Below are 72,089 nucleotides of genomic sequence, written 5' to 3'. Positions count from 1 at the left end.
TTATGCAACGTAGATAATGATGTTTAAATGTTGTCCATAATAGTGCATTAAACATGAGAGGGATTATACTAAATCAGCATATCATACTCTAGGTGTAATTAAATTAAGCAAGCGGAAGACTTAAGTGCGTGTATTTACACATGAGAGTGTTTCACAAACCGGAGTATGCATATGTACCAGGCTGAATAAATATAAGTGTTGTTTCAAAATATATAAAATTTCAAAATGTAAATGTTCAACTAGTCCATGTATCCCTATAATCCCATTGAAGCAGCACGAGGTTACATTAACCTGCCAGAGAGCTGAACACAGGAGAACTCTTCCTCCTCATCTACGAAGTCCAACTCCGCTGCATATATATCCTTATCACCTGCATTTATAACAGAGTCTGGTTGGTGTTTTAAAACACCGTCCTAGAGTGGGAGTGAGTGATCAACTCAGTGGTACTATAAGGCAAAGGTTAACATGTTATCAATTCAATCAAGCAATAATGATAAAGCAATACGACAATCACTTCCTAAATACTCTGGTTAATGCAAGAATGGAGTGCAGTAATGATGCATGCACTCGCACAAAGCTCCTTCACAAGCGACAAAATCAGCTATTCGCGCATGACAAAATCCCCCAGTACTCCGCTTATGTTAATATTTGTGTGCTTGACACTTATCTTGTGCACTGTAATGCCCTGAAATTCGAGGGTCGAGCATAACTTAGCTCCTGAGTTTCAAAATATCACTTATGCAGCATATTTAATAATGGATGTATGTTGATTGTATTAGTGCATAAAACATGGAATAAATTAAGCCAAATAGCAAATATAATTCAGGGATAAGTGAAGAAAGCAAGCGGAAGACTTATAGAAATATATGTGTGTACATGTGCGAATCGCTGAAATACATACACATACCAGGTCGTAATGTAAGTGTTGCTATCAAAATTACAAGTATCAAATTACATCATTTAAATTGCAAAAGAAATCCCAGCATCCCGCGCATCAGAACAAGGCTCACTAGAACCCGTCTGAAAACTGCATAAAAGAGAAAGCAGCCTCATCATCATCTATCTCCCTCTCTGCCTCAGAAGTCGCATCAACATCTGCAACATCAGCAACTAAGACAGAGTCTGGTGGGTGTTTAAACACCGCCCCAGAACGTGGGAGTGAGTGATCAACTCAGTGGAACAATAAAGCACAGGTTAACATGTTATCAGTTCAATCAAACAGTAATGATTAAGCAGAACAATTATATAAATCCTAAGTACTCTTGTTAACGTAGGGATGTATGAAGAATGATGTGTGCCCTCACGCGTACACCCTCAGCGTCTTCATCTTACGTTACGCATGACATCGCCTCAAAGTGCGCCACATCTACAAAGCACATGCAAATGCGGTGCATGAACATGATTACCAAGTTGTTATTAGTCCTTTTCATACAGCAGGATTGGGAAGCTAAGATACCTTCCTCATATTACCATCCAAACAGTGATCCATTCTAGGGTCGTCAATCCTAGACATCTCATACGATCATATGGTTTTAAGTCGTTGCAAAGGGCTCGTCACCAATCAATACGCGCCTATCATACCATTATTACTACACTAAGGCTCGTCACCTCAATGCGGTATCCAGGTATGCTCGAGGTCACTACAAAGGGCTCGTCACCAATCAATGTAGGCCGACAGCACGAATATAGTGTCCCATACCACCATAATCGGCTCACGAGTTTGGTTGCTCACTGGTCACTACGGGGAGGCTCGTCACCCCAGCATAGGCCGACAGCTCGACCACGGTGTCCCATACCACCATGTCCGGCTCATGAGTCTTAGCGGATCAAGGTACCATGGTTAATAGGATTTCATCGGTAAGTCTGGTACCCTAGATTCAAGCAGTAGCGTCCATACATGGTGAACATACATCGGACAATCGGGTTACTTGACGAACTCGACTAGCACGAGCGCACGTTGGGTTGAACGACATAGAGTGCGCAAACACTCCGCGTGGCCAAACCACTGCCGACAACTCTAATACGACTCGGGTTCGTCTAATCACGTCCTACGTGGCGAAAGCAACCTCAACCACGAACTTAAGGCCGATTACCAATTTCCTAGACTAATGCATAGTCCCACACACATTCCACTACAACAGGTATTCACATCTACAATTTAGAATAGTAATGAAACAACAACTCAAATCATATGGTATGTAAGCATCTGAAGAATATCAACTTAACATGGATTTAAGCATAAGTAAGACTTGAAATTAAACAACAAGGAATGTAACTTACATGAAGGAAATCATACACACTAGTGGGAGAGTTGAGAATCGCTTCTCAACGCCCACAAATAGTATAATATATTACACTTTAGATCATTCAGGCATTTCTACAAACACTTAGAATACACAATACAACATACATGACGTATGTTGAAAACACGCATTTAGACAATTCCTTTTACCAAGGAGTTGTAGCACATACATCTAGCATAAGTACACGACAAATAATCATGGCAATCACATGTTCATATTTTATACGCATACGGTACTTTATACATACACATAGAATACACAAATCTCAATGTCACACATGCATATCAGGAACGCAAAGTAAACATAACATTTGGCATGTGAAATCTCATCCATAACAAGAATAAACCATTAACTGGCATTGAAAGCCTTGAAAACCATAACCTATACACTTAAAGTCCGCACCTTAAGCTAGAAAAGAACACCGAACTGATTTCAGACGATATGTCTTCGTCAACGGCGACAGAACAACCTAAGACAAGAATAGAAATGAGATACAACAACACCAAGACTATTCTAAGCTCTAACACAGATTAGGGTTAGGTTAACTTACCCAAAGATGAACTCAGAATCGCCGGAATAACGATTCAAAGTGAAGGTTTAAGGATGAAGAAGAACAGGAAAGAATCTAAGATGATTCACCAACTTCTCTCTCACTTAGCTAGGGTTAGGAAATTCGTATGGAAAAGAGAGCTAGGGTTTTAAGGTCTATATATAGGCCAAACATTGATGAAAATAACCCCAGGGCCAAGGTATACTTAGGGTATAACCAAAACCGGCCTCTCACGATCCAACGAAGCACTTCCGGTGGGCCTATAACCACGAAAGGTCGGACTTAAGCTCACTGACCATGGATCTTGGTCAGGCTGAGTTTTCGTACTGACTGGATCTTCAGATCAGCCGTGGCGGACCACACTCAAAACAATGGTCACCGAATCTCGATCAGGTCCACAAGCACAAGGACATGCCTGGGCCACCTTCCCTGATCAGAGGGTGAAATTGGGTCAGATTCCAACGGTCAGATTGCTTAAAATCGTCGCGCAAGCGACACGACTCAGATTTCATAAAATCTCATTTACTTTCCAACCGTTCTCACACTCTTCACTCCGAACTCAATCAAATCGACCTAGAACATCACCTGGACTTGATTTTTGAGGTGATGACCAAGTCCAACCAGGCGACCGCAACAGCCTAAGATCATCACTATCGGACTTTCGACGCGCGGTCTAGGTCCGATCCAAAACTTCCAAAAATTCTCCAGAACAACTGGATTTAGCGATGAATCCCAGATTTCAGAGTAACATAGCGCTAGCTAATCTACAAGTTTAGAGCCATGCAGATCGAATTTAAAGTGATTGATGCGAATTTCACAAGCAATCGAGATAAGCGCTAATTACCCCAAAAACAACTACTAGGGAAAGAAAAGCACAAAATTTTCAGGGTCATTACAATCTACCCCCCTTAAAGAAAATTTCGTCCTCGAAATTCATACCTTCTCATATTCCTCAAGGATCTGAGGGTAGCTCTTCTTGACCTCAGCTTCAGATTCCCAAGTAGCCTCTTCTTCACTATGATGCGTCCATAGCACCTTCACAAGAGGGATAACCTTGCTACGCAATACCTGCTCCTTCCTGTCGAGAATACGCGTCGGTCGCAATACATAAGTGGCACCCTCACTCAACTGCACTTGCTCCCAACTGATAATATGCGAAGGATCAGGAATGTACTTCTTCAACATAGAAACATGAAATATGTTATGCACGCCCGCAAGAGGTGTGGACAAAGCAAGGCGGTATGCTACCGCTCCCACTCGATCCAGAACTTGAAATGGACCAATAAATCTCGGCGTCAGCTTCCCCTTCTTACCGAACCGCAGAACTCCCTTCATAGGAGAGACCTTAAGAAACACGTGGTCTCCAACCTCAAACTCAAGCGGTCGACGCCTCGTATCAGCATAACTCTTCTGCCTACTCTGCATCAGAAGTCGACATCGAATGATGTCAACTTTCTCTAAAGTCACCCGCACCAACTCCGGCCAAGCAAACTACGCCGCCAACTTCTTCCCAATAATGCGGTGCTCTGCACGGCGACCATACAACGCCTCATGGGGAGTCATGCCGATACTCACCTAGAAACCGTTATTATACGCGAACTCGCATACTGAAGACAATCATCCCAACCGTCCTTAAAATCCAAAACACAAGCTCGCAACATGTCTTCCAGACTCTGATTCACCGTCTGCCCATCTATTTGCGGATGAAACGCGGTGCAAAACTTCAATTTCACACCCATCGCTCCCTGGATACGTCCAGAAGATAGAAGTGAAACACGTGTCTCTATCGACACAATCTCCAAGGGAACTCCATGCGGACACACAATCTCCTTGATATACACCTTGGTCAAATCGCCTGAGTAAGTGACTCGATCGGTAAGAAATGCGCCGACTTCGTCGATCGGTCGACGATCACCCAAATAGAGTCATATCCCTTCCTCGTTCTCAACAACCCAGAAATAAAATCCATAGAGATGAAGTCCCACTTCCATTCTTCTATGGACATGGGCTGCAGCAACCCAGGAGGTCGGCGATGCTCTGCCCTGACCTACTAGCATGTGAGACAACGAGAAACAAATTCAGCAATCTAGACCTTCATATTGTCCCACCAATAAGATCTTCTCATATCCTGATACATCTTCATACTGCCTGGATGCATCGCAAGCTTAGAACTATGGGCTAACTCGAGAACCTCCCGTCTCAAGTCAGGGATGTCGAGAACACATAACCGGCCATGAAATCGTAGGCCCCCATCAGAACTAATACTCCAGTCGGAGTTCTCATCTGTACCAACCCGCTTCCTCATCTTCACCAAAACCTCATCATCTGCCTGAGCTGCAACGATCTTCTTGTCGATAAGGGGCTGTATACGAATGTGTGCGATAACCTCATACAGTTCAACCACCATAAGCTTCTGCTCAAAATCTCACACAAACTCCAACATATCCCACTCTGCTATCATAAGCGGAGCCGCAAACTCAATAGCCTTCTTGCGACTCAATGCATCGCCACAAGGTTCGCCTTGCCCTGATTGTAAGAAACATCGAACTTAAAGTCCTTCAAGTTTCCATCCATCGCCTGCCTCATATTCAAGTCACATTGCGTGAAAATATACTTAAGGCTCTTGTGGTTGCAAAAGAGCTCGAACTCCTCACCATAGAGGTAATGTCTCCAAAGCTTTAATGCAAAAATATGACAACTACTAACTCCAGGTCGTGCGTAGGGTAATTCTCTTCGTGTTTCCTCAACCGACGCGAAGCATAAGCAATCACCCCGTCCCTTCCGCATAAGGACACAACCCAGGCCAACGCGAGAGACGTCGGTATATATAATATACTTAACCCCTTGCTCGCAATACTAGCACAGGGGCGGACGCCAACTTGTCCTTCACTCCTAAAAGTTAACTCGCCTTCTCATTCCAGTGCAAACTTCAAATCTTTCCATGTCAACTGCGACACGGTCTGGTAATCTTTGAGAAGTCTTGAATGAAGCGTCGATAGTAGCCTCGCAAGACCCGTAAAGCTCCTTACCTCGAAATCGAACCAGTGCCGTCTCCCCGCACCGCAACTACCTTGGCAAGATCAATAGCTATACCTTCCTTGGACACCACATGTCCTAGGAACTTGACTTCCTCCTTTCAGAAATCACACTTCTTGAACTGCGTGAAGAGATGATTCTTCCTAAGAGTATCCAAAACCGCTCTTAAGTGCTCCTCGTGTTCTTCCCGACTCGCAGAATAAATCAAGATGTCATCGATAAAAACAATGACGAATCGGAACAAGAATGGCCGAAACACCCTGTTCATCAGATCCATGAACACGGCCGGTGCGTTCGTAAGACCGAACGACATCACAAGGAACTCATAGTGACCAAAGCTAGTCCTGAAAGCGGTCTTCTGCACGTCCTCTCGCATGCGGGACGACCTATCCCCGTCCTGCTCTGCTCACAAGGACATGCTCACCAGCTCCGCATAGGAAGAAATGTTAGCACAACAAATCTTCGATCGGATCTCAGGTCTCAATCCCTCAGAGAAATGCCGCATCCTCATCCGCTGATCACCCATAATCAAAGGCACATACCGACCCAGCTCAGTGAACCGGTTCTCATACTCCGTCACCAACAGCCCTCCCTGGCGGAGACGAAGGAACTCACTCTCCTACTCATGTCGGTATGTAACCAAAAAATACTTCTCGTGGATGCGTGCCTCAAACGCCTGCCAATACCACACAAAACCTTCCTCGACAGTGCGAAGAACACTGTCTCACCTCAAACTGGCCTCCTTCTCAAACATGAAGGAGGCAAGCTCAACCTCAGAATAATGCAGCGGTGTCAGCATCTTAGAGATGCGATCGATCCAATACTCGGCCTCCTCGGGTCTATGAGAACCCACAAATGTGGGAGGTCGTAAGCCCTGGAATCGCTCAAAAGTGCCGCTCGCACTGGCGCTCCCAGATGGAGGCATAAGTGAAACAGTTGGAGTCTCCCCACCGACTGAGCAAAGATGCTAGCCATGGAAGATAGGAACTCCTGTGCCGATCTGAATCGCGATGCGATCAACAACATCATCTCGCTTAAACCTATCGGACGGTGGAGCAGACGAAGGTGCACGGCTCGGCTTAGGAACTGAGGGCGTGACTGGAGGAGCCATAGGTGTCGGCCCAACACCGGCATGAGACGGGCCCGTCTGAGGATCCGTCTGGCTATCGCTCAAGGGAGGAACCCCAGCAAGTGACTCAACCAAAGAGAGACGGGCCGAAGACTTCGAACCCTTGGGAGGCATTCCCTACATTCAACAGAGGATGCAACCCGTCAGATTCTACGTCCACATAATCCATCCACACAGCATTCACAGGACAACTTCAAAGGTAAACAACATGCATTCCATTAAACAAAATTGTCGCAATACAAGTAGTGCAGCATTACATGAATCACGACTAGGAAAGCATGTGAACCACAACATCTAACACTTCAAGCAACAACAAACAACTACAACAACTCCAACTACAAAGCCAACACCGGCTACACAAAAGCAAACAACAAACAAAGCAAAGGAAGACTCAACGACATCTACTCGTCGAAATTAGGAGATGGAGGCGGGGCACCCTTATCCTACAAGCAACACAGGATAGACTTCAGAGTTTGAGTCACCTTCTTGAACTTATGCTTCACAAGGGCTCGAAGATCCACAATATCCTGGCATAGAATAGCCTGCCCTTCTTCAAGCCGAAAAATACGGGCATCTCTGGCAGCCTGATCTGCGCTCTACTCTGGTGCCACAGGAGGAGAGCTCTTCGCTCGTATCCTGTGCCTCAACCTCTTCCTCGTCCTGCTCTGTTTCTTCCTCAATCTCAGCACCACCTTCAGCATAACTCTCCTCATCATCGCTCTCTGACTCATCCTCACTCTCTAAGGCGTGTCGACCAGAACCAATCTCCATCTGCTTAAGAGTCGTCAGATTGATGTGACGAACAGGGACCGGCTTCTCTACTCCAAGCCTATAGCCAAACTCATGTGCAAGCTTGCAAATGAGACGGCCAAAAGGAAGCGATTCGGTCCTCCTAGTCGAACGAGCGATGAGAATAATCTGGCGCAGGATGTACGTCGGCACACACAACTTCGCTTCTTGCCCCACCTGATACAGGAAATCTACCATCAGGCGCGTACACTCGCTGCGGTTGCTCCACCTTGGATATACATTGAACGTACACATGTGGTGAAGCAAGCGGAAGTCATCCGTCATGTTGGTAGCCAGAAGACTCCTATTAGGCTGCCATTCGACCAGACGACCACATAAGGATCGGGTGCGACGATCCCTCTCGTGCATACTATTTAAATTCTTCTCGCTAGCATGCACCTCACCAAGTGGCACATTCAGGAGTCGGGATATCAAAGCGACATTGACTATAGCCTCCCGACCGCTACCACAAGGAATCTTGAACTGCAGAGGCTCCAGCGAAGGATCACGAATATTGGCATAAAAAGCTCGAACAGTACTTGCATTCGCGCGATACTCACCTTCAAACAAGGGACACCAACCAGCCCCTTCCAGGCGCTCCAACAACAGAAACTCGTCATACAGCCGCGGATCAACATGAGCCTCAAAAAGGACTCTACAGCCTTCATAGACTCCATGCGACAACTCCGCCAACAAGGTCCTACCAATGGGAGCTCGAGGATCGAGGTCCCGCTTGGTCTGGGATTCAGGAGTGGCGAATGTGCTAGCAGCGGCACCTCTCGGCCTCCGTGCACGGGTTGGGCGGCTAGGCCCGGCTTCATCCACGGGTGCTCTCTTCTTCCCCATTAAAGAAAGAAGGGAGGAAATGGAAAAGATGGCCGTGATGAACTCAAAGAGGGCCATGAGAAATGAGAGAAAGAGAGAAATAGGAAGGATGGAAAGTTTCCACACACTTGAGATCCCAAAAGAGGACTTGAGAGCCCAAATGAGAAGAAAAGGAAAGGGGAAACAGCAAGGGGAGGTGAGGTTGTGAGATAGGTGGATAGGGTTTGCACGAAAATGGAAGAAGAAGAAGATTTGGAGAAGTTTGGAGAAGAACTTGAAAGAAAAGAGAGCTTGGGAGGGAGGTTTGTGAAGGAAGTAGGGTATAGAAAGGGTTTAAAGCAGCAAACCATGGAGGGGTGGGCCACACTAGGCCAAACATTCATCGGCCCGAGCCGGCCCGCTGATCGGCGGCCTCGCCGAGCCGGCGATGGCATTGCCGGTCTCTGGACCATCCGGTGATGCCTCACCATTTGGGCGAGGTCCTTCTGGTCCCCCATGCTCAAAAAGATGTGGCCCCCCTGGGCCCCACTGAAAATGCCCCGATCGGCCCCTTTGCACGATTCGACGCCTATCGGGCCATTCGGGCAGAAATCTGATTCAAACAGAGATTTCTTGAAGATTGAAGGGTTGAAAAGGGAAGATAGACCATCTAATCTCATTAATAGATGGTCTAGGAGAGGTTTCGGGTCGCTGTGTGTGATCAGGAGAGAGCACAGACTCGATCTCGGCGAACGTTTTCAGTGAACTTTCGCCGATAGAAGCTACGGAACACAAACACACAATCTACGATAAACTCGCACCCAAATACACTAAAGTGGCGACAACGTGCGGTGTGTGACCATAACCCAAGTCCGGTTTAATCCAAATCATGCTCTGATACCAACTTGTAACGCCCTGAAATTCGGGGGTCGAGCATAACTCAGCTCCCGAGTTCCAAAACATCACTTATGCAACATATTTAATGATGGATGTATGTTGTCTGTATTAGTGCATAAAACATGGAATAGAATAAGCCAAAGTGCAATATAATTCAGGGATAAGTGAAGAAAGCAAGCGGAAGACTTAAAGAAATATATGTGTGTACATGTGCGAATCCTTGAAATACATACACATACCATGTTGAAATGTAAGTGTTGCTATCAAAATTACAAGTATCAATTTACATCATTTAATTCTCAAAAGAAATCGCAGCATCCCGCGCACCAGAATAAGGCTCACTAGAACCCGTATGAAAACTGCATAAAAGAGAAAGCAGCCTCATCATCATCCATCTCTCGCTCTGCCTCAGAAGTCGCATCAACATTTGCAACATCAGCAACTAAGACAGAGTCTGGTGGGTGTTTAACACCGCCTCAGAATGTGGGAGTGAGTGATCAACTCAGTGGAACAATAAAGCACATATTAACATGTTATCAATTCAATCAAGCAGTAATGATAAAGCAGAACAATTAAACATGTCCTAAGTACTCTTGTTAATGCAAGGATGTATGCAGAATGATGCGTGCCCTCACACGTACACCCTCAGCGTCTTCATCTTACGTTACGCATGACACCACCTCAAAGTGCCCCACATCTACAAAGCACATGCAAATGCGGTGCATGAACATGATTACCAAGTTGTTATTAGTCCTTTTCATACAGCAGGATTGGGAAGCTAAAGTACCTTCCTCATATCACCATCCAAATAGTGATCCATACTAGGGTCGTCAGTCCTAGACATCTCATACGATCATATATTTTCAGGTCGTAGCAAAGGGCTCGTCACCAATCAATGTACGCCTATCATACCTTCATTACTACACCAAGGCTCGTCACCTCAATGCGGTATCCAGGCATGCTCGAGGTCACTACAAAGGGCTCGTCACCAATCAATGTAGGCCGACAGCACGAATATAGTGTCCCATACCACCATAATCGGCTCATGAGTTTGGTTGCTCACTGGTCACTACGGGGAGGCTCGTCACCCCAACATAGGCCGACAGCTCGACCACGGTGTCCCATACCACCATGTCCGGCTCATGAGTCTTAGCGGATCAAGGTACCATGGTTAATAGGATTTCATCGGTAAGTTTGGTACCCTAGATTCAAGCAGTAGCGTCCATACATGGTGAACATACATCGGACAATCGGGTTACTTGACGAACTCGACTAGCACGAGCGCACGTTGGGTTGAACGACATAGAGTGCGCAAACACTCTGCGTGGCCAAACCACTGCCGACAACTCTAATACGACTCGGGTTCGTCTAATCACGTCCTACGTGGCGAAAGCAACCTCAGCCACGAACTTAAGGCCGATTACCGATTTCCTGGACTAATGCATAGTCCATACACATTCCACTACAACAGGTATTCATATCTACAATTTAGAATAGTAATTAAACAACAACTCAAATCATATGGTATGTAAGCATTTGAAGAATATCAACTTAACATGGATTTAAGCATAAGTAAGACTTGAAATTAAACAACAAGGAATATAACTTGCATGAAGGAAATCATACACACTAGTGGGAGAGTCGAGAATCGCTTCTCAATGCCCACAAATAGTATAATATGTTACACTTTAGATTATTCAGGCATTTCTACAAACACTTAGAATACATAGTTCAACATACATGACGTATGTTGAAATACACACATTTGGACAATTCCTTTTACCAAGGAGTTGTCGCACATACATCTAGCATAAGTACACGACAAATAATCATGGCAATCACATGTTCATATTTTATACACATACGGTACTTTATACATACACAGAATACACAAATCTCAATGTAACACATGCATATCAGGAACGCAAAGTAAACATAACATTTGGCATGTGAAATCTCATCCATAACAAGAATAAACCATTCACTGGCATTGAAAGCCTTGAAAACCATAACCTATACACTTAAAGTCCGCACCTTAAGCTAGAAAAGAACACCGAACTGATTTCAGACGATATGTCTTCGTCAACGGCGACAAAACAACCTAAGACATGAAAAGAAATGAGCTACAACATCACAAAGACTATTCTAAGCTCTAATACAAATTAGGGTTAGGTTAACTTACCCAAAGATGAACTCAGAATCACCAGAATAATGATTCAAAGTGAAGGTTTAAGGATGAAGAAGAACAGGAAAGAATCTAAGATGATTTACCAACTTCTCTCTCACTTTCTCTCTCTTTTCCTCTCTCTTTCTTAGCTAGGGTTAGGAAATTCGTATGGAAAAGAGAGCTAGGGTTTTAAGGTCTATAAATAGGCCTAACATTGATGAAAATAACCCCAGGGCCAAGGTATACTTAGGGTATAACCAAAACCGGCCTCTCACGATCCAACGAAGCACTTCCGGTGGGCCTATTACCACGAAAGGTCGGACTTAAGCTCACCGACCATGGATCTAGGTCAGGCAGAGTTTTCGTACCGACGGATCTTCGATCACCGTGGCAACCACACTCAAATCAACGGTCATCGAATCTCGATCAGTCCACAAGCACAAGGACACGCCCGGGCCATCTCCCCGATTAGAGGGTGAAATTGGGTCAGAATCCAACGGTCAGATTGCTTAAAATCATCGCGCAAGCGACACGACTCAGATTTCATAAAATCACATTTACTTTCCAACCGTTCTCACACTCTTCACTCCGAACTCAATCAAATCGACCCAGAACATCACCTGGACTTGATTTTTGAGGTGATGACCAAGTCCAACATGGTGACCGCAACAGCCTAAGATCATCGCTATCGGACTTTCGACGCGCGGTCCAGGTCCGATCCAGAACTTCCAAAAATTCCCCAGAACAACTGGATTTAGCGATGAATCCCAGATTTCAGAGTAACATAGCGCTAACTAATCTACAAGTTTTGAGTCATGCAGATCGAATTTAAAGTGATTGATGCGAATTTCACAAGCAATCAAGTATAGCGCTAATTACCCCAAAAACAACTACTAGGGAAAGAAAAGCACAAAATTTTCAGGGTCATTACAGTCCGCCTTAGGCTTATTCATATAGTAGATTTGGGAAGCTAAGGTACCTCCCTTTAAATCATTTACCCAAACAAAGGATCCATCTAGGGCTGTCAATCTTAGTTAATCACATACGATATGCAAGTTGTAGGGCATCACCCTAATGAAAACAGTGGATGGGAAAATTCAAGACTTTATACTCGAGGTCACTATGGGGAGGCTCGTCACCTCAGCGCAGGCCAACAGCTCGAATATAGTGTCTCATATCACCGTATTCAGCTCACCAGTTAGGGTTGCTCACTGGTCACTACGGAGAGGCTCGTTACCCTAGCGTAGGCTGACAGCTTGACCATGATGTCCCATATCACCATGCCCGGCACATGAATCTTAGCGGATCATAGTACCATAGTTGAAACGGGTCTTACATTGGTAAGTGGTACCTTAGATTCAAGCAGTGATGTTCATACATGGTAAACATACAAAAGGCCAATCGGTTTTGTTGGATAAGTGTGATTCGTACGAGCGCACGCTGAATTAATTTACATAGAGCACATAAGCACGCCACGTGGCCTAACCACTGTTGACAATCGTCGTACGACCCGGATTCGCTGAACATATCAAATGTGGCGAAACTAATTCCGCCACTCAACGGGAATTGTTACCGATTGCCTAGGCTAGGGTATGGCCCCAATCCTACTCAAGTGCAGTAGGCAGAACACGTGATAATCATAACATCAATTAACAAACAATTCAACTATAATTCCCATTTGAGCATTTTGTCAAACACATTGAACATGTTACCCAATATTTGCATTTCATCCATAAATTGCGTAATCGAAATTATGATTACATGACGGAACTATACATATAGATAAGATAATTGAGAATCCTATCTCAATACCCTTAATAAATACAATCCATCAATAAATTCTCATTCAGACATTTTATCAAACACTTAGACTACAACTTAGTAAATACATGGACTAAATTAGTTACAACATGTACCATAGCAATTCATTACACAACATCAGTCATAAAGCATGTAATATACATGGATCTTAAATTAGAAATCATGTCAAACACAAATCAAGATTTTACGTTCATTCAAACATTTCAACAAACTCATGGAATGCATCTTATATTCAACATAGTTCACACATGTGTAATTTATCGAAAATGTCGTAACTAAGATCATAGGGCAGCAATCAAGTCAAACATAAATCATTGCTGACATTGAGGACATTGAAAACCATAACCTAAACGTTTATAGTCCGCACCTTTCGTCGGAATACTTGATCTGGACGTGGTTTGAATCCTACACTCCCGTATAAAGAACAACGATTACCTAAACATTGAAATAGGTTAGCTATTTCATCGTTTATGCTATTTGGATCCCTAAATCAAGATTAGGGTTAGGATTTCTTATCCAAATCGTAGTTGAAACGAATCGGTTAGCTAGATGTAAAGGCGATCCAGTGCGTGGAGTAGCAGGAAGGAATCGTTGCAACCAACTCCAAGAATCCTTCATCCTTTCTTCCCCTTTTCTCTCCTTTTCTCTCTTCTCTCTCCTAGGGTTTGGAGAAATTCGTGTGGGAGAGAGAGAGGGTGGTTTAAGGGCTATACATAGGCCTAAAAGTGATGTTAATGGCCCCAGGGCCATGGTATACTTAGGTTATAGCCAAAGGGTGTTTGTTTCAGGCAAATAGGACTCATCTGGAGGCCCATTTCTCACCTAAGTCATGGAGTAAATTTCTTGACCATAGATCTAAGCCAGGTTAAGGTTTTGGTCCAATCGGATTTGTAGATCGACCGTGGAGGACCTGTTTCAGTTCAACGGTCATCGCCACTCGATCAGGGCCACAAGTATACTGACATGTGTAGGAAAATTTCCCTGATCCATGGGTGAAGCTTGGTCAGAATCTGACGGTCCAAAGGCTTCTATTTCGCCTGCAAGCGAATGACCCAATTCACTTAAGTTTCCTTTCGTTTTCTAAAGATATTCGCATTTCTCACACACTTTGCTCAGGGTTCAAGTTGTGTGTTTCTGGATACTATTTGAGTTCGATTCCCACGATGATTGTTAAGCCCAATAAGGCGGTCATAACCCTATAGTTTCGCGGTCATCGGACTTTCGACGTGCGGTCTACGTCCGATACGGAGTTTCAATTGCTCCCAAGAGCAACTGGCTTTTAGGATTTCTCTTAGATTATTAAGTAGTGTTGAGTCATTGCTTTTGATAGTTTTGGGTCTTTCCATTTGTATAGATAGTGGTTCAGGCCAAATCCAACGATTATTTAGTTTAATACTTAACTAAATTTTCGTCTAATTTCTATAGGGTATGGTCCTTAAGGATTTCTGCCTGAGGTGGTACTCGGGCCTTGGTACGTATTTTTTCGACACGTTACAGACTTGGAAGTTATTAGAGTTAAATTGGGGTCATCTTGATAGCTGTTTAATTAATCAAGATTATGGTAATTGAATTTTAAATCATTATAAAATTTTATAAAGTCCTATTCACTCCCCTCTAGGACACTTTGACCTATTCCTACTTCTACTAAAGCGGTAACTTCTGCAATTTTAATTGGTATCAAAGCGGGTCTCTCTTAAGGGCTTAACCGCCTAGAGAGTGATCTTAGCTGAAGTTAGGAATCATATTAGGTCTAGAGGAAATAGTTGAAATCACTGCAAATATCCAAAATCAAATATATTTTGAATCTTTAAGCCTTTCTGATGATAAAAACAGGCAGAACAATTGTTTCATAATTCATACTGCTCGTAAGGTCAGTAACAACTCAAAGTGGTATCTTGACATCGGATGCTCTAGACACATGGTTGGCGATCATACCCACTTCAGTGACTACTCAGAATTTGATGGTGGGTCTGTCACATTTGGAGATGGGAGCTCCGCCAAAATAATTGGGCAAGGAACAATTGTTGGACCAGGACTCCCTAAAATTAAGAATGTTCTTTGTGTGGAAGGTTTGAAACATAATCTTCCCAGTATCTCACAAATTTGTGATAAAGAACACGTGGTCATTTTTTCAAAAGATGTGTTTAGAATCTTAGATCATACAGAAAAATCTGTCATGAAAGGTTTATGCACAAGTGACAACTGCTACGTTATTGAAAGTAGTAATGAGAATGTATTATCCACAAAATATCATATGGCTATAAAAAGTGAGTCCAAACTATGGCACCAAAGTTTGGGACATGTTCACTATCGAAACCTAGCCAAGTTAAGTTCAAGAAATTTGGTTAGAGGCCTCCCAAAGATTAAAAAGGAAGAAAAAGTTGTATGTAGTGATTATCTAAAGGGTAAACAGATAAAAGTCGGTCACAAAAAGACAACCACCATAACAACAATAAAGCCATTGGACTTGCCACACATGGACTTAGTTGGTCCCACCAAAGTTGAAAGTCATGGCAAAAAAAGATACTTCTTGGTGGTAGTAGATGATTACACCAGATTTACTTGGGTTGCCTTCCTTTGAGAAAAATCTGATGCCTTCGATGAATTTGTAATTTTGGCAAAGCGACTTCAAAATAAAAAAAGGATATTACATAAATCGTATCAGGAGTGATCATGGTGGTGAATTTGAAAATGAACGGTTTAAAAGATATTGTCATGGGAAAGGAATCTGACATGAATTCTTAGCCCCAAAGACTCCACAGTAAAATGGAGTTTTTGAAAGGAAGAATCGAGTGCTGCAGGAAATGGGGTCAGTTATGTTGAATGGTAAGGATATGATAAAGAATTTCTAGGCTGAAGCAGTCAATACAGCCTGCTACATAATAAATAGAGTATATCTAAGAGTAGGTCTGAACAAAACACCATACGAGCTATGGTACGGAAAACAACTCAGTGTGAAATACTTTCATGTCTTTGGCAGTAAATGTTATATTCTGAAAGATAGAGATCACCTAGGAAAATTTGAGTCGAAAAGTGATGAAGGTATTTTTCTAGGGTATGCCTTAAATAGTCGTGCTTATAGAATATACAATCTAAGGACCCTAACCATTCAAGAATCAGTCAATGTGGTGGTTAATGACCAGCCCCATGAAGAAGAAAGCCCTTTAAATGAATTAGAAGATGATGTAGACTCATGCATTCTAGGAAAATCAAATAACAAAACTCCCTCATCTAATGAACCTCAACCATCATCTAACATACCCATCATTAAGGATCACCCTCTAGATTAAATCATTAGACACCCTAATAATGGTGTAAAAACTCGGCGCCAGATAGAAAGCATCTATAGTCATTTTTGCTTTACCTCAAAGATTGAGCCCAATAATATTGTGGAAGCACTTCAAGATGAACATTTGATAAATGTTATGCAAGAAGAACTTCAACAATTCCAGAGAAATGAGGTATGACAACTTGTTCCCAGATAACTGGATACAAATATCATTGGAACCAAATGGGTCTTCAAGAACAAATTCGATGAATCTAGCAATGTTATTAGAAATAAAGCAAGATTGGTAGCTCAAGGGTATTCACAGATAGAAGGCATTGACTTTGATGAAACATTTGCCCTTGTAACTCGCCTTGAGTCAATCAGAATTCTTATGTCCATTGCATGTGCACTAAAATTTAAATTATTTCAAATGGATGTGAAAAGTACATTTCTGAATGGGGTACTTGATGAAGAAGTTTATGTGGAATAACCCAAACGTTTTGCCGACCCTAAGTACCCTCATCATGTCTATTGATTGAACAAAGCACTTTATAGTCTCAAACAAGCACCACGTGCTTGGTATGAATGTTTGACACAATTTCTTTTGGACTATAATTTCTGTAGGGGTAGTGTAGATAAAACACTATTCACTCAAAAGACAGAGAATTCATTGCTTATTGCTCAGATTGATGTGGATGATATAGTCTTTGGTTATACATGTGAAGATATTGCTCATAACTTTGTTGATCTCATGAAGTCTGAATTCGAAATGAGTATGGTCGATCAATTAAATTTCTTATTAGGCTTACAAGTGAAGCAATTGCGCAATGAAATCTTTGTATGTCAGACCAAGTATGCAAAAGACTTAGTAAGAAGATTTGGACTTGAGTCTGGTTGTACCTATCATACTCCCATGAGCACCACACTCAAACTCTCCAAAGACATAAATGGCAAAAGTGTAGATCAACACCTATATCGAAGTATGATAGGAAGCCTATTATATCTTATAGCTAGTCATCTAGATATATCTTTTAGCATGGGAGCATGTGCTCGATATCAAACAGATCCTAAGGAATCCCACCTAACAGCAGTTAAAAGATTCATCAAATATGTAGCTGGAACAACCTCTTTCGGTCTATGGTATCCATTTGAAACGTCCACCATCATTGTTGGATATTTAGACGCCAACTAGGCTGGAAATTTAGATGATCGCAAATTAACAAGTGGAGGATATTTTTATATCAGAAATTGTTTGGTATCTTGGTAGAGCAAGAAGCAAAACTCAATATCTCTGTCCACTGCCGAGGCTGAATATATCGCTGCAGGTAGTTGCTGTGTACAACTCCTCTAGATGAAACAAATGCTACTGGATTATGGGAGTGAGCAATCCACAATGACTCTCTTCTGTGACAACACTAGTGCTATCAACATCTCAAAAAACCCTGTCCAACATTCTCGGACTAAGCATATTGGCATCTGTCATCATTTTATCCAGGAACTTGTTGAAGAAAAGATTATTGTGTTGGACTATGTGTCTACAGAAAAATAACTTGCTGATATCTTAACTAAGCCTTCTGATGCAAATAGCTTTAGTGATCTCCAGAAATCAATTGGAATATGTGCAAATTAATGAAAAGCTCTGTCAAAATGAACTAAATAGGTAAATCTTTGAATTGGGGTTCTCATGATTATTGTATGGTTAATTATTCATAAATAATATAGGCAAATCTTCATGAATTAACCATGTTACTTATGTTAATAAAAGTGTTGTATCTTGACATACTCGATGATATGAAGCCCTTTTCGATATCATCGAGATTCAAAACTCGATGACATCGAAATGCACCATCGATGTCATCGATGGCTCTCGGGAAGACAAGCAGGTGTCCGTTGGACTTCCCTAACGATCATTATATCTGTTGGTCTTTTTCAAGAGTCATTAACATGGTCTTCAATGACTTTATGAGCCCGAGTTCGATGACATCGAACCTGTTTTGATGTTATCGACACTGCTATAAAAGAAGACAGAAGCATGAACAATTCAGAAATTTGTCTTCATCTTCTCTTGCCCTCTCCATTCCCTTGTTACCTTCCAGTCATTCAAAAGGAGAAAGAAAATGGTTAAGGGAAAAGGTAAGGATCTTTCTTCCTCTAAATCTTCAAAAGTCAAGAAGGGTAAAAATGTGAAAACAACAGGAAATAGATCACCTCCAAACCAATCAGATTGGGAACAAGTCACGATCGTGGATCGTATTATTCTCAACAGTGCTATTGAGCCATATGGGGTGGACCTTCTGTTAGAAACAATAGGATGATAAAATATACTCAGTATAGGTGGTCCCTACCAATATGAAATGATTCAGCAATTTTTCAATAGTTGTCATATTGTTCGGGATTATCCACCATGTATTCATCTGGATTTTGTACAACAAACCAAACTCATTACTCTAGTCGTTCTTGGACATCTTCTAGACATAGGTGTGACTCGAATTCCAGTCACTAAGCGAAATCTGAATAGATTGGGAATGTGGCGGAAATCACGCGTGCACTATGCCAAGATGCTACAACCCCTATGAATGATGAAAACGTACTTCATGTTAAATATCTTGGAACTATGTTCAAAATCCTCCACAGTATCTTCAATTCGAATGTGTATCCATGCGACGCAAAAGACACTGGAGTAAACCCCTTTGTGCTTAATGTCCTATATGACGTATATCAAGAGGTTCTTGTGTGCCTACCGACCCTTATCCTAGAGCAATTGATTAGGATAGTCAAAAGGGATCATCTTGATACACTCCCATTTTCGTCCCTCATATGCAAGCTAGCACATTGGGTGGGTTTGCCGCCGACATCTGATAAAGTACACCCATAGGTATGGTTCGACGACGATGCAGTTCAATAGGTGTACATCTCCACTTACTCTCATCCGGATAGTCCTCCCCCTGTGGGAGCAAGCAACCAACAGCTGAATACGCCAACACCATGGGGTTCTAATCGGATGCCACTCCACAGTCCTAAGTCTGTCACAAACTGCCGGTATCATGTACTTGAACACCATCTATTGAATAGACAAGCCGGGATTGACGAGCATCTCCATAACTATGAAAGGCGTCTGACTAGGATCAAGGACAAGGTTGATGCACTCCAGCATGCTACACAACAAATCATCAGTCTACTGACGGACTGAGCAACTCGTGCATTTCAGTGATGTGGAAGAAGTTGGAGTAAAGGTGTCCATGGTTGGACCTTTTTTTTTAGGGACAAAATGACTTTTGTCTGTGGATTGAATTTTGTTTTGATCGATCGTCTTCTGAATGAGGAAAGTACTTTGGTTTTGCTATGCCCATGGATGGCCTGATTACTTTGATGGATGTTTGCTTTTAATGCTTTAAATACTGCCAAGCTTGGGCAGTTTCTTTTGGATATTTTGATGGCTGATTGTTAATATATATATTTGATGCCTATTCTCTGTCAATTCTATTTGCTCATATTATTCACTGATCATCTGTTTAAATCTCATTCTACTTTTCTATGGAATGCATGGTATAAATATTGATTGCTTTTTTGATCATTACTGTATGTCCATAGAAGTTGTGAGCTGATCTATGATTTCTAGTTTGATACAGGGATGTTGCTATCTACTTTTGCAAAATCACAGCTTTCCTTTACCCATGATTCTCCCATGCTTTTATGGTTCAACTTCAGTCAACTGATCTTGATATATATACTGCCCTTTGCTACTGACAGACAAAAAGGGGGAGAACAAATCCCACCATGAGGAACATTGTTTGTATCTATGTATGTATGGTGGTATAGGTGTTAGGGGAGCAACTACTTAAGTTAAAGTGTCTGAATTTGTAGTACCTTTGTAAAATTGTGTAAGGGATCATGTACACACAATTTAGGATGTTGTTCTAGGTGGTTTTAGGTGTTTTGTCACGTAATTGACAAAGGGAGAGATTGAAAGTGCCCTGGTTTGTCAATTAGCGTGAGTGTTGAGTCAACAAGTCAAGTGAGCCCCATAGGAAGATCATTTAAGAGTCTGCCTCAACTGGATATGCACTCCGAACTCATCAAAGGTAAACTTAGCCTCACATCCCATGTCCCAAAACACCCAGGTATATAAAACCCCTTAAAAATGGATAGAATAGCATAGGGTTTAAAGTTTGAAAACTATTTTGCAAATCAGAAAAATCTCTAATTTTTTAGCTTTTGTCGATATATCGAGATCACCTAGATGTGATCGAACACCTGTTATCAATGTCCTCGGAATGCACTCGATATCATCAAATTGAGGACATCTTGTGTCCAGCAACCAAGTTGATCTATGGACAAAATTCTTGATGAATCGATGGAAGAATCGGTATCATCGACATTCGAATTCCGAGATCATCGAGACGACTCGATATAATTGAAGCCTAGTTAGTTTGTGTCTAGCAAGCTATTAAGGCAAATCATATATTTGTCGATAACTTGAAGAGACCCTCGATATCCTTGGAACTCAAACTCCGATGATATCGATGGATCTTCGATGTGATCGAATTTGGACCAAACTAGTCCAACAAGCTTTTAGGTAAATCCACTTTAAATGCTTGAGGTATTAAGACTCCCTCGATATTATCGATATTCAAATATCGATCATATCTATACTAGGTCGATATCAGCGAATTCGGAGAATGGAATGTCCAACGAGCTTATAGGAAAATCTTCTATAAAAGATCGATGAATCGAACTAGGTATAGATATCATGGATATTTGAAATCCGATGACATCGTGGGAGGATCGATAATATCGAAGCCAGCTGTCTCATATTTAGCCTGCTCTCATGTTTTCATTATCAAGGAATAGAACCATGGTTCGATGAAATCGGAGTTCGAAATCCGCTAACATCGAAGCATGTTCGATATAATCGAGCTGTGTATAAGAGATTCAGTTGTGATTGTCCGTAGAGTTCATATCATCGATCTGGCCCTCGATGTCTTTGAAAGTATATATTCGATGATATCGAACTCTGTAAAAAACTAACTATTTTATTACCATTGGATCTCTTTGCCTATTTATAGAGAGCTTGCTATTGGTTTCTGTATTGAGAAAAATAGAGAGAGCTTTGAGAGAGTAACTCATATCATCTACCCTAAGCCTTTTTTCTCATGTGAGTTCATCCCATAATCCACCCTCATCATTGATATTCAATAGAGTGGATTGGGGAATGAACTTCCGCATTCGAGGATCTTCTAACTACCACTTTAATGGCAAATCATTGAGCTGAGATCCCTTGAATGCCTAAGATCTTGGAATTACTCCGTCTCTTCAATGATTATCATTTAATAGAGTAATTACTAACATAACCTTAACCCAGCCCGTCACCATATATTGGAGCATCATAAGTGTTGTGGTTCAAGGGAGCTAAAGATTCTTCATCATCAAAGGAGGAGATCTTCATCAACGCACTTATCGGGGTTCATCTACTTATCTGTAAGTCATTATAATTTAGAGACCCTGCGGATCATTCCTTTGTGTAGGATTGGGTCACAGGTGATTCTCATCCCTTTCAAGTCCTCATAGGATGCTTCCGATTGGAGAGTACGTGTGCGTGTTGTGTATTGACCCTTGATCTTATATAGGGCATAAACTCTAGGTTCCTTGTGTGGATCCTTAACTTGTGTGGCCTAAAACCTTAGGTTCCTTGTGTGGATCCTTTGCTCGTTTGTATAGCATAAAGCCCAGGTGTTGTGTGTTAAGCTTGCTCCTGTGTGGGGCATAAACTTGTATCTCGTAGAGACTTGTCTAGGTTCCTTGTGTAGGTCCTAGAGTCGACCTTGTGTAGGTTGTGAAGGTTAGAGGTGAACATAATTTAAAACCTCCTTTAGTGAGATCCGATACACTCAAGCGTTGAGTGCGTCCACAGGAAGTGGAGTAGGCACGTAGCTGAACCACTATAAACGACTGTGTTTGGGATTGAAATTTTCACCTTGTTATTTGTGTTTACTTTGAATGTTCTCATAAAGCATACTAACATGATTATTTATAACTGATAAGAATCACATCCCACACACACACAGTCGTATCGTTCATTCATCATAGACTAAGATTGCATACTGCTTAAATACTGGATAGTCTTATGATTGGATCCTCTATTTGACTTAGAAGTCATTAGAATTAAATTGGGGTCATCTTGATAGGTGTTTGATTAATCAGGATTATGATAATGAGATTTTAAATCATCATAAAATTTTATAAAGTCCTATTCACCCCCCTCTGGGACACTTTGACATATTCCTACTTCTACTAAAGTGGTAACTTCTGCAATTTCGGTGATGGCTACAAAGGATTCTTATGCCAAAGATGGAGAATTCTTATGTGAAAGATCCTAGGAAACCAAGTACAAAGGATGAAGAAAATATTGGTAAAAACACAATTTAAACAACAAAAAACAACCAATTTCGGTGCCACCTAAGCCAATTTCGGTGCCACCGAAAGTGTACAAAATAGTCCAGCAAGAAAACAAGTTAATTTTATGTCACCGAAGCTTAATTCGGTGCTACCGAAGCCAATTTTGGTAGCAAGTTTGGTGGCACATTTTGCCACCTAAGTAATCTGCACATATAATTTTAGATGTTGATATAATTTCGGTGCCACCGAAATTGCGTAGAGTTGTAACGCAGGGCCGACACGGATTGCGTAAATTGAGGCCTTTCGCAGCGGTTTCTGGAAATTTCAAGTTAGTGCGTAAGAGAGGGATTCACAACTATAAATAGGAGTCCCTAGGACGTTCCTTAGTTGGGTTTGAGGAGTGGAGCAAAAGCGTGGAGAGCCGCCGCTAAGTGTCTTTCTTCTTCTTCCTTAGTTGTTTTTAGTTGTTTTTATGCTTTTCTTAAGAGATTTTTGTTCAATCATGTCTGTGGTTGGCTAAACCTCTTAGCTAGGGCTAAGAGGTGAAGCTTGTAGCGTGATTGGGATGTTTACTTTTCTTTGATTCATGTTTATGTTTGAATTTCATTGTATTCTAGTTAATTCTAAGTAATATTTTTAGTTTTTAATGGTTTGTTGTGACTCAAATTACAATGATCTGCAATAACTTTAAATATCTTCTTTTCTATATAAGATTTTGGATTTGGTAAATCCTATTGTTTACCATCGTCCCCTGGGCATGGTTGGGTGATAGAATCCCTTCCAATTCACCACAATTCTCCTTCATTGAGGTTAGATCAATAAGAAGTTCAAAGATTTGACCATCTCTTCTTCCAGCTAGATAGGATAGGACTCTGATTCTAGTTGGATCTCTTGAATTAAGTAAGGTAGCATCTCAGTTGCTACAAGTGAATCCTTAGCACCTTAGTTCCCACATTTAATTGATAGTTTATACAATTATTCACAATTACTCCCTTTATTTATAGATTTCTAACTTAGATCTTCTCCTAGTTCTTGTCCTAGTTACTTTCAGAATACACATGAGTTTAGTCCCTCTGGATTCGACCTCAGTCTCATCGAGATTATTACTACATCGCGACCCTACACTTGGGGTTGTGAGCATTTGGCAGGCATGCCTTTAAAACACTCGGTAAGACTCGTGATCTCCCAATTTCATTGCCGAATTTACCGGTATGTCTTTAGCTTTCTCACTTTGCCTTCACTCGAAAACAAAAATTGTTTGCAGTCATTTGAATGTTGATTGAGTGGTGATGTATTACATCCACCCCATCCATCCTATTTGCAATATCATTTTAGTATATTAGACGTGGATCCAAAAATCGAGTGTACTACATGAGAGGAAACAATGGGGATTTAGTGACTTCTATTGAAACATTCATTCAGCCACAAAAGCTTCTTATCAGGCTAACTTTTTCATGATTTTATTTCATCCCATTATGAATGACCTTTTAAACAGTTGGATGGCATATAAACATCAACGTGGAGCTTATGAAGGTTTCAATGGTAGGAAAGTCATTTCCTAGTTTTCCATCTCGCATGGCCCACTAAAGTTGTGAATTCACCCCATTTTTATTGTATATCTTGAAATGATCTTGCAAAACATATGGATAGAGTGGATTTCTCACAAACATCACGGTGGACCCTACGTAGCATACCTCGCGACATGCAAAGTTGATACGCAATCATCTCAAGGGGACACGGATTTCCTACCAAGCCCTTCGTAGTAAGTTCCTGCATCGGAAACCTAGGTGGGTCCCACCACCATGTCTTTGAAAAATCCACTTTGTCCATCCTTTTTTTAAAACTCATTTTAGGATATGAAGTAAAAAATGAGCCGGATCCAATACTTAAGTTGACCGAAAATGTGAGGATTGAACGCCCATAGTTGAAATATTCGTGGGGCAATAAAAGTTTTAAATCCGTATAATATGTGTTCTCAGTTCATCCTAGTACAGATGATGTTATGAACGGTATGGATGGTGTGTAACCATCACCTTTGAACCTAGGGAGGTTTCAACGGTAGGAATTTCCTTACATCTTCCTTTAGTGTGACTCACTTGAATCTTGGATCCTGTTCAATTTTTCTCTTAAATATTAGAATGATCTCACAAAACAGATGAATGGGGTGGATTTCTCAAAAACATGACGGTGGGCCCTACCTAGATTTTCAACGCATGAACTTACTTTCCCATAAAATTTGTGTTTGATTCTTTGGATCAGCAGGAGTTCTAAACGGATTGGCTACTCCCCTGTCAGGGCTCTATGGAGCCAAACATGATGTATGTGTCTCATCCATGCCGTCCATACATTTTTAAAATCTCAAAGGGGCCACACAGTGTTGGGTTTATACCATAAAATTGTTTTTAAAAAATGTATATGGACGGCATGGATGGGACACATACATCATGTTTAGGTCCACAGAGCACTAACAAGGGAGTAGCCAATCTGTTTAGGACTCCTGCTGATCCAGAGAATCAGACGCAAATTTTATGGGAAAGTAAGTTCATGCATTGAAAATCTATGTAGGGCCCACCGTCATGTTTTTGAGAAATCCATCCCATCGATCCATTTTGTGAGATCATTCTAATATTTAAGATAAAATTTGAACAAGATTCAAGATTCAAGTGGGCCACACTAAAGGAATATGTGGGTAGGGAAATTCCTACTATTATAACCTCCCTGGGTTCAAAGGTGATGGTTACACGCCATCCATACCATTCATAACATCATTCGTATTGGGATGAATTGAGAACACAAATATTATACTGATTCAAAACTTTTGCTGCCCCACGAATATTTCAACTGTGGGCGTTCAATCCTCACATTTTCGGTCAACTTGAGTATTGGATCTGGCTCTTTTTTAAATATATATATATTTTTAAAATTTTTATCTCATATCCTAAAATGAGCTAAAAAAAGAAAAGAAGAAAAGAATGGGCGGAGTGGATTTTTAAAAAACATGGTGGTGGGACCCACTTAGGTTTCCGACATAGGAACTTACTGCGAAGGGCTTGGTAGGAAATCTGCGTACCCTTAAGCGTATTGTGTATTGATTATGCATGTAGCAAGGTATGTTATATAGGGTCCACCATGATGTTTGTGAGAAATCCCCTCCATCCATATGTTTTGCGAGATCATTTTAAGATATACTATCAAAAATGGGGCGGATTCAAAACTCTAGTGGGCCATACAAGATGGAAAACTAGGGAATGACTTTTCTACCATTGAAACCTTCCTAAGCTCCACATTGATTTTATATGCCATCCAAACTGTTTAAAAGGTCATTCATAATAGGATGAAGTAAAATCATAAAAAAGTTTGCCTAGTAAGAAGCTTTTGTGGCTGAATGAATGTTTCAATGGTAGTCACTAAATCCCCATTGTTTCCTCTCATGTAGCACACTCGAGTTTTGGATCCACTCCATTTATGGTCTATTACACTAAAATGATATCGCAAATCGGATGGACGGTGGATGTAATACATCACCACTCAATCAACATTCAAATGGCCATAAACAATTTTCGAGTGAAGGCAAAGTGGGAAAGCTAAAGAGATACCGGTAATTCGGCAATGAAATTAAGAGATCACGAGTCATACCAAGTGTTTTGAGGCATGCCGGCCAAACCTCTTTTTTTTTTTTTTCTTTTTTTTTAAAAAATTTTTTAATATATATTTTTTACGCACGCACACACACCCCCACACACTCACGGCGGGTGGAATTTCACCACCTATGGGTACTCGAACCCTTGACCAGGAGTTGAAACTCCCGAGAGTCTATCACCTGAGCAAGATGTGCATAAAATTGTGTAACTGCGTAAGTTGTTTCCTATTTCAATTGTAATACTATGAAACTAGCTACGAACCGGTGTGTAGGTGAACATTCCTCTCTCTCTCTCTCTCTCTCTCTCTCTCTCTCTCTCTCTCTCTCTATATATATATATATATATATATATATATAAGTGCTTACAATGTACAACTCAGAGAGTATCAAAATTAAACAAATCATGTACAACACACCAAACTTCCCTAATAATAGAAAGTCCAGCGAAACTGCAACTTCCCTAATAAAGATCAGATCAACTGGAATTAATGATTTCTCGAAGACATGCACGTTACTGTTTCAACGTGTTGCATGCCTCACAGGGAGCTTCATGCTTTATATGATCTGTGGTGAAAGATGGAGTTCTTCGATCATGACATTATAGAAAAAGCAACCCTATCTAGAACTGCTTTTAACGAATCCTTGAGAGAAGTAAGGCATACATTCTCTTCACTACCCTTTGGACACAATATAAGAACAAATTTTACTCTTCCTCCCAATGTAGCCATGTCTGCTCTAATAGTTCTAAGTTTTAGTCCATCAAGTGCTTGACTGAGATCTGCAAACAACTCCGGCCGGTCATTGCAGCACATAGAAGCCCTTATGGTGATGCGTTCCTTGTTGATGCTGCTGCTGTCATCGTTGTCATTTTTGTTGCTGTTGCAGTTACCATTTTCGTCGCATTCCACTGTGACTTCATCCACATCTGTAGGGATTGTAAACTCTTCGCCAATCTCGGATGCTCTTCTATGTAGATCCTTTACGAGGTCTGCAACGGCAGCTAGCAGTGAGGCCTTGTCCATCTGCATTTGGGAAGATTTTAATTTTTTTTTCTTAGATAATTTTTGAAATTCAGAACATAAATTAAATTTATGTCTTACTGAAAATATCACGCTGTACCCTACAATCTTTTATAGGTGATGTTCCTTTACTTTGAGACGGTTAGGTTAGTGTTGCGTGCACGTAATTCAGTGCGGTCAATGTGTTAGCTAACAAAATTAACTTGCATTGGATGTGCCAGATAACGAGCATGCAATGTTGATTTTAAAATCTTGTTGTGTTTGTGCGTCATGTGTGCGGACGGCCCACGAAAAAGCCTTATAAGTCAACGCTCACGTGGTACGGGTAGTGCATGGTTAGAGATTAATTGGAGCCTGGGGTTAGTGAGTCAAGTTGTGTAGACAATATCTGCACCATTAGAAATTAAGTAGGGTGAACCTTGTTCAAGATAGGAGGAGAGCGGAACCGTCCACTGTCTATATCTCTTCATCTGGATCAATCTCAACAGATTGATCTTTGTTAGACGAATACCATATTTAATTTAATTTTATTTGCATTTTATTTCAGTATTCCCACGGGACACCATACCATTCTTCTTAATAAAATAGGTTAGGAAAGTCTTTAGATCCCTAACACATAATCTTCCTAAAATTGATAGCATCGTATCAGAGCCAAGATGTTTTCAACCCTAGTTCTAATCTCCGTCTTCAGGTTAAAGAAGTTACAGTAATTTTATTACATTTATCTTCACTTCGGAAATGATATGATAATGTTATTGTATTTATATCGTGGATCATAGTTCTATAACCATCTATATTGATATTGAAGTGAAATGGTAAAACAAGGTTTGCTGTTTCATACAAGTGGATCATCATGTGGGCCACTAGATAGAAAATAATGAATACTGCCCAGGAATCTGAGATGGATGGCATGATTTTTGTAACGTCCTAGATTTTTGCCAACTTGGAGTTAGGCGTCCTTGGGCAATGAGTCAATCATAACACCTTATTTACTTCTCAGAACTCAATTCTTAAGCCTCAAATCCCATTTTAACCATTTTCCTTCAAAATCTCATCTTTCACTACCTTATTCTTCAAATGTTTTTAAGTACTTTCATATTAGATACTAATCCTAAAGTTTAAATGATGAAGAACAATACTTAAACTAAAATTTACTAAAAATAGTGAATATATAAATAAAATAGGCTTTTGACCATTAACCTTATGGAATCTCACAAAATAAATAGGTTATTTGGATAGATCAGCTTCTCCTACCCCAAATTCATATATGGCACGTCGCGTAACTCATTCCGAATTGAAAGATATGCCCATTTCAAAATTCACATGGCAAAACCACTACCAGGCAAGCGCGATGTCATCGTGCCAACCGCGATGCATCGCGGGTGCACCAAAAGTTCGGTGGATCCTTGCCACGAATTTCTGTACCTTTCGACTGACTTTAAAAAGTCGTATATCCCTCATTATAACTCCGATTTAAGTGATTCGAAAGCCAGATTAAAGCTTGATAAGTCTAATTTCATATAAAAATAAGTAAAAAATATAATAAAAATTCTAATATATTTAAATCTAGGTTGATGTGACAACTGTTCAAAATTTATTAGTTCGGACAGCTGTTACTTCTAGAGTTTTTAGAAATTTTCTACAATATGAAATCTAATGAAATTTGGTAGAGATGAAGTAGACTTAATGGTAAATTAATTAAAAAATAATTAAAATAATATACTAACTAAAAGTGCCAAAAAGGGGCATAGAACTACCCTGAGACCTTATTCGGTCGTAATTAGGGCGGAATTTAGTTAAGTACTAAACTAAACGATCGATGGATTTGGCTTGAACCACTTTCTTTACAAACTACAAGACCTAAAACAATTAAAATCACTAACTAAACATTACTTAAAAACCTATGAGCAACCTCAAAAGCCAGTTGCTCTCGGGAGCACATTGAAACTCTTTATCGGGCTTGGACTGCGCGTCGAAAGTCTGATTACTGCAAAACTATAATGTTATGATTGCCTTATTGGACTTGACAACCATCGTGGGAATCGAACCCAAATAGTATCCAGAACTGCACAACTTGAGCCCTGAGCGAAGTGTGTGAGAAACGCAAATATCTTTAGAAAATGAACCAGAACTTAAGTGAATTAGGCCATTCATTTACGGGCCAAATTTAAGGTTTCAGACCGTCAGATTCTGACCCAACTACACCCTTGGATTATGAAAATTTTTCTAAACATGTCAGTATACTTGTGGCCCTGATCGAGTGATGATGACCGTTGAACGGAAACGGGTCCTCCACGGTCGATCCACTAATCCGATTGGGCCAAAATTGTAACCTGGTTTAGATCCATCGTCAAGGAACTTGCTCTAAGCTGTATGTGAGCAATGGACCTCCATATGAGCTCCATTTGTCCAAAACGGACACCCTTTTGGCTGTAATCCAAGTATACCATGGCCCTGGGGCCATTGACATCAGTTTTGGGCCTATATAATGCCCTTAAACCACCCCTCTCATTTCATATGATTTTCTCAAACCTTAGGTGAGAGAAAAGAGAAAAGAAGAGGAAAGAGTGAGGAGAAGAGAGAGAGATAGGGAGATCGTTGCTGGGATTCACTCTCACGACTTCATACGCTGAATCGTCACCCCACCATCGCTACACTGTCGATTCCAATTTCGATTTGAGTAAGAAATCCTAACCTTAATCTTAATTTAGGAATCCAAATAAAGTAATAGACGTAATAGTTAACCTGTTTCGTGATTTAGGTACCCATTGTTTTATATGTATGGGAGCATAGGATTCGAACCGAGTTCGAAACGAGTTAACCGGCGAAAGGTGCGGACTATAAATGTTTAGGTTATGGTTTTCAAGTCTTTCAATGTTAGCAATGATTTATATCTGACTTGATTGCTGCCATATGATCTTAGTTACGACGTTTTCGATATATCATGTATGTGTAAACTAGGTTGTATACTAAAATGCATTTCATGTGTTTGTTGAAATGTTTGAATAAATATGAAATTATGATTTATGCTTCCCATGACTATTAATCTAGAATTCATGTTTATTGTACGTATGACAACTCCATGGTGAAAGGATTTACCATAATATATGTTATAACTAATTTATTATATGTATGCTGAAATATGTAGTCTAAGTGTTTGATAAAATGTCTGAATGAGAAAATGTTTGTTGAAATGTATTTAATATGGGGGTTGAGATAGGATTCTCAATTTCCTTATTTATAGTTATAGTTTCCTTCATGTAACCTATCTTGCTATTACGTGATTTATGGATGAAATGTCTATGTATGATAACATGTGCAATATGGTTGTTAAAATGCCTGAATGAGAATTGTATTTGAATTGGTTGTTAAATGCTGCTTTGACTATTACATGTGATTACCTATTGTAATTGAGCATGATTGGGACTACTACGTAGTCCAGGCAAACAGTAACGGTTCCCGGTTGAGTGGCCGAACTAGAATCGCGACATTGGATATGTTCGATGAATCCGAGTCGTACGATGATTGTTGACAATGGTTAGGCCACGTGGGGTGCTCATGCGCTCCATGTCGATTAATTTAGCGTGCGCTCGTACTAATCGAACTTATCAAAAAACTCGATTGGCTTATTATGTGTTTACCATGTATGGACGCTACTGCTTGAATCTAAGGTACCACCTACCAATTTAAAGCATGTTCAACCATAGTACCACGATCCGCTAAGACTCATGAGCTGGGCATGGTGGTTTGGGGACACCGTGGTCGAGTTGTCGGCCTACGCTGGGGTGATGAGCTTCCCCGTAGTGACCTGTGAGCAACCCAAACTCGTGAGCCGAATACGGTGGTATGGGACACTGTATTCGAGCTATTAGCCTACACCAACGCAGCCTGGCTGCAGTCCCAGCGTGGGTTGGGGTGTACCGTTTGATCCAGACCCCCTTCGAAAATAGCACTCCAGTTGGTAGGGTGTTGGTGGAGTGACCTCAAGTATAATCAATTGAACTTACCTATCTACTACTTTTCATCAGGGGTGATGCCCTACAATTTACCTATCATATGTGTTTAACTAGGATTGACGATCCTAGATGGATCATTGTTTGAGTATGTGATATAAAGGGACTTATGTAACGACCTTGAAAATTTTTGTGCTAATCTTTCCTTAAGTAGTTATTTTTGGGGTAATTAGCGCTATACTCGATTACTTGTGAAATTCGCATCAGTCACTTTAAATGGTATCTGCATGGCTCAAAACTTGTAGATTAGTTAGTGCTATGTTACTCTGAAATCTGGGATCCATCGCTAAATCCAGTTGTTCTGGAGAATTTTTGGAAGTTCTAGATCGGACCTGGACCGTGCGTCGAAAGTCCGATGGCGATGATCTTAGGCTGTTGCGGTCACCGAGTTGGGCTTAACCATCACCTCGAAAATCAAGTCCTTGTGATGTTCTGGGTCGATTTGTTTGAGTTTGAAGTGAAGAGTGTAAGAACGGTTGGAAATTTAATAAGCTTTTATGAAATCTGAGTCGTGTCGCTTGCGCGATGATTTTAAGCTATCTGACCGTTGGATTCTGACCCAATTTTACCCTTTGATCAGGGAAGGTGGCCCAGGCATATCCGTGTGCTTGTGGACCTGATCGAGAGTCTGTGACCGTTAAATTGAGTGTGGTCCGCCACGGCTGATCTGAAGAGCTGGTCGGTACGAAAACTCAGCTTGACCTAGATCCATGGTCAATGAGCTTAAGTCCGACCATTCGTGGTTATAGGCCCACCAGAAGTGCTTCGTTGGATCGAGAGAGGCTTGCTTTGGTTATAACCTAAGTATACCTTGTCCCTGGGGTTATTTTCATCAATTTGAGGCCTATTTATAGTCCTTAAACCCTAGCTCTCTTTTTCATACGAATTTCTCTAACCCTAGCTTGGAGAGAGAGTGGAAAAGAGAGAGATAGTGAGAGAGAAGTTGGTGAATCATCTTGGATTCTTTCCTATTCTTCTGCATCCTTGAACCTTCACTTTGAATCATTATTTTGACGATTCTGAGTTCATCTTGGGGTAAGTTAACCTAACCCTAATCTATGTTAGAGCTTAGAATAGTCTTGGTGTTGTTGTACCTCATTTCTGTTCTTGCCTTAGGTTATTCTGTCGCCGTTGACGAAGACAACTCATCTAAATCAGTTCGGTGTTCTTTCCTTGCTTAAGGTGCGGACTTTAAGTGTATAGGTTATGATTGTCAAGGCTTTCAATGCCAGTTAATGATTTATTCTTGTTATGGATGGGATTTCACATGCCAAATGTTGTATTTATGTTGCGTTCCTGATATGCATGTGTTATATTGAGATTTGTGTATTCTATGTGTATGTATAAAGTACCGTATACGTATAAATTATGCACTTGTGTTTGCCATGATTATTTGTCATGTATGCATGCTAGATGTGTGTATGACAACTCCTTGGTAAAAGGAATTGTCCAAGTGCTTGTTTTTCAACATACGTCATGTACGTTGTACCATGTATTCTAAGTGTTTGTAGAAACGCATGAATGATCTAAAGTGTAACTTATTTCACTAATTGCGGGCGTTGAGAAGTGATTCTCAACAACTCCTATTGATGCGCATGATTTCCTTTATGCAAGTTACATTCCATGTTATTTAAATTCAAGCATTACTTATGCTTACAATTATATTAAGTGATATTCCTTAAGTGCTTATGTACCATGAATTAAGTTGTTGTTCCATTGTTGTTTTACATTCCATATGAATATCTATTGTAGTGTAATGTGTGTGGGACTATGCATTAGTCCAGGAAATAGGTAATCTGCCTTAAGGTTGTGGCTGAGATTGCTTTCGCCACAGCGGATGTAATTAGACGAACCCGAGTCGTATTAGAGTTGACGGCAGTGGTTTGGCCACGCGGAGTGTTTGCGCACTCTATGTCGCTTAACCCAACGTGCGCTGGTACTAGTCGAGTTCGTCAAGTAACCCAATTGTCCAATGTATGTTCACCATGTATGGACGCTACTGCTTGAATCTAGGGTACCGAACTTACCAGTGAAATTCTATTAACCATGGTACCTTGATCCGCTAAGACTCATGAGCCGGACATGGTGGTATGGGACACCGTGGTCGAGCTGTCGGCCTACGCTGGGTGACGAGCCTCCCTTTAGTGACCAGTGAGCAACTAAACTCGTGAGCTGATTATGGTGGTATGGGACACTATATTCGTGTTGTTGGCCTACATTGATTGGTGACGAGCCCTTTGTAGTGACCTCGAGCATACTTGGATACCGCAATAAGGTGACGAGCCGAACTGTGGTAATAAAGGTATGAAAGGCGTGCATTGATTAGTGACGAGCCCTTTGCTACGACCTCAAATATATGATCATATGAGACGACTAGGATTGACGACCCTAGAATGGATCACTGTTTGGATGGTGACATGAGGAAGGTATCTTAGCTTCCCAATTCTGCTGTATGAAATGGACTAATAACAACTTGGCAATCATATCCATGCACCACATTTGCATGTGCTTTATAGATGTGGCGCACTTTGAGGTGGTGTCATGCGTAATGTAAGATGAAGACGTTAAGGGCGTGAGGGCACGCATCGTTTTGCATACATCCCTGCATTAACAAGAGTACTTAGGATTTATTTAGTTGTTCTGCTTTATCATTACTGTTTGATTGAACTGATAACATGTTAACCAGTGCCTTATTGTTCCACTGAGTTGATCACTCACTCCCATGTTCTGGGGCGGTGTTAAACACCCACCAGACTCTGTCTTAGGTTCTGATGTTGCAGATATGGATGCCACTTCTGAGGCAGAGCGGGAGATGGATGATGATGAGGCTGCTTTATCTTATATGCAGTTTTCAGACGGGTTCTAACGAGCCTTGGTCTGATGCGTGGACTCTGGAATTATTTTGGGATTTAAATGATGTAATTTGATAGTCATAATTTTGTTAAGTAACACTTTCATACGACCTGGTTTATATATGTACTTCAGAGATTTACACTTGTACACATATAATTTCGTAAGTCTTCCGCTTGCTTTCTTCACTTATCCCTAAATTATATCTCGTGTTTTGGCTTAATCTATTCCATGTTTTATGCCCTACAATTTACCTATCATATGTGTTTAACTAGGATTGACGATCCTAGATGGATCATTGTTTGAGTATGTGATATAAAGGGAGGTACTTTAGCTTCCCGAATCTGTTGTATGAATAAGCCTAATAAATTACTTGGCTAACACGTTCATGCACCACATTACATGTACTTTGGTGAGGAAGCGCACGTTTAGGGAATTTACCATACGTGACCGTGAGATGAAGTCGCTGAGGGAGTGCAGGCGAGGGCATGCATCATTTTGCATATCATTCTTGCATTAACCAGAGTAGTTAGGAAATGTTCGTTTATTGCCTTATCATTACTGCTTGATTGAATTGATAACATATTAACCTTTGCCTTATAGTACTACTGAGTTGGCCACTCATTTCCACCCTGGGATGGTGTTTTAAAAGACTACCCAGACTCTGATTTAGATGCGGGTGATGGTGAAGTCTATACAGCGGAGTTGGACTACATAGGCGAGGAGGAAGGATTTTCCTACCTTCAGCTCTCAGACAAGTCTATGTAGAACCCGTGCTGATTCGACAAGATTATAGGGACTTATGGATTAGTTGGACATTTACACTTTGATATTTTGTAAATTTTAAAAACATTCATATATAAATTCAGCCCGGTAACATACTCATACTCTGGAGGTTGTGAAACACTTATATACTTTATATATCTATTTTAGTCTTCCACTTGCCTAATTATATTAACTCTGAGTATGATATGCTGATTTAGTATAATCCCACTCATGTTTAAGTGCACTAATATGGACAACATTTAATCATCATTATCTATGTTGCATAAGTGATGCATCGGAACTCAGGAGTTGAGCTTTGCTTAACCCTCGATTTTCGGGGCGTTACAATTTTTGTATCATCCTACTCTCATTACAAGGTCATCGTGGTAGATGGATTGGATGCCACATACCACTGTGGGCATCGTATTCCAACTAGTGGTAACCATGGACGGTGAGAAGGGACATTCAGAAGTATGTGGGCAATGATCTAAATCTTCCTGAGACTGTAAACAACTATCTAGACTGCTTAACTTTAGGTGGTTAGCTATTTGGGTAATTTCTCATGCTTCAGTACTGGTAGACTCACAAGAGTTTCAACACGAGGTCATGGTTAAGTACCTATTGTGTTGAAATCCCATTGCGGTGCGTGTAATAAAATAAATAAATAAATGAGAGAGAGAGAGAGAGAGAGAGAGAGAGAGAGAGAGAGAGATTGTTAGCGATCTGGACTTCTCAAAATTAGGTGGGCAACTATCTTAACCATTCAAAAGAACATGGATCGGGATCTGGACCATTACCAGATGTTGGACAAGGACCTAGGCCATCTATTGCAACTTTTAAAAAATAGTTATCATTTGTTTTAGTGGTAAAGAGCCTTGTTTCGCTATCCCAAAACATTATCTTAAGCACCCAGTGACTCAGACTGATTCATCAGGTCTCCATTCAAGTTGCATAGGACCAGTCGAGGAAGTTTGGTGAAGTCAGCTGAGTAAGCCCTATTTCACTTCTGAAAAATAAAGCCCATGGTCGATAATCTAGACTGTTGGCACATTCATTTACATCTTGGTTGGAGCATGTAGTATTTGATGTCTTAAATTGAGTCAGATACAGGTTTGTCGATGCCATCGACAGTCTGTTCCATGTCACCTTCGATGGCATCGAACAGTTCTCAATCCCATTGTTATTTTTCAGATTATTCTTCAGTTGGTTGTTGGACTAACTGGACACTTTTTCGATTCCATAGACAGGGTTTCAATGTCATCGACAACATTAGTTCGATGCCATCGACAAGGCTTTGATGGCATCGACAGATTCTGTATAGATTTTTCGCAAAGCTACGAATTTATAGGATTTGTTTCTGATTTTGTTTAGGATTCTTTCCAAGGCTATATATATGAGTGTAAACGGGATTGGGAGGGATTTCAAGGGTTTCTAAATTGTCCTAGGGTTTCAAAGGTAGCAAGGGTGAGATTCGAGGTTGTTCGAATCAGGTAAGCTCTTTCTCTTTGTAATTTCTGATTGCATAGTGATCATCTGTTGCTTTGTGCTATGGTTTTTTGCTGAAAGGGTTTTTCCACGTAAAATCATTATGTTTTCTTTATTTTTGCTTGGTGCTATTGGATTGCTATCTTATATTCATCTTTTTGTGCTTCCGTGGTCCCCCAACAAGTGGTATCAAAGCTAACGTTAGAGCGCAAGTTTGAATCTAAAGGATTAGTATCAATGGGAAACACTAAGTATGATATTGAGAAGTACTCAGGAAAAAATAATTTTGAGTTATGGAAGGTTAAGATGATTAGCCTATTAACTAGGCAAGGCGAAGATTGGGCTCTTGAGAAGCGACGACCGTCTATGAGTGACGAAGAATGAAATACTCCTAATAAGAATGTCTTATCTTCTATCTGATTGTGTCTCATGGATGAGGTTCTTTGTAATGTTTTGAGAGAGAAAACCGCAGCGAGTTTGTGGGCAAAGTTGGAGGACGTTTATGCAAAGAAGTCCCTTGAGAATGCCTACACATGAAGCTGCAGTTGTTCAACTTCAGGATGATGGAGGGCGGAGATGTGGAGGCCCACATTAGTAGTTTTAATAAGTTGATTTATAAATTGCTAAACATGGAGGAAGAGGTCAAAGGTGAAGATTACGCATGTATTTTGCTGAATTCTCTTTCAGTTTTGTATGAGTCATTCAAGGACTCATTGTATACCGGTAATAAGTCTCTGAGTGTGGATACCGTTATCTCATCCCTTCAGGGGAATACTATGAGAAAGATAAATAGTAGCGTAGAGACCTTTTTTGATGCACTTCTTATGAGAGGCAGGAATGCTAAGCAAGATATATGAACTTTAAGACATAGATCCAAATCCAAGGGCAAGCGTAAAGGAAAGTTAAAGTGCTGGAACTGTGGAATGACTGAACATATAAAGAAAGATTGTAGAAATCTTAAGTTGAAGAGAGAAAACTCAGATTCTTCTTCTAAGGAGGCTAATATTGTCACATCTGATGAAGAGACAAACACATGTGAGGTGTCGTTTTTATTTATGATCGGACACTTCTACTATGATCGTATAGACGAGTGAAATCTTGACACAAAAGCGTCATATCACATGACTCTTCATCAAAGTTGGTTCGCTAGCTATAAAGAGTGCGATGGTGGACATGTCTTTATGGGCAATGACAATGCCTGTAATGCTATGGATGTTGGTACGGTGCACATCTAGATGTTTGATGGGATGGAGCATACTTTGACTGTCATGCCCCAAACCCGGAGATCGGACTCACAAGAACTCTGATCGCCGAATCCAGTGTCGACAGCCTCCGTAGTACCCCATTCTTAGCTCCCAGCGCCCATACGCCAGATTCCGATCCTGGGATCCTACAAGGAGGATTTTTTTTTTCAGTGTACATTTATCTCGTAATAAGCATAACCACAAGTATACCCAAATCATAAAGGTAACATCGTTATCACATATCCACTAATATAAATAATTGAATACAGTGCTAAAAGGGAACTACATATGTCAAAAATCAAATCTCCATAAATCCACTGCACGATTCAAGCTCAATGCTACTGCAACCTAACGCCACCTGCAGGCATTTATCATGCATAAGCTTATAGAAAGCTTAGTGGGTGGTGAAAGTGTGTGCACAAGGTAAGTGTTAAGTAAGCAATATCAGAGTAATCAAGTAAACGAAAATACTGACAGGCCCATAAATCATACAATATTAGAATAATGCGAAAACATACTGATAGGCCCATAAATACCATCAGCCTTATCCAGGCTATGCGATGCAAAAATATAATAACCAATATCATATACTGAGGAATCAATGTAGATCAACTATGCAATGCAGAGACAGTAAGCCAAATGCTATGTGTTAAGGATGTAATGCAATATGCGATGCGAATGAAATGACCAAGCTGAAGTGTGAAGTCGGGATGATAGTACGTAGTATCGCAAGCTACGGGGTCTATCACAAATGACTTCTATCTAAACCAGTCTCATACCTAAATTTAGATAGTCAGACCCAATGTGGTAGACTCCTGATCTCAGGTTAGTTGCGCGCCCAACCGAAATCCTGGCCATGCGAAGGTACACAACATTAGTTGGGCACCACCAGCCTGAGTGGATAGTGAATGAAATGAATGTATGAACATGCAACTCCTACTCAATAAGTCCACATATCAGTACGGCTCTTCTCTGGAAAATCACCGGGAACTATTACACTTCAAACCAGATTGCCGCCCCATCACGCGCAACAAGGTAAGTGGAAGAGACCTCACTATCCACCTGCCAATATCGGGCCCGGCTTGTCGATAGCGGACCCATTCCTCGAGCTGGTCAAACTCAGCCTAGCATTGCCCCCTCCTCTCGGGCAAGTAAGGCTGTACCCCATTCCAACCGACCACGACACAGTGAGAGACTCAGCCTAACAGTATACGGCCCTCATGCGCTCATGCATCCACTCGGTCTAGACGTTGGAGCAACCTCTGGAACTAAGAGGGTTTAGGGACTTTCACCCAGGGATATCTATAAGACCCTATGTAGAACAGATTTTCGGTGTCCCATCTGGCCATCCATGAAATACCTGTGGAGGCTATGGCTCTGATGTCGCTAGGGCGTATGGTGGTCAGGTCACACATGTGAGGTACATGAGTCACACAGTCCAATCATGCATCAATCCTGCACATGCCGTGCTCTCATGTGGGGCAACTCCGCCTATCAGGAAGCCCCATGAACAACCTGCCCTATGGCATATGCAATGGTCAATCACATCTCATAACAAATATGTAGATGATGCGTATGGGCATGTATTATGATACTATGTTGTCACATACTCATAATCGGTATCAATAACCGGTACTGTCAATCGGCATCGACAATCGGCCTCGATAATGTGAGCATTTAACCAACATTGCCCCCAAGGGGTGGCCCACATAGAGCCTAACATATAGTGGACCCATGACCTCACACAAGGGCCCAATACACATCACGATGGCCTCAAATACGGGCCGCATATACATCACATTGGGCCTCAAACACAGGTCGTAAATACATCATATAGGTCTCAACAATCGCAATCAGCCTCGATACTCGGCCTCGACAATCGAAATCGGCCTAGATACTCAGCCTCGACAATCGGAATCAGCCTATACAATCGGCCTTGACAACCGGAATCAGCCACGACAATCGAAATCGATCGATAATTAAAATCAGCAAATTGATCACGTCAATCAGAATCGGTAATTGGTCATGATAATCGGAATCGATCGATAATCAAAATCGGTAAATCAGTCATGATAATTGGAATCGACAATCGGTCATGATAATCGGAATCAATCGATAATCAGAATTGGCAAATCGATCACGTCAATCAGAATCGGCAATTGGTCATGATAATCGAAATCGATCGATAATTAGAATCAGTAAATCGGTCATGATAATTGGAATCGGTCGATAATCAGAATCGGCAAATCAGTCACATCAATCAGAATCGGTCGATAATCAGAATCTACAAACAGTTATGATAATCGGAATCGGCAATCGGTCATGATAATCGGAATCGGTAATCTGCCGAACAAGGCCTAAGGGAAGGTCACAATGTGACATTAAACCATCATTGCCCCACAACATGGACATTTAACCATCATTGCTCCACAATGTGGACATTTAATCGGCCGAACAAGGCCTCATAATAATTAGAATCAGTCGATAATCAAAGTCGGCAAATCGGTCACGTCAATCGGAGTCGGTCGATAATCAGAATTGGTAAATCGTTCACATCAATCGAAATCGACAATCGGTCATAATAATCAGAATCGGACGATATTCAAAGTCGGTAAATTGGTCACGTCAATCGAAATCGATCGACAATTAGAATCGGTAAATCGGTTACGTCAATCGAAATCAATAATCGGTCATAATAATCGGAATCGGTAGATAATCAAAGTCGGCAAATTGGTCACGTCAATCGAAATCGGTCGATAATCAGAATCGGCAAATCGGTCACGTCAATCGAAATCGACAATCGGTCATAATTATCAGAATCGGACGATAATCAAAGTTGGTAAATCGGTCACGCCAATCGGAATCGGCAATCGGTCATGATAATCGGAATCGAACGATAATCAAAGTCGGTAAATCGGTCACCTCAATCAGAATCAGTCAATAATCAGAATCGGTAAATCGGTCACGTCAATCGAAATCAACAATCGGTCATAATAATCGAAATTGGTCGATAATCAAAGTCGACAAATCGGTCACGTTAATTGAAATCGGTCGATAATCAGAATCGGTAAATCGGTCATGTCAATCGAAATCGGCAATCCGTCATAATTATCAGAATCAGACGATAATCAAAGTCGGCAAATGGGTCACGTCAATCGGAATCGGCAATCGGTCATAATAATCAGAATCGGTAATCGGCCGAACAAGGCCTAAGGGAAGGTCACAATGTGGACATTAAACCATCATTGCCCCACAATGTGGACATTTAACCATCATTGCTCCATAATGTGGACATTTAATCGGCTGAACAAGGCCTCATACACAACATAATGGGCTATATACAATCTCAATGGGCCACATGCATGGACCTCATATACAACACATCGGGCCACGACCCATGGGCCTCAAATACAACAAGTGGGCCGCATCAATGGGCCGCACCAATGGGCCTCATACACATCAAGTGAGCCTCTCAAGGTAATGAGGTCTACGGCCTAAAATAAATGGACAATGTGTGTAATACACATACATCATGGTGGGGTCCACGTCCTAGCTGGACTGTACGGCGTGGCTAAAACACGTGCCTCAAGGTGGACCATACGTCCATCAAAATGGATAAACGGAGTATCTATAGAATATGTACAATCAAGGTGAGCCAATCCTTAAAATGATATGAAAAACTAGATGGACGGCATAGATGTATAATACATAAATCACGGCAGATCTCGCAGATGGCCGGCATGGATGCAAAAAAAGTGGATGACATTGATGAATTCAAAAATCATGGTGGGTCCCACTGATTTGGATAGATGGACGGAGTGGACATAGAGTAAATACATCAAGGTGGGACCCACCTGCTGCCAAAACAGATGAACGACTTGGATCAAAACACAACTCAAGTTGGGTATCCATGCTGGCAAAACAAATGGACAGCTTGTATAGGACACATACATCCGAGGTGAGTCCCACCATCCCAATCTAGCGGATGGTGTGGATGAAGTGAATACATCAAGGTGGGCCCTGTACGCTGCAGGTGAACGGCCTGCATGAAACACATGCATCACGGTGCCCCTCACAACAGGTAAATTGCTGTTGGGCTGCTGCCTAGCAGTCCAACAGATGGATGGAGCTAATAAAATACATAAATCATGGTGGCCCAGTAGCTGTACAGCCTCCACATATGGACGGTGAATGAAACACATACATTAAAGTGGGCCCAATGTCTAGATGAATGGACAGTGGATAGTACACCTGTGTCAGTGGGCCCCACCGTCATTGATGGATAGTTTACATATAATACATATCTCATGGGGACCACAGAACTTGGTGACGTCAATTACTGGTGGGACCCACGGAGCTTGCTGTGTCAAAGCAGCAGCTGCAGCTGCTGGCACACAGCCAAGTGGATGGACGGGATGTGACATATACGTCATATAGGTCCCACACACGTGTGGCCTACACCATGGTGATAAAACACCTACATCACTGTGCGTCCCTCACATATGAACGGCGTGGATTTTGCACACGTGCATGATGGTTGGCCTTGTAGATGGAGGGCGTGGATGAAATATAAACATCATGTGGACCACATCCACAGAACTTGCTGTCGTAGTACAACATCTTTGCTGCTGGGATCCACCGTCCCTCCAACGGACAGCGTGGATACAGAATGCATACATCGATGTGGGCCCCACCTCTACATGTGCAGCACGTGTGGAGTGGGTCCCATGGCTGCAAAAAATGGACGGATGGTATAGATATAACATATGCATCATGGTAGCGTCCACACACGAGGACATGACGGCACTGCTAAACACATATATCATGGTGAGGCTCCACACACGTGGCCACACTTGATATACATATATGTAAGTATATATATTATAATATATATTTATATTTTATTTTATTATCTTACTTTTCTTGGCAAAAGCAACATCTAGCGTCCTTCCAGGTCTGGATGCTGGATGCACACATACATCATGGCGAGGTCCACCATTCTCAAACGGTTGGACGGTAGGATACAAGGTGGGCCCCATGCGTATGGAATACATACAACTGAGGTGAGTCTACTCGTGTGGACCCACAAGTTTTGAAGGAAGCTGATGTTTGAGTTTTACGCATCAACATATCCGGTAGGTCCTGTCCAATGGATGGACGGTGATGGATGATACACCCATCGAGGTGGGCCATTATTCATAGGGAAAGAGAGGGAGAAGGAAAGAGAGAATTAGAGAGATCGTGATGACGGAGGAGCCCCGCCACTATGGGCCCCTCTTTAATATAAAGCATACATCAAGGTGGGTCCCACTACATGTGGGCCCTTAAATCATAAAACTAAAAAAGAATAAAATGACAAAGATGTAGATCCAAGATCACCCACCTCAAGATCTCTCCGTCCTTCTTCCATCAACGCGTTCTACAGCTCCAAAGAAATGTCATCCAACGGTTGAGATGAGGCTTTGATGGTGGAGATGAGAGGTAGGAAGGTGGGCGACACATGGCTTTCTCTAATGGAGGTGGACGTTGGTTCTCATGGGTTGCTTGGAATGGAGTGAAGAGAGAGAGAGAGAGAGAGAGAGAGAGAGAGAGAGAGAGAGAGAGAAGTGATGTAAGGGAGTGATGGGAGAGAGGGATGGTGAGGTGATGGGAATTAATGAGTTTGACTTATGGGGAAAAGGGAAGGGGTGGTTGCTTGTAAGGAGTTAGGGCTAGGGGTAGGGTAGGGTGATGTCACCCCTAGGGTGACATCATAGTAATTATGTTTCTAGGAAAGTACAACAACAGGGATAGGTGGGTCCCGCGATCAAGCAATCAATGGTTGTGATAGTGCACGGGCTGGATCTCATAATCTGAGCGTCGCATTGACGCACGAGACGCGTCGTCGGAACCGCAGCGATGGTGCGGTCACAATGATATAGGTCTCGGCTTAAGTCGGCTCGGGTTTATAGGATATGACCCAAGAGCGTGTGCAAATGCTATCAACGCGTCGCGGGTCGTCAAAATTTGACTGAGAGGACTGCGAAAATTTATGGAATAGTATGGGCTAGGATACGGGTCTTACATTGACTAATGTCAGGCACGTTCTTAATATGAAGAAAAGTTTGATTTCTCTCAGTGCACTCGAGGCTATAGGGGGCAAGTTCATTGGTCTTAATGGTGTCCTTAAAGTTTCAAAATGAACATTCGTGGTTATGAGAGCACAGAGGCACTGAAACCTTTACAGGTTTATTGGAAGCACTTCAGTTGGTGGAGTGACAACGATCGTTACGGATTCCACGTTTGCACGTATTTGGCATGCTCGTCTGGGCCACATGAGCGAGCGGGGCTTGAAGGTACTTTTTGATCGATGTTTGATTCTAACTTTTAAGAATTCTGATTTATATATATACGATCATTGTATATATGGTAAGCAATATAAATTATATTTTAAATCTAGAAAACATGTATGTAAGAGAGTGTTTGATCATGTGCACTCTAACATATGAGGGTCATCGTCAGAGGTTTCTGTTAGAAGGTCGTCATGGTTTTTCTCATTCATTGATGACTACTCCCGAAAAATTTAGATTTACTTCAAGAAACGTAAATTTAAAGTTTTCACCACATTCAAATAATGGAAGGCAATAGTGGAAAAACTCAAGGCGAAAAATAAAGGTTTTAAGGACTGACAGTGGAGGTGAGTTTACTTCCATTGAATTCAATGACTATTGTAAAGATGAAGAGATTATTAAAATCAATAGTGCCCCACACGACTGAACAAAATGGTGTGGTTGAACGAGAATTAGAATTACTTCGAGAGGGCCAGATGCATGTTAAGTAATGCTGGGTTGGGCAAGGACCTATGGACTGAGGCTGTCAACATGACTTGCTATTTGGTGAATTGATCCATTTTTACGGCAATTAATTATAAGATCCCAGAGGAAGTATGAAGTGGTTATAAAATAAACTACTCAGGTTTACGCATATTTGGTTGTGAGGCTTACTCTCATGTATTGTAAGTTGAGAGAAATAAACTAGACCATAGAGCCAAAAAGTACATCTTTGTTGGATATTATGGTGTTAGTGTGAAATGATATATGTTATTTGACAAGGTCACATGTAAGGTCATCACTAGCTGTGATGTTAGATTCGATGAAAGCTCCATATTCTGCAAGAATGATCAAGTGGAGCAAGAGAAACTAGAAAGTTTGATCGTAGACGTCCAGATTGACACAAATAATACTCAGGCAGAGACATATGCGTAGATAAAGGTACAGGAGTAGGTGGAGCAACTACCTATGAGAAGAAACCGACTGCGTGATTGCAGGTTATCGAAAAGATACAGGGACTATTCTAATATCGAATATGTCCTCATTACAGATGATGGGGACCCATCTACTATTAAGGAGGCTCTTGATGAGCCTGATGCAGAAAAGTTAAAAGCAGCTATAAATGATGAGATGAAATTATTGTACAAGAACCACACATGGGAGCTAGTGGAGCTTCCAGTGGGCCAAAAAGAGATCAGATGCAAGTGGTTATTCAAAAGGAAACATGATAGATATAAAGAGATGCTAGTGGCAAAGGGTTATGCACAAAGAGAATGAATCAAATTCATAGAGATATTCACGTCGGTGGTTAAGAAGGTGTCTATCAGATTCATGTTGGCGCTGGTTGCCTAATACGATCTTGAACTGGAGCAAATGGATATGAAGATTGCATTCCTGCACGAGAAATTGAAAGAACAGATCTACATAAAGAAACCAGAGGGCTACGAAGTTAAAGGGACAAAGAACAAAGTTTACAGGTTAACGAGGTCGTTGTACGGCTTAAAATATTCGCCTAGGTAGTGGTATAAAAAATTTGATTTTGTCATGTTAGTTAGAAATTTACTCACAGTGAATACGATCACTTTGTCTATTACAAAACACATAGAGATGGCAAGTTCATCATCCCCGTACTGTATATTGATCGCTAGTCATGACATGTCTGAAATCGATGTACTGAAGACTCAGTTATCAAGGACATTCGAGATGAAAAAAATGGAGGCTTCAAAGAGGGTTCTCGGCATAGATATTCATAGAGATAGGAAGAGGAGTAGACTTTAGTTATCTCAGGCAGAATACCTTGAGAAGATGTTGATCAAGTATGGGATGGAAAAGGCAAAGCCGATGAGGGTTCCTCACGCAACTCACTTCAAGCTTTTCTTAGAGCAATGTCCTAAATCTAATGAGGAAAAGCAGGACATGTGCCTTATTTAAATGCGGTTAGCAGTTTAATGATGACTTGGTCTATACGAGACCGAATATTTCACAGGAATTCAATGTTGTGAGCAAATACATGTCGATACATTCAAGGTATAAAAGATTACATCTTAACTTTTGAGAAGACAGGGACAAAGTAGGTTATGTGAATTTAGACTATACAGGTAGTGTGGACTCTAGAATGTCGACTTTAAGATATTCGTTTGTACTAGTGGGTGGAGCAATAAGTTGGATGTTGAAGCTTCAATCTATGGTGGCTCTTTTCTCAACAAAAGCAGAGTTTATAGTAGTGACAGAAGCATTTAAAGAAGGTGTTTGGTTAAGATGCATGATAAATTAGTTGAGGCTTCAGCAGGAGGCCATGCCGGTTAATTGCAATAGCGAGAGTATTATCAATTTGGCTAAAATTTTTATTTATCGCTTACGAGTACTAAACACATTAATATTCGTCACCACTTTATCCAACAAGTGCTTGAAGAATGAGACATGACTCTGGAGAAGATTCATATAAGCATGAATCCGGCGGACATGCTCACCAAGGTGGTTCCTGTAGAGAAGTTCAAGTTTTGTGCGACTTCTCTTGGCTTGACGATGGCGTAAAAGGAAGACGAAGTGTGCACGAGAAGCATTGATGGAGCTATTACGTAAGGCAGAAATAGGATAAGAGGACAAGAAGATACACGTTTCATGATTAAAGACATGGTGGAGATTGACGTATTTGATGTCTTAAATAGATTCAAATAAAAGGTCTGCCAATGCCATCGACAGTCTGTTCGATGTCACCTTCGATGGCATCGAACAGTTCTTGATCCCAATGATATTTTCTGGATTATTCTTCAATTGGTTGCTGGACTAACCGGGCACTTTTTTGATTCTATCGGCAGAATTTTGATGCCATCGACACGGTTAGTTCCATGCCATCGATAGGGATTTGATGGTATCAACAAATTCTGTGCAAATTTTTCACAAAGTTGTGAATTTGCGGGATTTGTTTTCAATTTTGTTTGGGATTATTTCCAAGGCTATATATATGTGTGTAACTGGGATTTGGAGGGATTTGGAGGGTTTCTAAATTGTCCTACAGTTTCAAAGGGTGTAGCAAGGGTGAGATTCGAGGTTGTTCGAATCGAATAAGCTCTTTCTCTTTGTAATTTCTGCTTTCAGAGTGATCATCTGTTGCTTTGTGCTGTGGTTTTTTTCGAAAGGGTTTTTCCACGTAAAATCATTGTGTTCTCTTTGTGTTTGCTTGGTGCTATTAAATTGCTATCCTAGATTCATCTATGTGTGCTTTTGTGATCCCCCAATAGAGCATGCCCAAAAAGTTTTTAGCTAGGACCAATTCAATGAATCACTGTCTCCCACTTTAAAATGATGGCTTAGGTAATGAATAAAAAACCAGATACAAAGTGCTGTGATAGTAAGACAATTAATACAAACCTGCAACCATGTTTATTTTACTGCAATCTTCGACTATGTTCCATCTACAACTTGAGCTCTTTTCAGTTCAAGTTCCGTTCAATTTGATTTTTTAGAGTCTTCAAAACCATCCATACTTGATTTTAGGTGTCAACCGTATAAATTGACAACTGAATCCTCTGCAATCACTCATGGATAAAGCTTTTTGTACAACTCTTATTAAGTATGGGAAAATGTTATTTAGCTATTTATATTATGTTTGCTATGTTATAGATATGCCATCCAACCAATACATCAAGTTAAACTCACTATAACAGTCTCCATGAACATAGGTCTATATAATCATTAGGTGGGCCACACTCAAAGAAGAACTTCCAAACTTACTTCATAGTAGAGGTGGACATCGAGCCGAGTTGAGTCGAGGTGGGCCATTCTCAGCTTGGCTTTTCCATGTTGTACTCGAGTTCGAGTTCGAGCTTAAGCTTGGCCTCAAGCTCAACATTGAAGCTTATCTTGTTTTCCAAAGCTATCGAGTAGAGTTCGAGTCGAGCTAGTGGTTCGAGTCGATTCGAGTTTACGTCGAGTCGAGCTCGAGCTTGTTGGGTGAGAGAGTAATGGATTCTGTTCTTGATCCTCCTCCATTGATGAAAATTTTAAAAATCTTAGGAGAATCAAAGCAAAACCCGATGAAAAAACCAAACAAAGATTCGAATCGGATGAGGAAACCTATAAGAATCGATTTGTTCTTGATCTTCTTCCACCAGCAGAAATCCAAGTACTAAAAAAGAAACAGAGCAGAACATAAATCAGAAATCCAAGTAAAGAGCTCTAGCCAATCAGATCATTGGATTTCCTTGAAGCTCTAACAAATCTGAGAAGAACCCATCTGAGATTTCTCGGGTTTCTTACCTAAGAAGTAGATCTCAAGAGATTGAAATCATACTATTGTGAAGTTGAAATGAAAAATGTTGGTGGTGATCCGAGTGAGCGTGCGACTGGTAGCGGGTAGAGAAAGAGAAGAAAGGGAAAGGGAAAGGGGGTGTGTGCGGTCGGGTAGAAATTCTAGGGTTTTTTTTATTTATAAAAAGTTAAAAGTTAAAACTTATATTATATATATATATATAATATTTAATATTTAATATATTTATTAATCGAGCCGAGTCAAGCTCGAGTTCGAGCTTCAAGTCGAGTCGAGTTGAAATGCCCCCTGGTCGAACTCGGCTCGAACTCAACTCGAGCTTCAAATAATTAGCTTGACTCGGCCCGATTCGGCCATTCAAGCCGAGTCAATCCAAACTGACTCGAGTCGAGTTGAGCGAATTTTTCGAGCTAGCTTGACTCGTGAGCAGCCTTACTTCATAGCCAACACAATGGTTAGGATGGTCTTACTCTTTACTATACCACTTTAAGTGGGCAGGTTCCCACAGAAACCAAGTGGGCCCCACAACTAGGGATGTAGAATAATTTCTTATTGCAAATGTCACAGAGGATGCCACCTCTTCGTAGCAATGGAAAAAAAGGATTACATTAAAATGGTACGTACGAGCCTATAAATTTCATGTGTTTTTCCTGATGGGATTTCCTCCCATGCTCGACCAGTCGTGAGCCTCACTCGACGGGTCGAGGGTGGCACTCGACTAGTCGAGCCCTGACTCGACTTAAAGTCCAGCGACTTTGGATTTATTTTTCCTGTGGTGCTCGACTAATTGAGGGAGGTACTCGACCGATCGAGTGGGCCGCTTGACCGGTCAAGGACTTTACTCAACCTGTCGAGGTTACGCATATTTGAGTCCGGATTTTAGGCGGGCTGTGGAAATTTGAGGCGGTTTCGCAAGAAGTGCGAAAGGGAGTTGCCTAAACTATAAATAGGAGGTACCTAAGGTTTTCTAGGTAACACAAGAGGGTTTCCTAAAGCTTTACAAGGGTTTGCTAAAGGGTTTAGGCCTATCAAAGTTATGAGAGAGAGAGAAAGAGAGAGAGGAAGCTTGTGGAAGGGAGGTTATGCTCATAGAGGTGATTTATTATGCACTCGATATCTCAATGCTTCTATGTCCTCGTAATCGGTAAGATCTCTCTGTTGTTTCTTTATTCTCTTATTGTTTATCCACTCCTGCGTGAGTGAAGAAGGTTTGATCCAAGCAGTGTGTGCTTGTGATCGGTTGTAACGTTCTACTTCATAGTGGATTGCTGATTTGGACGACGTCCCGTGGTTTTTACCTCTTTAAGGGTTTTCCATGTAAAAATCTCTTGTGCCATGTGTTTTGTGCTTTGATTTATTTCATTGCTTTATTATCCCATAATTCTGGTTTTTGAACAGAGTGGGATCGATTCTAAATTATGGAAGGTGGCTCATCAAGGATGATTAGCCTCAATGGTTCTAACTGGACCATTTGGAAGGCTAAAATGGAGGACTTGCTTTAGTGCAAGGACTTGTATTCTCCAATTCAAGGCATATAACAAAGTCAAAGGATATGACAGATGATGATTGAAAGAAATTAGACCGGAAGGCGGTGGGGTTTATTAAACAATGGTTGGATGATTCTGTATTCCATCATGTGTCTACGGAAACCTCAGCCGCTAGCCTATGGCTGAAATTACAAGGGTTGTATGAGAGGAAGACAGCCGACAATAAGATTTTTCTAATAAGGCGACTTGTGAATCTTAAATTCAAAGCTGGTAGTTCCGTGGCTAAGCACATGAATGAAGTCAGCAATATATTAAACTAACTCTCTGTTATGAAGATGATCCTAAATGATGAATTACAGGCTTTGCTATTGCTTAGCTCATTGCCTGATAGTTAAGAGACATTGGCGGTGTCTCAAAATAACTTCGCGCCAGACGAAAAGGTATCCCTGGAACAGGTAACCAGTTATTTCTTCAACAAGGAGACAAGGAGGAAGTCTTAGGGGTCTAGTCACTAAGAGGCCCTTGTGACACAGGAACGGAGGAGAGGAAAGAACAGAAAGGGCAGGAAGGTCCGAGATAAATTAAGAAGCAAGTCGAGTATCAGGAAGGATGTTGAATGCTGGAATAGTGATAAGAAGGGCCACTATAAGCATGAATGTCGTAAGAATAAGAACGATAACAAAAGAAAAGGAAAGGAGAAGGAAAATGAATCAGACTCCACTACGGTCGGTTTAGATGGCGACGTTGTAGTTATTCTTTTAGCAGATCAAGATGTATGTCTCACGGCTACAAGTCAGGACACCGATTGGGAGATAGACTTGGGAGCCTCGTTTTATGCGACTTCATGCAGAGACTTCTTCACAAGCTACAAGTCAGGTGACTTTGGGACCATGAATATGGAAAATTCTAGCGTATTGAAGATCGTGGGGGTTGGTGATATTTGTGTGAAGACCGATGTGGGCTGCACATTGGTTCTCAGGGATGTGAGGCACATTCTTGACCTTCGCCTCAACTTGATGTCGACAGGAAGGTTGGATGATGATGACTATGAAAGTTATTTTTCTAGTGGGCGCTGGAAGCTTATCAAGGGTTCGTTGATTACGGCTAGAGGAAAGAAGTGTTGCACTCTGTACAAGGCAAGTATTAGTGTGTGTAAGGGTGGGTTGAATGCAGTAAAAGATTCAACTATTGACATGTGGCACAGGCATCTAGGCCACATGAGTGAAAAAGGGCTTCACCTACTAGTAAGGAAGCGGCTCCTTCCAGACGTGACAGGTATACCTCTCAAAACCTATATTAATTGTTTATCAGGAAAACAACATAGAGTTTCATTTGTTAAATCTGCTTCTCATGTTAATAAAGTGCATGCATTAGATTTGATTTATTCTGATGTTTGTGGTCCTATGAGGATAAAAATCTTGGGAGGGGCATTGTATTTGGTCACTTTTATAGATGATGCATCTAGGAGGGTTTGAGTTTATGCCTTGAAATTGAAAGATGAGGTCTTTGGTGTGTTTAGATTGTTTTATGATATGGTCAAGAGAGAGACAGATAGATCATTGAAGTGCATCCGCACTGACAATGGTGGAGAATACATCGGTCACTTCCATGAGTATTGTAAGTCCCTGGGTATACGGCATGAACAGATGGTTCCCAAGACCCCCCAGCATAATGGTATGGCTGAGTGAATGAATCGCATCATTGTAGAGAGAATCATATGCATGTTATCCCATGTGAAGTTGCCTAAGACGTTCTGGGGAGAAGCAATGCACATGACAATGTATTTGATAAACAGGTCTCCATCAGCCCCGTTGAATGGAGAAGTACCTGAGAGGTGCGGACTGGACATGATCCATCGTACAGTCATCTTAGGGTATTTGGATGCAGGGCATCCGTGCACGTACCAAAGGACGAGAGGTCCAAGCTCGATATGAAGATCAGACAGTGTGTGTTCTTGGGATAAGGTAATAAAAAGTTCAGTTACAGATTGTGGGATCCGACCGAGAAGAAGCTCGTTAGGAGCAAAGATGTGATTTTCTTTGAAGATCAGTGTATAGAAGACATTTGTAAGCCAGAGAAGAATCAGCCTAGTTCAGGTGAGCTAGAGGACATGGATCCGGTTATTCCTCCCGTGGTGCCTAATAATGGGGGAGTACAGTAAGGTGCAGAGGCCGAGGGAGTTCCTACAGAAGCCGGACTGGGGAAGCAACCCCCACTTAATCCACCTGTTGAGCCACAGGTGAGGAAGTCATCCAGGACAGATAACCATCCAAGAGGTACTTGCCGCATGAGTACATTATGCTCACTGATGGGGGAGAGTCAGAAGATTATTCTGAGGCCTTAACCGATAAGCATAAGGGGGAGTAGTTAAAAGCTACGTAAGAGGAGATGTAATCCTTGCATGAAAACCACACCTATGATATGGTGAAACTGCCTAAGGGCAAGAAAGCTCTGAGCAACAAGTGGGTGTTTAAAAAGAAGATTGAGCAGAAAAATTCACAGATGAGGTTCAAGGTCAAACTTGTGGTGAATGGGTTTGGTCAGAGGAAAGGCATAAACTTCGAGGAGATATTCTCACCAGTGGTAAAGATGACATCCATACGAGTGTTGCTTGGGTTGGCGGCTAGCATGGATCTGGAGATAGAGCAGTTAGATACTAAAATTGTCTTTCTCCATGGTGACCTGGAAGAATAGGTCTACATGCACCAACAGAGGGGTTCGAAGTCAAATGCAAAGAGCATATGGTGTGTAGGCTGAGGAAGAACTTGTATGGGCTGAAACAAGCTCTACGGAAATGGTGCAAGAAGTTCGACTCATTCATGTTGAAGCACAGATATGACAGAACGGATTCGGACTACTGTGTGTTCACGCGCAAGTTATCAGATGGTGATTTTTTAGTTTTATTATTATACGTTGATAACATGCTCATCATGGAAAAAGACATTAAAAAGATCGACAGGCTGAAATAGGCGTTGGGCAAGTCTTTTGCGATGAAAGACTTGGGCCCTGCTAAGCAGATCTTAGGAATGGAGATAACCCGTGACAGAAGCAGTAAGAAGCTTTGGCTGTCACAAGAGCGGTCAGTACTCCACTGGATGGTCACTTCAGATTAAGAGATAGACAGTATCCCAAGACGAAGGCAGAGGTGTAGAAGATACCCTACGCGTTAGTGGTAGGAAATTTGATGTATTCTATGGTGTGTACACACCCAGACATAGCATATGCGGTTGGTTTTGTTAGCTGGTATCTTCCAATCCTGACAGGGCAGCGGTGAAATGGATACTACGGTATCTAAGAGGCTCATCCAGATTGAACCTATGCTATGGTGATGGAAAACCTGTGTTAGAGGGCTACACAGATGCAGATATGACAGGTGACATGGACTCCATGAAGTCTACATCGGGGTTCATATTCATGTTTGCAGGGGGAGCAGTCTCTTACCAGAGCAAGCTATAAAAGGTCGTAATATTGTCGACGACAGAAGCCGAATATATTGCAGTCACAGAGGCATGTAAAGAGATGCTTTGAATGAAGAGGTTCATACAGGAACTTAGCCTGAAGCTGGAGCAGCACGTGGTCTATTGCGATAGTTAAAGTGCTATATACTTGAGCAAGAATCAAAGTCAACACTCCAAGTCGAAGTACATATATATTCAGTATCATTGGATCAGGGATACTTTGGAATGAAAGATGTTACAGCTTGAAAAGGTCCACACGGACGATAATGGGTCAGACATGATGAACAAGGCTTTGTTCAAGAGCAAGTTTGAGGTTTGTAGAAACTTGACTAGCTTGAAGAAGGTGAATCCCTTATCGGTCAGAAAGGGAGAGTTTTGATGAGATTTCCTCCTAAGCTCGACCGGTCGTGACCAGTCGAAGGTGGCACTTGACTAGTCGAGCCCTGACTCGACTAGAAGTCCAGTGACTTTGGGTTTATTTTTTCCGTGGTGCTTGACCAGTCGAGGGAGGTGCTCGACCGATCGAGTGGGCCGCTCGACCGGTTGGGGACTTTACTCGACCAGTCGAAGTTACACAGATTTGAGTTCGGATTTTGTACGGACTGTGGAAATTTGAGGTGGTTTGACAAGAGGTGCGAAAGGGAGTTGCCTAAACTATAAATAGGAGGTACCTAGGGCTTTCTAAGTAATGCAAGAGAGTTTCCTAAAGCTTTACAAGGGTTTGCTAAAGGGTTTATGGCTATCAAAGTTGTGAGAGAAAGAGAGAGAAAGAGAGAGAGAAAACTTGTGGAAGGGAGGTTATGCTCATAGAGGTAATTTATTATGTACTCAATATCTCAGCGCTTCCACGTCCTCGTAATCGGTGAGATCTCTCCGTTTTTTCTGTATTCTCTTATTGTTTATCTATTCCGGCGTGAGTGAAGAAGGTTTGATCCAAGCGGTGTATGCTTGTGATTGGTTATAACGTTCTATTTCATAGTAGATTGTTGATCTAAACGAGGTCTTGTAGTTTTTACCTCTTTAAGGGTTTTCCATATAAAAATCTCTTGTGTCGTGTGTTTTGTGCTTTGATTTATTTCATTGCTTTATTATCCCATAATTCTGATATTTTTGGGAGGTTAGATCCTAAAGTTTTGGACAAGGCCCCCCAACACTGCTGTAAAAGAAAATGAAAGGGTATCTATTGTAATAGATTTATATGACGGGGAACCCGCAAAATGCCAAAATTGGCAGAGCTGAGGAGGCCGGGCCCACACAACACGATGATGGAAAGAAGTCCTTGTAGTTATTGTTTTGATTTTTATGGCATTTGTCTTTGGAATTCAGATTTTACTAAATAATGCCCTTAGGAATCGATTTTTCTAGGCAATGCTTTTCCGGAAGAGAAATTACAATACTGCCTTTATTTTTCTTTACAGAATTGAGATCGTGGGGCTCATCTTGTCTGTGTCCAGATCCAACCCATTCAACATATGCAAACCAGCATTATCACCAAAAAGCCAAAAATATAGCAGAACCAATCATTAGATGAGCCTATTTATTAAAAATAAATAAAATAATATACACCATTCCAAATATGCCGATGCAAGTGTAGCCCATCTAATAATCTGATTGGCCTGATGTTGTATTTGCATTATCATCATGGCAGAGTGCATACGTTGGACGGGTTGGATGCATACCATGCGGACCCCACAACTTTTGGCTTTCACTACTTTATGATGAAAAGGGCTTTAAAAAAATTAAAAATTAAAAAAATCAGCCCTCACAAGCAGCAACAAGTAATTTTCAGTCATTGAGACATTATTTCGTAAATTATAGATTTCTTCGAAATTTAGCGGTAAAATTCCGCTATCATTATTTTATTATTTTTTATTTTTCTTCTCTTTACCAAATCGACTATGGGATACAATTACGTTATTAAATAATGGACATACAGACTGTATGTACGACGAATGAACATATGCATTGATGGATCTATGTACTCAGAGATTAAAGAATGATCTAGTGGGATCATTATCTGGAAACCTTATCATGCACCTAGTTCCATTTATACTAGTTTGGCACTCACGTCTCTTGCTGGACCAGAAGGATTGCTCGGATAAGTGATGTGGATGACAATGAAGCCAAATGCAACTAGGTGCGTGAGAAGGTTTTTTTAGTCACTGACTTAGCTGCAACCGGAATCCAGCCATGTAGGTGGGACCCTGACCGCGTGCCTACATCGATGTATGTTTTGTACATCTATGCCGTCTGTCTGTTTTTCCAGCTTAGTCTAGCGTACTTTCCTGAAATGAAGCAGGTAAAAATCTCAGGTAGACCACACCACCTGTGGTCGTTGAATGCCCACTGCCATTAAACACTTCCTAAGGTCCATTGTAATGTTTATTTGCCATCCAGTCTGTTAATAAGGTCACACGGACGTGGATGAATGAAAAACACAACTATCGTCTCAATCCAAAACTTTCGTGGCCCACAAAAAGTTTTTAATGTCCAATCATCACTAATTCCTGTGGTGTGGTTCACCTGAGATTTTGATTGGCTTCATTTTTGGGCCCATGCCCTAAACCCTAAAATGATCTCGAAAACGGTTAGATGGCATAGATATAAAATGCGTACTTCAAGTTAGGCCCCACGGTCATGGTCCCACCCACACCACTGGATCCGGGGTTGCAGCTAAATGACTCTTTTTTTTACTAATCAAATGCAAAAGTAATAGCGATTTTACCTAACAATACCTTGACTAATTGACTAATTGAAAGCATAGGAAGTGTATATATATATATATATATATAAAATTTATTTATTTATTTATTTTTCTTAAGGTGAAATGACCAGAATGTCTTCGCATATTAGTTTTTCTCCGAAAGCCGGTAAAGTCAAGAATTGTGGGACCACCTGGTGGGCGTATGTCATCCAACCTGACTGACAGATCCAAAGTACCATGATGATTGCACCAGGTAAAAACCACTCCATTCCTTATCGGATGAGCCATACATGAATTTATACGTCTTTGGGTGGTTTACATAATTTTTTATGGTGCAACTCAATAGTTATAATTTGATGGGCTAGATTTTTTTCGTCTTCTGATCATCATTAGGAGGTGCACCTCTTGATAGGCTCCATGTCATGCACACTGCATACGCCTCACAATTCTTGATTTCACCACCTTCTCGTAAAAATAAAATAAAATAACTTAAAAAAAAAAAAAAAAAAAAAACATACACTTGTATTTCAGTCATATCATCACCTAGAAAACAGGAGGAAATTTCAGCTAGTTAATGAAAGTTTGGGCAAAACAAAACGGTATTTTGAAGTAAACGACATCCCTCTTTTCAGATGGGGTAAATGGGAAAAAGTGCGCAACCAAGGATGCATTTTCTAAGAGTCCCATTTCAGCTAACATTCATGGGGAATTACCAAGGCCCATGTCATTTGTCGATGTCCTCGGGTTTTGAGTGTCTGATCCAACTGTAGGCTTGATGGGCCACTGTGGATGGACGATGACCAAGAATTCTCCCAGATGGGATGCCTTACCTATTTGCACTACATCAAAACAAGGGTAATGACTTGTTTCATCTATGACTCTTCTTTCCGGGCACTATCCATACAGGTCACGTGTGTACATGTATCATAAAAGTTCTGCTGCACCAAACCATGGGCCTATTTGGAAGAACTAAAAGCCGCCGGCGGACACGGAAAGCCAGATATAAGTGGCCCAACAGGCTCGTTTGACAGTTGATTCCAGGATTGAAAATTGGTTTTGGTGTACCATGCATATTGCTATCCAGACATGGTCATATAACCCTTTATTGGGCCATCTGGTGATGATATGGGCCGATAAAACCATATCATTCATAGATATACACAACTTAAGCTTGGTTGATTTTGAGCAGTCGATGGAAATGACACACTTATGCCTTTCAAAAGAGAAAGGTTACTGTAATTGACGAGAATTGCCACGCATATGCCAGCGTGCCCTGGCACACAGATGGGTCCAATCCACTCATCAGGTGCATCGGACTTTTATAAGAAAATTGCGGGTTAGAAAAACATAAACCACCAATGATCAATGCATACTTGCGGCCCGCTTGATGAGTAGGCCAGCATGGCTGAACCCCGAGTAGATGGCCCCACTCGAACATGCATGGTTTGTTGGCAAATGTATGGGGATTCATTTCTTGGAGCTCTCCCCACACGTGAACCAAGTCGACTCATCCGACCTAAGAGCTAAGTCACAGATTTTTCAACCACTTAAATACCAAACTGGTGAGAGAGAGAGAGAGAGAGAGAGAGAGAGAGAGAGAGAGACCTTGCTTCCATTTGGTATGAGACTCCTCAGGGTGGACAGGTGAGCATTGATCCTCTCCCTACGCCTCCTCTCAGCCTGGCTGTGGCTCCTTAAACTGGCCAGGGCCTTTGCTTCCGTTGATGAGGACGAAGTGGTCCCACATACAAAATATGAAGTAGAGGCTTGTTCAGGCCATGGAAGTATCAAAGAACCATTGTAGAAGGAAGGAAACTGGGTCATATGCGCCTCTTGAGCCCAACATGAAGGAATGCATTTCTTCATGGAAACCCTCAAAATAAAAAAAAATTATAATAATAAATAAAACTTAGCCCTCCACCTTCTGTTATCACTACTACTCCCAGAAGCTACTTAAAAGAATCACTTCTCTATCTTGTTACCCAAATGTCCCTACCATTTGGGATAGACCCAATGTACCCTTTTTTTTCGTTGTTATTTTTTTAGAGTAATTGCTTTGCTTGGGATCTTAAATGCGTGGGACACCTCGTTTGGTGAAAATAGGTGGCATTGGACTGTGATGCCTTGTTTTTATCATTGGAGGTTTGTAATTGGGCCCAGCCCTTCTTAGCTGTAATAATATTTCTGGTTACCCTAAAAAAACCACGTTTTGAAATTTCCATGCATGCCTGATAAGCCCCCTGACAAATGCGTATTAGCAAAGTGGGCAATGCTATTTGCAAGATCTAAAGGCGATCTCGCTTTGCATGACAATATAGCACGCATGTAACTGTGATTCGTGTCATTTGACCAGATGTGCACCGGATTTAGGGCTGTACACGAGCCAAGCTAGCTCAAAAAGCTTGCTCAGCTGGACTCGATCTAGCCCAGCTTCAATCGGCATGAATGACGACTTGACGCGACCCAAACTTCATATAACCCAGCTGCAGATGAAGGGTAGAGGTGGGTCCCACGTAGGGCCCACCACACCATTTATATTTATAATATATATTATATTATATATATATATATATATATATATATATATATATATATATTATATTATATATATATATTATATTTAAAAATAAAAAAATGTTAAAACTTAAACTTTACTTTGCCCGTCCGTTCATTTCTTACCATTTTCCTTCCTTATCCAACTCGTCACGCTTGAGCTCCATAGTCTCTCTCTCTCTCTCTCTCTCTCTCTCTCTCTCTCTCTCTCCACCAACAACAAGGTATCTCTATGGCCTTATCTTATATATATATATATATATATATATATATATATATATATATATATATATATATATATATATATATAAATTGAATATTTGATTTGGGAGTTGGGTTGGGTGTGGGTTGGGATAGTTGGGTCGGGTGGCTGGGTTGAATCGGGTGTGGGTTGGGTCAGGTTGCTGGGTTGAGTCGGGTGCAAGTTGGTTGTTAGGTCAGGTTGGGAGCAGGTTCGATTCGACTTAAGGTAAGCTCGCCTTGACTCGATCCACTAGCTTGCCTTGAGTTTAACCCGAAAGGTTTGGCATGCAAGGCAAGCTCCAATGGTAAGATCAAGGCCAAGCTCGAGCTCGAGCTAGAACTCAAGGAGAGCACGGACAAGTCAAGGGAACCTCGACTTGACTTGGCTCGATATACTGTAAGACCTCGTCCATTTTGCACATGTGTGCACGATGACCGGTGCTTTTGGCCAGCCACAAATTGTTTATTTGTAGTACGTGCTTGACTGACCGGACCCGAGTTATTGAAACCCCTGTCATATCGACTGCCCCATCGCTACGGTCGCGGATGTACCACTTGCACGTCCGTACGACGCTCCATTGATGAGATATGTTGCTAAAAATCATCTGTATATCATGTGTGCATGGGGCCGTATATTCCATTCTATACAAGTGTGTAACACATGGTATCCACACATGCACCATGTGTGTGATGTCACCCTCCCATACCACCCCTCTCTCATATGTAGCACCAAGTCAACTCTTCTCTATACCACACCTTATGCATGATGTCATCATACCATGTCATCTAATGCCCCCTTTGATCCATCATTAATTCCTAATCATGAATTAATTGTCATAGTCCTAGCCTAAGCAAACCAAAATCACATTAATCTAATCTAACCCCACTTTAGCCATTTCTCTACAAATACCCCTCGATTCCTTAACATTTTCACCATTTTTCCACACTAAGAGAGAGGGAGAGAAGGTGGAGTGATCTAAGTGGGTCATCAACCTCATCCCTTCCATCATCAATTCCATCCATCCATCTCAACCAGCCATCTAATTCATCAAGCCCCCCCCTTCAGTCATTCTTATTTTGTTTTCCTTGTGATTATGGATGGTGAAGATGATATTCTAAATGATGGAGATGGTGTTAATAATGAAGATAATATGATTGATGGTGAAGATAATTGTAATGAAGATGATGACGTGATTAATGGTGTGGATGCATGGGAGAAAGCATACAAAACCAACTTATTTTAGACTTCATGTGAGACTGTAACAGCCCGTACTTTCCAGTACTCGGGTGTTACTGTATAACCAAGCTTAGCATAAATACAAGCCAGACCTAAGTAAGCACTTACGATCCTAGTTTAAATCTGACCGTTGAAAAACAGTCCGCACCTATATATTTAATGTACATAAAGTATTATGAAAATAATATTATATTAACTAAGTATGATGGATAATAATTTTACGATGTATAATTGAATTATAAATATTAACGTAGATTAAATATTTTATACAAAAATTATGAGATATTTTAATAAGATGGTATATTATTTAACAATGAGATTTTAAAAGAGATATTGTACAATTTTCAATCTATACACATGTGTAATAGGATATTGTATGTTGCGAAATTATATATTAACAAATACATAATTAATAGCATGTAAATAGTAGCATGTTACTATTAGAAATTGCATTTATATATGTGTACGAGTTTTAAATTATTTTAATTACAAGAAAATTCATATTAACATTGGTATTAGTTAACAATGCCTGATGAAAGCCTTAACTGGATCCTTAAACCCTTTTAACCGCTTATGTTCGAACTCGGACTGATCCGACCAACAGATCAGTAAGAAACCATCCTACGACTACGAATCAAGTTGTGGGCCCCACCTATACCTTAGATCATCTTGATCATTGGCCCAAAATCCTTTGGTAGAGCCTTCAAAGTGGAATGGATGGAGTGGATTTGCCACAAACATCACGGTGGATCCCACACGGCCGTTGTGCGTGCACCAGGGGTGGTGCACTCGCAGTGCACCAGACCGGAGAGCTCGGTCAAGAGGCGCTGACCCGCCATTTCCAAATAAAGAGAGTTTCCTCTCTCTCCGGTTTACGTAGCGGACAGACAGGCGTCCGTCTGTTTTGATTGGTGGCCCACCATATGGCCCCGTTTGGACGATCCAAACCGTCCATCTGACAGAGGACACATGCACAACAAAAAACCCACTGTTGTATCTAGTTTTTCGGCACACGTGTACACATAAGAACTGATGCAAATGGTCCCAAAAACATAAAGTTCCTAGAAATAGAAACCTGCTGTGTTGCAGGCATGGCGATCCGTGTAATGTCCTACCTTTGCATTTGTCACGCCCCAAACTCGGAAAACGGGCTCACAAAATTCTCGATTGCTGAATCCAGCGCCGAAAGCCTCCATAGTATCTCATTCTCAGATTCCGACACTTACATGCAAGATTCCGATCCTGGGATCCTACAAGGAGGATTTTCAGTATGAATTTTTTTTTTTTGTAATGGAGAATAACCACAAGCATAACCAAGTCACAAAACAACATCACCACATATCCACTATATCAAAAACTTTTAAGTACAATGGGGAAAGGAAAATACAAGGTGATAAAAAAAACTCCAAAATGATCAGATACGCGTTCCTGCCTCAACGCTGCTGCTGTCCAACGGCACCTGCACGCAACGGTCGTGCATAAGCTTATAAATGCTTAGAGGGTGGTGTAAGTGTGTGCGCAAGGCAAGTGCCAAGTGTACAATATCTGAGTAATGCGGAAGTATGCGGTAAGTCTATAAATGCTATTAGCTGTACTAAAGCTATACGATGTAAGGCATGAATGCTATCGGCCATACCAAGGCCATGTGATGCGAGGCCTATGTAGCCAAATGTCATATGCGAGATCCAAAGCAAGCGTGCCAGTACTCATCAAGTACACATGTAAGACCCGTGTCCTAATCCGTACCATTCCGTTGGCTTCCGCGGTCCTTCCGGTCAAATTTTGGCAACCTTCGCACCGAATTCGGTGTTTGCGCACGAGTAGTCTGCCAATACCAATCCGGCTCGTCGATAGCGGACTCATTTGCGAGCTGGTCAAACTCAGCCTAGCTTATAGCCCCCTCACTCAGGCGGATAAGGCCACACCCTCTTCCAACCGACCACGACACAGTGAGAGACGCGGCCTACTGGTATTCGACACTCGGGTGCTCGTGTATCCACTCGGTCTAGATGTTGGAGCATCCCCTGGTACCAAAAAGGTTCTAGAACTTTCACCCAAGGACATCCTAAGTGCTCACAGTGCTAGAACCAAGCATTTTCGGTATCTGATACTGCCATCCATGATGTGTCTGTGGAGTCACGGCCCTGATGTCACTAGGGCGTGCAGTGATCACGACACACAATGCAAAGTGCATGAGTCACACCGTCAGTCATGCAGCAATCCTGCGTGTACCACGCGATCATGTGGGGCACTCCGTCTCATAAGGAGTCCCGTAAATGTCTCAGCCCAACGGCTTATACTATGATTAAATATTCCTCATATCAAGCATACATATGATGCGTATGCGCATGAATCATGAAAGTGTACTAAGCATATTATAAAGTAATGAACTATCCTTACACCGAAGATGGGCCTGGACGGCCTACACATAACTAGTATGGGCCTTCCAATGGGCCCAAGGGAGAGTCATAATGCGGACATTTAACCAACATTATTACAATGTGGACGTCAAACCGACATTGCTCCCAAGGCATGACCCGCCATAAAACATCATTACACAAACCATGGGGGAATCACACATTGCAATGGACCCTAAGGACATCCCGTTGGGCCTCGACCCATGGGCCTTGGATACATCAAATGGGCCGTATCAATGGGCCTTATGTACATTACAATGGGCCATAACCCCTAGGCCTTGAAATACATCACAATGGGCCTCATAACATGGGCCTTACATTCATATCAAGGTGAGCCTCAACAACGGCCACAAATACATCGAATGGGCCTAATTACATGGGCCTTATGTACATCAGATGGGCCACACCAATTGGGCCCCATGTCTATACTCAAGTGGGCCCCAACAACAGCCATAATACATTAAGATGGGTCTAATCCTATGGCCTTATATTTATATCAAAGTGGGGTCCACTTGGACTATAGATCTGTCTTATTTTTAGTCTCAAGCCTTTAAAAAGAGCTTTCAAAATGGTTGGACAGTTGTATGCGACACAAGCATCATGGTGAGGGGTCCACATGAAGGCCCACCATCATATATATATTATGTATAATATAATATATAATTTATATAAAGTATATATGTACAATATTATATATAATATAATTATATATATATGGATATATATATATATATACATACATACACACACGCGCACACACACACACAGTCCCTGGACAGTGTGGATAGAACACATAAGGGCGGGGATTTCACCATCCACCGTCAGTGGACAGTGAGAATGAAACACGTGCATCACTGTGGGTCCCACGTGGGGCCCACCACTATGTCTATATGCCGTCTAATCCGTTGATAAGGTCACACGTACTTGGCTGAAAGGGAAAAACAAATTTCATCTTGATCCAAAACTTCTGTGGACCCAAAAATGGGTTTCAATGGCAAACAGTTCAACCCCACTGTTTCCTCTGATGTGGGCCACCTGAGTCTTGGATGTAGCTAAAATTTGGAGGGGGCCCACCATATGAACGGGTTGGATGGCAAATATACATCAGGGTGGGGCCCACGGTTAGGGCCGTGGGTCTGTTCTCGTCCTCCCGCCCGCCAGCAGCAGGCGCTGCCTGCGTCTTTGACAGCAGTAGCGTCTGCTGCATGTAATTTTTATTTTTTTTAAAACCGAATTTTCTATGGTTTTTCGTGTATGGGACCCGCATCAACTGAATCCAGCCCGTCCCTTGCTCTCTATGGCTCAAGACCATTCCAACGAGTCCAATATCCGATGTTTTTCGTCGCATAAAAAATGACAGGGTGACTTTCAATGGTAGAAAAAACTATTTTACATACTATGGCCCACCCAAAGATCAGATGGATTTCATTTTTCGGCTCAACGCCTAAAATGAGTTGGTAAATAAGATGGATGGCATGGATTGAACTCATACATCAATGTGGAGCCTACACAAGTGGACCACCCCAAAATCTTGTGAACCAAGCTAATATTTGTGTTTTTCCCAAACCACGTCTAGCGTCCCTGGACGATGGACGGTTGGACGGAACACATACATTCGAGGTGGGCCCGGCTTAGGTGGGCCACCACATGAGGATGGTGTGGGTGCAACACATATAAGGTGGGCCCCACTTATAAATGGCTTGGGTAAAAGTCATGCCTCATGGTGGGGTCCATCCGGGTGGGCCACAAGGCCACATCATCACATAAAATAGGAACAAAGAAAATAAAAGCGAGAGGGAGAGAGAGAAAGAGTGGGACACAGGTGTGATGGAGGGACTCCAACACTATGGGCCCTCCTTACATTCAATCATACATCAAGTGAGTCCCAATACATGTGGGCCCACTAAAATAAAAATCAATGGTGGAGATCCTTTCTCCACCAAATGTAAGGTCTAGATGACCTCTTTTCATGTAAGGAAAATAAACATCATGATGGGGTCCATGGAGAATGGCCCCATCATGGAATGATCATGAGCATCAAGGTGGGCCATCGGCCACACCTAGGGTCCAAAGTGAGATCCATACCATCAATTGGTAGGCCTCACTTGGCCCATCATCAAAAACATAAAAAAATCTATCCTAACAAGCACCCACCGTCGATCTTCTTGGTCCGTTGGAAAGCCGATCTCCTTGTACTTCACTTTGATGGAGGGAGATGAGAAGTGGATGGTTTAGATGAAGGATTTTTGGGATGGAAAGTGGGCCACCAAATCACATTTTTCTCTCCATGGGAAGGCTTGGACATGGGATTTTCCTTGCTTAGGAAAAGTGATGAGAAATGGGAGAGAGAGAGAGAGAGGGTTGTAAGGATAGAGGGAGTAGCTTAGGTAGGCCGTGATTACTTATAAGGGAGAGTGGCTAGTAATAAATGTTTGTAAGAAGGCTAGGGGGTAGGGTGTCTATAGCTAGGGTAGGGTGGCTATAACTAAGGTAGGGTGGCTATAGCTAGGGTGATGTCATCCATCACCCTCATGGTTACCTAGAGATTGGTGCCACATGGGATGGGTGGGTCCCGCAATATGCTGTCCACGACCATTATAATGCACGGTCCACATCTTATGATCTAAGTATCGGGTTGGCGCACGAGATGTGGTGTTGGAACCGCGGCGATGGTGCGGTTGCAATGGTACATGGCTCGGATTAAGCTGACTCAAATCTACAGGATATGGCTTAGGATCACGCGCAAACGTCGATTATAGGTCGCAGGTTGCTGGAATTCGACGGGAAGGATCGTGACAGTCGACGGAACAGTACGAACTAGGATACGGGTCTTACAGCTCTCCCCACCTAATAAAAATTTCTTCCTCGAAATTTAAATCATAGCATAGCCAATACAGAGCTTATCAAGAGAGGGAAACCACACCACTATATATATAATCAGAACACAATGTACCAACATAATCAGACATCTAAGGGATAGGGATAATGCCCACAAATCTCAAGGTATAACTCCCAGGACGCCTCATTCATGAACAATCTAGGAAGACGGTGTAGGGGCCAAGTCACTCGAATCGTCGACGACTGCTCCTGATGACTGAGAGTCCTGCTGGGCGGCATAAAATCTGCCTAGGGCCTGCTGGGAAAGTGCAGGTCCCCTCTGAGGTCTCTGCTGTTGCTGTGGGGGCTGTCGCGGAGGATGATATGGTGCCCTCAGCTGCTGATGCTGTGGTGGCTGTCGTGGAGGTCGATGCGGTGTACTCGGCTGCTGCTGTTGCGGATGGGGACACTCATGCACGTGATGTCCTATCCTATCGCATCCAAAGCAGGTACCTACGAACGGTCCCAAAGGTGGTGCTGGGGGTACTGCTGGGGCTCGGAATGCTGGGCGGGTTATGCGTCGCTGCTGTAAACGATGCTGTTATGGCTGGGAGCTACTGGAGGGCTCCTTCCTCTTTTGATCTCCCCTCAGGTCACGGGCTCTGGCCCAATCTGACTCATAAATCTGTGCCCTCTCCACAATCTGCTCAAATGTCGAAAGCAGGTGTCCGATCACATGACTCCTGAGGGCAGGATGCAAACCGTTCTCAAAACGGTGGGCCTTTCGCCCCTTATCGTCAACAAGATACATCGTAAATCTCGATAGTGCGATGAAACGTGCCTCATACTGGGACACAGTCATGTCTCCCTGGACCAGAGTCCCAAACTCTAATGCACGCTGCTGGCGCACATGCTTGAGAAAGAACTTCCAGTCAAACCGGTCTACAAAGTCCTCCTACGTCTACTCAAAATCAGCCACTACCGATCGGGTAATAGATGCCCACCAATGTTGAGCCTCACCCTGGAGAAGGAATACAACTAATGGGACTCGCTGCTGGGTCATACATCTCATGGTGTCAAATATCTTCTCCACCTCGGAGCACTATATCTCTGTTGTAGTAGGGTTAGGCTCGCCCCGAAAACGCGGAGGATAGTGCTGTCGGAAGTCCTTGAGAAGGGTGCTCACACGCTCTTGCTCGGCCTCGGCTGGTGTAACAGTGGGACACCTGGTCTGCCCCTGAAGAATAACGGTCATCGCCTGAAGCATCTGCTGCACTTGGGTGGCACTCACGAGTATGGTCGGATCCGCACCGGTCTCAAGTAAGGGAGTGGCATCCTCGGGCTGAAAAGCAAGGATATCCAGTGGCGGAGCGGGAGTCGCAGGTGGTAAAGCGGGACTAGCAGGTGGTGGAGCGGGAGTCGCAGGTGGTGGAGCCGGAGTCGCAGGTGGTGGAACGGGATTCGCTCGGGTCGATCTTCTAACCATTACGTCCTACAGGAAGGAACAAGGGCCTATTAGCCTTGAGAATTCTCGAAGGCATAAACGTTAAGGGTCTAGGTTGAAAAATCGCTAAGTTATTCGGACCCGGAACATATTCATTCTAAGTTCATAGCAGATATGTGATGTGATCTCAGGTATTCCCAAGTTATGCTCTGATACCAACTTCTGTCACGCCCCAAACTCAGAAAACGAGCTCATAAAATTCCCGATCACCGAATCCGGCGCCGACAACTCTGTAGTATCCCATTCCCGGATTCTGACACTTACATGCTAGATTCCGATCCTGGGATCCTACAAGGAGGATTATCAGTATGATTTTTTTTTTGTTTATAATGGAGCATAACCACAGGCATAACTAAGTCACAAAACAACATCACCACATATCCACTATGTCAAAAACTTTTAAGTACAATGGGGAAAGGAAAATACAAGGTGATAAAAAATACTCCAAAATGATTAGATGCGCGCTCCTGCCTCAACGCTGCTACTGTCTAATGGCACCTGCATGCAACGGTCGTGCATAAGCTTACAAAAGCTTAGAGGGTAGTGTAAGTGTGTACGCAATGTAAGCACCAAGTGTATAATATCATAGTAATGCGGAAGTATGCGGTAAGTCCATGAATGCTATCAGCTGTACCAAAGCTATATGATATAAGGCATGAATGCTATCGGCCATACCAAGGCCATGTGATGCGAGGCCTGTGTAGATAAATGTCATATGCGAGATACAAAGCAAGCATGCCAGTACTCATCAAGTACACATATCAGTATAGTTCCTCTTTGGATATCACCGGGGTCTAATACACCTTACACTAACTGCCTCCTCTCTAGCTGCACAGTTAAGCAAGTGGAAGAGACCACACTATCCGCCTGACTAGTAGTCTGCCAATACCTACCCGGCTCATCGATAGCGGACTCATTTGCGAGCTGGTCAAACTCAGCCTAGCTTATAGCCCCCTCACTCAGGCGGATAAGGCCACACCCCCTTCCAACCGACCACGACACAGTGGGAGACGCGGCCTACTGGTATTCGGCTCTCGGGCACTCGTGTATCCACTCAGTCTAGACATTGGAGCATCTCCTGGTACCAAAAAGGTTCTAGGACTTTCACCCAAGGACATCCTAAGTGCCCACAGTGCTAGAACCAAACATTTTTGATATCTGATACCGCCATCCACGATGTGTCTGTGGAGCCACGACCCTGATGTCGCTAGGGCGTGCAGTGATCACGACACACAATGTGAAATGCATGAGTGACACCGTCAGTCATGCAGCAATCTTGCGTGTACCAGCGATCATGTTAGGCACTCCGTCTCATAAGGAGTCCCGTAAATGTCTCAGCCTAACGGCTTATGTTATGATCAAACATTCCTCATATCAAGCATACATATGATGCATATGCGCATGAATCATGAAAGTGTACTAAGCATATTATAAAGTAATGAACTATCCTTGCACCGAAGATAGGCCTGGACGGCCTACACATAACCAGTATGGGCCTACCATTGGGCCCAAGGGAGAGTCATAATGCGGACATTTAACCAACATTATTACAATGTGGACGTCAAACCGACATTGCTCCCAAGGCATGACCCGCCATAAAACATCATTACACAAACCATGGGGGAATCACACATTGCAATGGACCCTAAGGACATCCCGTTGGGCCTTGACCCATGGGCCTTGGATACATCAAATGGGCCGCATCAATGGGCCTTATGTACATTGCAATGGGCCATAACCCTTAGGCCTTGAAATACATCACAATGGGCCTCATAACATGGGCCTTACATTCATATCAAGGTGGGCCTCAACAGCGGCCACAAATACATCGTATGGGCCTAATCTCATGGGCCTTATGTACATCAGATGGGCCACACCAATTGGGCCCCATGTCTATACTCAAGTGGGCCCCAACAACGAGGCATAATACATCAAGATGGGTCTAATCCTATGGCCTTATATTTTTACCAAAGTGGGGTCCACTTGGACTATAGATCTGTCTTATTTTTAGTCTCAAGCCTTTAAAAAGAGCTTTTAAAATGGTTGGACAGTTGTATGCGACACAAGCATCATGGTGAGGGGTCCACATGAAGGCCCACCATCATATATATATATTATGTATAATATAATATATAATTTATATAAAGTATATATGTACAATATTATATATAATATAATTATATATATATATATATATGGATATATATATACATACATACACACACATGTACACACATGCACACATGCACACGCGCCCACGCACACACACCGTCCCCTGGACGGTGTGGATAGAACACGTAAGGGGGGAGGGGGGGTTTCATCGTCCACCGTCAGTTGACGGTGAGAATGAAACACGTGCATCACTATGGGTCTCACGTGGGGCCCACCACTATGTCTATATGTTATCTAATCCGTTGATAAGGTCACACGTACCTGGTTGAAAGGGAAAAATAAATTTCATCTTGATCCAAAATTTCTGTAGACCTAAAAATGGGTTTCAATGGCAAACAGTTCAACCCCACTATTTCCTCTGATGTGGGCCACCTGAGTCTTGGATGTACGGATGATTTTGGGGGCCCACTGCTTAAAAAGCGGGGCCACTAAATGCACGATGTTGATGTTCCCACACATCACGGTGGGGCCCACGGCTAGGGGTGGTGGTCCTTGCCCATCCGTTAAACGTAGCAGGACGCTGTTGCAGGCTAGCAGCAGCAGCGTCTGCTGCATGTAATTTTTTTTTGAAACCGAATTTTCTATGGTTTTTCGTGTATGGGACCCGCATGAACTGAATCCAGCCCATCCATTGCTCTCTATGGCTCGAGACCGTTCCAACGAGTCCAATATCTGATATTTTTCGGCACATAAAAAATGGCAGGGTGACTTTCAACAGTAGAAACCACTAGTTTACATGCTATGGCCCACCCAAAGATCGGATGGATTTCATTTTTCGGGTCAACGCCTAAAATGACTTGGTAAATAAGATGGATGGCATGGATTGAACTCATACATCAATGTGGAGCCTACACAAGTGGACCACCCCAAAATCTTATGAACCAAGCTAATATTTGTGTTTTTCCCAAACCACGTCTAGCGTCCCTAGACGATAGACGGTTGGACGGAACACATACATTTGAGGTGGGCCTAGCTTAGGTGGGCCACCACATGGAGGATGGTGTGGGTGCAACACATATAAGGTGGGCCCCACTTATAAATGGCTTGGGTAAAAGTCATGCCTCATGGTGGGGTCCATCCGGGTGGGCCACAAGGCCACATCATCACATAAAATAGGAACAAAGAAAATAAAAGAGAGAGGGAGAGAGAGAAAGAGTGGGACATATGTGTGATGGAGGGACCCCGACACTATGGGCCCTCCTAGCATTCAATCATACATTAAGTGGATCCCAATACCAGTGGGCCCACTAAAATAAAAATCAATGGTGGAAATCCTTTCTCCACCAAATGTAAGGTCTAGATAACCTCTTTTCATGTAAGGAAAATAAACATCATGATGGGGTCCATGAAGAATGGCCCCATCATGGAATGATCATGAGCATCAAGGTGGGCCATCGACCACACCTAGGGTCCAAAGTGAGATCCATACCATCAATCGGTAGGCCTCACTTGGCCCATCATCAAAAATATAAAAAAATCTATCCTAACAAGCACCCACCGTCGATCTTCTTAGCCCGTTGGAAAGCCGATCTCCTTGTGCTTCACTTTGATGGAGGGAGATGAGAAGTGGATGGCTTAGATGAAGGATTTTTGGGATGGAAAGTGGGCCACCAAATCACATTTTTCTCTCCATGGGAAGGCTTGGACGTGGGATTTTCCTTGCTTGGGAAAAGTGATGAGAAATGGGAGAGAGAGAGAGGCTTGTAAGGAGAGAGGGAGTAGCTTAGGTAGGCCATGATTACTTGTAAGGGATGGTGGCTAGTAATAAATGTTTGTAAGAAGGTTAGGGGGTAGGGTGGCTATAGCTAGGGTAGGGTGGCTATAGCTAAGGTAGGGTGGCTATAGCTAGGGTGATGTCATCCATCACCCTCATGATTACCTAGAGATTGGTGCCACATGGGATGGGTGGGTCCCGCAATATGTGGTCCACGACCATTATAATGCATGGTCCACATCCTAAGATCTAAGCGTCGGGTTGGTGCACGAGACGCGGCATTGGAACCGCGACGGCGGTGCGTTCACAATGGTATATGGCTCGGATTAAGCTGACTCAAATCTATAGGATATGGCAAATGGTCCCAAAAACACAAAGTTCCCAGAAATAGAAACCTACTGTGTTGTAGGCAGGGCGATCCATGTAACGTCCCACCTTTGCATCTCCACCATTCACGACAAGGGAATCCTAGCTATCCATGAAACTGGTTTAAGGCTCCCTCAATACCAGAGAGAGGAAACCACGCCCGGTTTTCTGTTGCCATCGGTTTAGGGGAGCTGTTGTAAAATAAATCAAATCCCAACTGCTCTCTCTCAATCCAATGGCTCTGGGATCTGTTAGGGTAACTATAGGAAAGGGAATAAAGCCACCACAATGCCCTCCTTTCATTGCTTGCAGCAGCTTGAGAGAAAAATGGACCGCTACCTTTAAACCTTGAACCCACCATGAAAACCTCCTAGGTGCTTCACTCCAACCATCCTCCGAGCTCCTTTGAGCTCATACACACCACCTACAATAACCACTTCGAAGAGATAAACCCCCATTTGCAAGATGCCATTATCGGAGCTCTTCTTCCTCGCCGAAGTGCACCAGTCGTTGAGCCTAATCTGATCACCAGTCACACATCCAAGACGTCCATTTTGTAACTCATGTGATGGTATTCAATCCCTATTAATCCCATCATGATCCAGTCAGCATGTTGGAGTCAACGACTTCCTTAAAAATATTCTGAAACAGATCGATCGGGTC

The 72,089-nt window shown here is 42.1% G+C and overlaps 1 protein-coding gene across 1 annotated transcript; it reads right to left on the bottom strand.

Moving 5' to 3' along the window:
* Positions 1-27,390: 27,390 nt before the first annotated feature.
* On the bottom strand, positions 27,391-58,227 carry LOC131254278 (transcription factor bHLH30-like). The gene is made up of 2 exons (XM_058255270.1): positions 58,009-58,227; positions 27,391-27,822 (listed from the first exon to the last, which is right to left on the bottom strand). The coding sequence occupies exons 1-2, from the start codon at positions 58,225-58,227 to the stop codon at positions 27,391-27,393; spliced, it is 651 nt and encodes a 216-aa protein (XP_058111253.1).
* Positions 58,228-72,089: the final 13,862 nt, after the last annotated feature.

Source organism: Magnolia sinica, chromosome 8 (genome assembly GCF_029962835.1).
Source record: "Magnolia sinica isolate HGM2019 chromosome 8, MsV1, whole genome shotgun sequence".
NCBI lineage: Eukaryota > Viridiplantae > Streptophyta > Magnoliopsida > Magnoliales > Magnoliaceae > Magnolia > Magnolia sinica.
Note: the sequence above shows the minus strand (reverse complement) of the source record. Positions and strands in the feature narration are given on the sequence as shown.

Coding starts and splice junctions, on each gene's coding strand:
- LOC131254278 (XM_058255270.1), bottom strand. CDS start 58,227: ATGACCCAGTTTCCTTCCTTCTACAATGGTTCTTTGATACTTCCATGG. Junction 27,823..58,008: donor TCATACCAAATGGAAGCAAG/GTCTCTCTCTCT, acceptor TCCCAAATGCAG/ATGGACAAGGCCTCACTGCT.